Source organism: Bubalus bubalis, chromosome 20, assembly GCF_019923935.1.
Source record: "Bubalus bubalis isolate 160015118507 breed Murrah chromosome 20, NDDB_SH_1, whole genome shotgun sequence".
Lineage (NCBI taxonomy): Eukaryota > Metazoa > Chordata > Mammalia > Artiodactyla > Bovidae > Bubalus > Bubalus bubalis.
In genome coordinates, this window is record NC_059176.1 from 56,124,422 (window position 1) to 56,193,333 (window position 68,912).

Below are 68,912 nucleotides of genomic sequence, written 5' to 3' on the forward strand. Positions count from 1 at the left end.
TGATAATAATAACCCAAGCTGCTCAGACACCTAATTCATTGACGTTTTATCACATTCCACAGTGTGTGTCCCAGGAGATCAGCATTGTAAGGAAAGGGCTGTAGGGAAGACTCTATAGGAATAAAGAGATATAGTCCAAGATAAAACATGCCAGTTTCATAATAGCCAGGAACTACCCTAGACATGTTGTCAGTATTAAGGAGCTGAGCCTGTATGAGTCCCAGTGGAGAAAAATTCACTTAGCATTCATCTATGCCAAGTCCCAGGAATACAGATGTGAACAAAACACCAAAAATCCCTGCCTGCATGGAACTTACATCCTCGTGAAGATAGACAGTTAATTATTAAGTTGACTGCAAGCACGATGAAGATAAAGTAAATTAGGGGAGATGGTGAAAAGACTGTAAAGGGCTTCCCCGATGATCCAGTGGTTAAGACTCTGTGCTCCCAGTGCAGGGGGCCTGGGTTCGATCCCTGGTCAGGAAAATGCTGCCACTAAGAGTCTGCATGCCACAACTAAAGATCCCACGTGCTGCAACTAGGGCCTGGTGCAGCCAAAACAATAAATATTTTTTTAAAAAAGACTGTGAGAGTAGGTAGGGGTGTTGGGATTTACAAGTTTAAATAGGGCGGAATCCTATTCCAGGAAAAGAGAACAAAAATGGAAATGGCCCCAAGGCAAGTGCAAGGAATAGGAAGAGGATCAGTTTAGCAAGAACAGAGTGATTAAAATGGAAAATCATGGGGCACCAAGTCAGAGGGATAAGACAGAGTCAGGGTAGGGGATACAATGAGGGCTTTGCAGCTGACTGCAAGGACTGGAGCTTTATTCTGAGGGAGATGGGCTGCCAGTGTTTGGCTTATAAGGAAAAGAATAGCATCATCAGATTCAATGTTTTAACGGGATGACTTAACTGAGGTGACACAGGCCATAGGAGCAAGGGTACAAGAAAGCATATTTTAAAATACAGGTAAGAAATAATAAGTTATGACCAACCTAGATAGCATATTCAAAAGCAGAGACATTACTTTGCCAAAAAAGGTCCGTCTAGTCAAGTCTATGGTTTTTCCAGTGGTCATGTATGCATGTAAGAGTTGGACTGTGAAGAAAGCTGAGCACTGAAGAATTGATGCTTTTGAACTGTGGTGTTGGAGAAGACTCTTGAGAGTCCCTTGGACTGCAAGGAGATCCAACCAGTCCATTCTGAAGGAGATCAGCCCTGGGATTTCTTTGGAAGGAATGATGCTAAAGCTGAAACTCCAGTACTTTGGCCACCTCATGTGAAGAGTTGACTCATTGGAAAAGACTCTAATGCTGTGAGGGATTGGGGGCAGGAGGAGAAGGGGATGACAGAGGATGAGATGGCTGGATGGCATCACTGACTCCATGGACTTGAGTCTGAGTGAACTCCGGGAGTTGATGATGGATAGGGAGGCCTGGCATGCTGCGATTCATGGGGTCGCAAAGAGTTGAACACGACTGAGTGACTGAACTGAAATGAACTGAGGGCAAGACTACAAAGAGCCCAAGAGGAAACAGCTGGAAGAACTAAAGAGCCGAGCTGAGGTTTCAGGACATGCCCACTACAGGGAAAACAGTTTGTAGATCACGTCCTCCCAAGATAGAAGAGCTTTTCATTGAAACTTTATAAAGACCACATGTAGGAATAAAGACCACCTCCCAGGACAAAGGTATTCACTTGAAAAGCAACGGTAAAACTAAAACAGACCTGCCCTAACAAGTGCAAAATCAACCCTCCAAAAGATTATGGTGATGTAAAGTAATTGCCAGGCTGGATGAAGCACAAACTGGAATCAAGACTGCCAACAGAAATATCAATAACCTCAGATATGCAGATGACACCACCGTTATGGCAGAAAGTGAAGAGGAACTAAAGAGCCTCTTGATGAAGGTGAACCAGGGGAGTGAAAAAGCTGACTTAAAACTCAACATTCAAAAAACTTAAGATGATGGCATCTGGTCCGATCCCTTCATGACAAATAGATGTGGAAACAATGGAAACAGTGACAGACTTTATTTTCTTGGGCTCCAAAATCACTGCAGATGGTGACTGCAGCCATGAAATTAAAAGATGCTTGCTCCTTAGAAGAAAAGTTATGACAAACCTAGACAGCATATTAAAAAGCAGAGACATTACTTTGCCAACAAAGGTCTATCTAGTCAAAGCTATAGTTTTTCCAGTAGTCATATATGGATATGAGAGTTGAACCATAAAGAAGGCTGAGCACCAAAGAATTGATGTTTTTGAATTGTGGTGCTGGAGAAGACTCTTGAGAGTCCCTTGGACTGCAAGGAGATCAAACCAGTCAATCCTAAGGGAAATCAATCCTTAAAATTCATTAGAAGGAGTGATGCTGAAGCTGAAGCTCCAATACCTTGGCCACCTGATGCAAAGAGTCGACTCCCTGGAAAAGACCTTGATGCTGGGAAACATTGAAGGCAGGAGGAGACGTGGATGACAAAGGATGAGATGGTTGGATGGCATCATTGACTCAATGGACATGAGTTTGAGCAAGCTCTGGAAGTTGGTGGAGAAGGCAATGGCACCCCACTCCAGTACTCTTGCCTGGAAAATCCCATGGATGGAGGAGCCTGGTGGGCTGCAGTCCATGGGGTCGCTAAGAGTCAGACATGACTGAGCGACTTTACTTTCACTTTTCACTTTCATGCATTGGAGAAGGAAATGGCAACCCACTCCAGTGTTCTTGCCTGGAGAATCCCAGGGACAGGGGAGCCTGGTGGGCTGCCGTCTATGGGGTCACACAGAGTCGGACACAACTGAAGTGATTTAGCAGCTGGGAGTTGGTGATGGACAGGGAAGCCTGGCTGGCGTGCTGCAGTCCGTGGGGTCACAAAGAGTTGGATACAACTGAGTGACTGAACAACAACAACAAAGTAATTTCACTACCTTCTAAAACAAAACTCAACATTCTTCAAAGGTGGAAGACAGATTTGAGATTCTCTACAGTACGTCCCCCACAAAGTCCAGTATCAATAAGAAAAATTATTAGGTGAAAACAAAAGAAAATGAGACATAAAAATAAGATAAATAATAAAAATAAGGGATCTAATTAAATCTAAATAAGAAACTAATTCCAAGATGACTCAGAAGTTGGCATTAGTAGACAAGACTTTAAATTAGCTACTATAAGGCTTCCCTGGTGGTCCAGTGGTTAGGATTTGGCACTTTCACTGCCATGATGAAGGTTCAATTCCCTTCCCAGGTGGCACTAACAGTAAAGAACCTGCCTGCCAATGTGGGAGACAGAAGAGACACAAGTTTGATCCCTGGATCAGGGAGATTCTCTGGAGGAGAGAATGGCAACCCATTCCAGTATTCTTACCTGGACAATCCCATGGACAGAGGAGCCTGGCAGGCTACAGTCCACAGGGTCGCAAAAAGTTGGACACAACTAAAGCAACTTAGTACACACGCACATAAATATGTTCAAAGACTTAAAGAACAATATGATCATGATGAATGAATAAGTTAAAATATGAACAAAGGAATGGAAAATCTAAAAAGTAACCAAATGAAAATTCTAGAACTGAAAAATGCAAAATCTGAAATTGAAAAAACAGGAAGCACTGAATAGTTTACGTGTAGACTGGCTATAACACAAGGAATCATCGTGATCCTGAAAATCAGTCAACAGAAATCATACAAGCCACAGTTTGACCAAGTTCCCAGAATAATCAATAAAAGGGGACTCATACAGAACCAGTGGAGAATTCAATCGTCATGACCATTCCTAGGTCTAAAGAGGGGAGGGGATGTGGTATCAGAACCCAGAGAGAGTTGCAGAAGGAATAACAGCACTCTCCTGTCCCTGATCTTTTCCCACACCTTCCAGTGGCCCAACCAAGCAGACGCTCAAAGGCATGGGAGTCAGTTGGTTCCATGGGCAAAAATCCCAGGGCCGAAGCAGGCTCGGGGAAACGGAGACTGGATCTAGAGGGAAAACAGGGAATATCTAGATCACACATCTAAATATATCCCAGTAAGTGATTTAAAAGACGAAGGAAGACTTCCCTGGTGGTCTAGTGGCTAAGAATCCACCTGCCAATGCAGGGGACAGCAGTTCAATCCCTGGTCCAGGAAGATCCCACATGCCACAGGCAACTAAGTCTGTGTGCCACAACTATTGATCACTCGCTCTAGAGCCCTCGAGCCACAACTCCTGAAGCCCACGAGCCCTGGAGCGCATGCTCTGCAACAAGAGAAACCACCGCAATGAGAAGCCAAGCACCGCAACTAGACAGCCGCCCCCTGCTTGCCTAGAGAAAAGTCTGCTCACAGCAACAAAGACTCAGCACAGCCAAAAATTAAAAAAAAAAATTTAATTAATTTTAAAACAATAAATAAAAGACAAAGGAGGAAAAAAAAAAAACACTCCAGCATAAATCCTAGGTCATTTACAAAGGAATATAACTCACACTGCCCAGAGTTCCTGCAGCAATAGCAAGAAGTCCCAAAAGACAACACAGTAATATCTCCTCAATTTTGAGCAGCAAGGTTGCAAACATTTATCAACCTAGGTAAAAGGTTTTTCATGTGTAAAGGCAACAGAAAGTTATTCTCAGATGTCTAAGGATTAGAAAACATATCCTGCATGTTGCTTTGTGAACAAATTACTTGGCCAGCTAAGGCCAAGTATGTATGTATGTGTGTGTGTGTGTGTGTGTATATATATATATATATATATACACACACACATACTTGGACAATTGTCTTTATATATATATATAGTATATATATAAATATACAATTGTCTATATATATATAGTATACATCGGAGAAGGCGATGGCACCCCACTCCGTACTCTTGCCTGGAAAATCCCATGGATGGAGGAGCCCGGTAGGCTGTAGTCCACGGGATCGCTAAGAGTCAGACACGACTGAGCAACTTCACTTTCACTTTTCACTTTCATGCACTGGAGAAGGAAATGGCAACCCACTCCAGTGTTCTTGCCTGGAGAATCCCAGGGACAGGGGAGCCTGGTGGGCTGCCGTCTATGGGGTCGCACAGAGTCGGACACGACTGAAGTGACTTAGCAGCAGCATATAGTATATATATAAATACACTAAGGCCAGCTGAAATAAAAGTCAAAATTAAGAACTCAAAAACAGAGAATTTATGGTATAAAATAATTTCTGTAATGATTCAATTACACAAGGAAGGGCTTATGCATTAAAATTATCTTTTTCTTTTTTAATTTACAGTTGAACAACATAAGACAGATGATGTATGCATCAAATCCACAGCCTGCTCCTAGGATGGGAGGGAAGAGTGAGAGGCTTGGAATCTGCACGGAGACAGGAAGTTTGAAGAAATGGTCCAAAAGGTAGGATCTTCCTTGCCTCCGCTGGGCACCAGACTCACCAATCCCATTAGACTATGTCCTATCGGATGGAATCTGGACCTTGGGGCAAGGCTTGGCCCTGCGTGCTTTACTCAAGTGTTTCCATTCTGGATCTGATCTTCGCCCACTGCTATATTCTTCACCCTGCAAAACATACACTATTTGACTTGATTCCTTGAAACATTTAACTGACTGTCGTCTTTCCCCACGACTTTCTAACAATGGCTAAACTTCTCAGAGGATTGAGACACAGTGCAAAGAATCACTGAATAATCTTCACAAAAACCTGGTGCTAATAAGGAATCACATAATGGCTAATTTCATTGTAAAGTAACTTGAGAAACGACTTTTCTCATTGAGTGAAGGAAAAAAATCTGGTAGAATATATGTCAGACCAGTAACAAAGATTATTTCTAGGGGTTGGATTATGGCCAATTTGGACTTCCTACATTAACAACTGCAATTCTATAATTTTTTAAAATTTCTTACAATAATCATGCTATATATTTAAACTAGAAAAGTGTTTAAAGAAATCGTTTTAAAAGAAAATAAATTTCCCTGTGCTGTACAGTATTTTTAGTCATTTGAGTTGTGTCTGACTCTTCGCAACCCCATGGACTGTAGCCCCCAGGCTCCTCGGTTCATGGGATTCTCCAGGCAAGAATATTGGAGTGGGTAGCCATTCCCTGTCTTTTTTTATGATGTCTTTGTCTCATTTTAGAATCATAGAAAGAATCTGAATAATTTTCCCTTATGCCCTTGAGAATGGCTTCCACTTAGTCAAACGGGCTTCCCTGGTGGCTCAGATGGTAAAGAATCTGCCTGCAATGCAGGAGACCTGGGTTCAATCCCTGGGTTGGGAAGATCCCCTGGAGAAGGGAAAGGCTACCCACTCCAGTATTCTGGCCTGGAGAATTCCACAGACAGAGGAGCCTGGTGGGCTACAGCCCACGGGGTCACAAAGAATTGGACATGACTGAGTGACTTAAAAAAAAGGAGTTCACCAGTGAAGCCTTCGAAGCCTTCAATGCCTGGGCCTCTCTTTGTGGGAAGTTCTCTGACTATTAATCTCTTCACTTGTTATAGGTCTAGTCAGATTTTCTACTTCTTGTCAGTTTTAGTGGTTTTTAATCTTTCTAAGAATTTTCCCAATTCATCTGCTGCTGCTGTTGCTAAGTCACTTCAGTCGTGTCTGACTCTTCGCGACCCCATGGACTGCAGCCTACCAGGCTCCTCTGTCCATGGAGACGGAGTACTCCAGGCAAGAGTACTGGAGTGGGTCGCCTTTGCCTTCTCACCCAGTTCATCTAGTTTATCTAACTTATAGGGATACAATTGTTCATAGTACCTCCTTTCAGATTCACTTTTTATTTCTGTAAGATCACTCATAATGTGTCTTCTTTCATTCCTGATTCTAGTAATTTGAGCTCTTTCTCCCTTTTTTTTTTTTTTTTTTATCAATCTTGCTATAGGTTTGTGGATTTTATAACTATATTAATGAGATTAGAAATCAACATTTTCACTCCATGGGAAACAGGCACAAGGGTAAAACCTAAGAAGTCACGTAAAAGCCTCAGAGTGATCCATTTGGATTGCAAGTGTCAGTATTAACACATTATTCATTTTTATTTTGCCACTGCAAAGGGTTAGGAGCAATGAAAGATCCTGAACACTAGCATAGAGTATGGTACCTCTCAGACGGTGGCATCTAATAGCCGTTCCCCACAAAGGTAACTAGAGATCATGCAAACGTTCTTGGTTCTAGGTCTGCGGAAGGACATGTCAGGGACAGCTGTGCAGAAAGCAGGGAGGCTATCTAAGAAAAATGGGGTCATTTCAAAATGACACAAAAGCCAACACAAAGGATCCTCATTGGCTATAGATGGTACAATGTGAGTATCAAAGGCATCAAGGGCTTTACATGAATCAACTCAGTTGATCCTTACGTCAACCCTGTGAGTTATCTCCAGACTAGAGACAGAGAAACTGAGACACAGAAAGAGGTTAAAAGTCACTTGGCCCCGCGACCCACAACTACCGAGCCCAAGTGCTGCAAGTACTGAAGCCACCCCGAGACTCTGGAGCTCTGAAACAAGAGAAGCCAGGGACTCCCCTGGTGGTCTGCTGGTAAAGAATCTGCCTGCCAACGCAGGGGGCATGGATCAGGGACTCCCCTGGTGGTCTGCTGGTAAAGAATCTGCCTGCCAACGCAGGGGGCATGGATCTGATCCCTGGTCCGAGAAGACCCCACGTGCCGCAGAGCAGCTGAGCCCGTGCACCGCGACTACTGCGCCTCCCTGCGCCCCGAGTCCCGGCTCCACAAGAAAAGCCGCTGCAGTGAGAAGCCCGAGCTCTGCATCTAGAAAGCAGACCCCACGAGCTGCAACCAGAGGAAGCCCACATACAGCGACAAAGACCCAGCGCAGCCACAAATATAAATAAATAATAAATCAATAGAAATTTTGAAAAACACAAACAGAAGTCACTGCAATGAGAGGCTGGCACACTCCAACTAGAGAGTAGCCCACTCGCTGCAACTACAGAAAAAGGCCACTTGCAGCAGTGAAGACCCAGCACAGCCAAAATAAATTATATATATATGTTTAAGGAAAAAAGGATTACTGTTTAAAAAAACAAAAGGTCACTTGGCCCCTTTCTGACTGTTAGGAAGTGGTGGACCTGAGCTCAAACCCAGGTCCCCAACCTCAGAATGTGTACCTAACTCCCATTTTTATCTGCCTGTCAATAGTTATTATTTTATCTTCAGAAAAAGAAAGTGCTGTTTTTAAACTCTCTTATCATACACTTACTCTGTAAGTTTTCTAGAGTTGAAATTAAGAAACTGGTGCTGACATTTTAGCTTTTAAACTTGGCTCTTTGGGTGAAATGCCTCAGACTAATAGCAGAGGCGGAGCATTCTTGAAGATCATGGCTCTCACATTCTTTGGCTTGGTAGGCAGAGCTGGGCTCCGGCTCCCAAGTGCTGTCTGGAGTTTGCCCAGTTCTGTGCTGGAGGCTTTTATATAGATAGATACATCAAGTGTCAGATATTCAATCCATGGCAGCTCTTATTAATACGAAAACCCCATTTGCAAAGGGCTTTTTCTACCCCATTGAATTGGCCCAGTAAAGTAATCCTGTTGAAAACAAAGACATGTCTCCAGAAGCCCAGGAAGAGTTGCATGTTATTTGCATAGATTTGCATATCAATGCATAGCTGGTGGAACTCCTCATTAAGGGATGGATTATCCCAGGCTCCTGAAATCCTAGGAAGAAAATATTTTTCAACTAATCAGTTCAGAAGATTAGAAGTAGCCTCTCTCTCCCTGCTACCAACCTCTCACCTCCAAAAAAATAATAATAGTAAGTCTTCATCCAAACCCAGGTTTTCCATGGAAACTCTCTGGGGGTCGGGAGCTGGATGGCCATTGGATGAGGATTCTGAAGGAAGGAAGTGAGAAACACTTCAGGCCAGGAGTCAGTTCAGCTCCAAAGTTAGCTTCCTTCTCTGAGATTCAGAGCCTGCAAAGGAAGCCCAGACCAAGAGCAGGAGCCCAGGCTTCTCTACACCATCTCTTTTCTCTGGTGCTCCCTCTCAATTGCCTCCTCTGATTCTCCTCTGCCTACATCCAAAATTCCTTTAGTACCACCCTTCCTCTCCCTCACATCCTTCCCCTCATCTTCAGCGTCCCCCTCTGGCCTCAAGAATTAAAGAGGGGAGGCTTAGTTCTATACCTTCTTTCCTGCGAAAGAGTTATTGAAAGATAGCATCTGTGGCTAATTTAGGATACAAATTTAGATTCTTTTTGGCTCACATCTTGTTTGACATAGAAGTTTTTGATTCAGTAATCATTTTTGAATAAAAAGAAAAGTTAGGAATATAATAGATATTACTTTCAAGAAGTATGTGAAGAGCCTGATGCAAAGAGCCGACTCATTGGAAAAGAGCCTGATGCTGGGAAAGATTAAAGGCAGGAGGAGAAGGGGCTACAGAGGATGAGATGGTTGGATGCATCACCAACTCGATGCACTTGAGTTTGAGTAAGCTCTGGGAGTTGGTGATGGACAGGGAAGCCTGGCATACTGCAGTTCATGGGGTTGCAAAGAGTCAAACACGACTTAGCAGCAACTAAACAACAACAACTTTCAAGAAAATAGCTAATGCTAATCATGAAGATTAAAATCTAAGTGGCTGGGATCATATTGAATCTGCACAGCAAATCATGGGTATTGGACATCTTAACACTATTGGCTGACACTATACTGCACAGAACAATCAAGAAATGTTATCTGTTTGTCTGGGTTGCCAAGTGTTGCATAAAAAACTACTGTATTGGACTCCCCTGGTGGTCCAGTGGTTAAGAATCCGCCTGCCAGTAGAGGGGACATAGGTTCAATCCCTGGTCCAGGAAGATCCCACATGCCAAGGAGCAACTAAGCCCGTAATATCACAACTACCGAAGTCCACACACATAGAGCCTGTGCTCCACAAAAGAAGCCACTGCAATGAGAAGTCACAACAAAGACCCACTGCAGCCAAATAAATAACTACCCCATGACTTAACTGGCATAAAACAAGCGCTCTGCCTGCTCTAGATTCTGTGAGTTGGGAACTCAGAGAGGGCTCCGGGGTGGCTTTTCTGCTCCACACAGCATCTCCCAGGGTCATCTACTCAGCTGAATTCATCTGGGTCTGAACTGGAGGGGAGTTTTCAAGGCTTCACTCCTCTGTGTTTGTTCACGTGGCCCCTCTCTTTTCACACAGCTAGCTTGGGCTTCCTCACAGCATGGTGGTCTCAAGGTATTCGGACTTTTTACAGTTTGATTCAAAAGGTGGCATTCTGAATGAGGCTTCAAAAGAAAGCATTCCAACAATGAAGGCAGGAGCCAACCTCTGAAGGCCTCACCTCCGAAGTTACACAAGGCCACTTTCATTGCCGTCAGTCGGTCAAAATGAGTCCCAAAGCCAGCACAGATTCAAAGAGCAGGAAAATAGGCTCTGCCTGTTGATGGGAGAGCAGCAGAGAATGCACGTCCATCTTTTTAATGCATCTCACTGTTGTTTGGCAGTGGTGTCCACATCAATGCTTGAACTGTGTGACTATCTTCTAAAGCTTTTTCCATGGCCCTGGGAGTTCTCTCAAACCTGAGATCACAGACCTTTCCAAAACACTGACTTAAACATGTCATCCTCTCTCTCTCTCAAATTCCTCTAGGATCCCACTGACTTTGGGAGAGAAAAACCTTGCATAAATTGCTGTGCTCTACAGACTAACAAGCAGGCTTCCCTGGTGGCTCAGCAGTAAAGAATCTACCTGCCAATGAAGGGGAGGTGGGTTCGATCCCTGGGTGGAGAAGATCCCCTAGAGAAGGAAATGGCAACCTACTCCAGTATTTGTAATTGCTGTTGTTCAATAGCTCGGTCAGGTCCAACTCTACAACCCCACAGACTGTAGCCCACCTCTGTCCATGGGATTCTTCAGGCAAGAATACTGGAGTGGGTTGCCATTTCCTTCTTCAGGGGATCTTCACGACACAGGGATCAAAGCTGAGTCTCCTGCTTGGCAAGTGGATTCCTTATCACTGAGCCACCCGGGGTATTCTTGCCTGGAAAATCCCATGGACAGAGGAGCCTGATGTGCTGCAGTCCATGGGGTTGCAAAGAGTCAGACACAACTTAGTGACTAAATAGTAATAACAATGGCCTAACACACGCACACCTATTTCCTCCCACAGACAACTCTCACACAAACAAGCACACAATATACAAACTCAAATACACACATGCTGGTGACTGCCGACCTCCCAGAAGGACCACCAGAACAGCTTGGGCATCACACAGCCATGATCTTTCCCTGACCACAGTCACAGACAGCCTCCCCAGCCTGACCAACCCCAGAAGTCTCAGAACGGGGAGACCAGGGCAGATACAAACATGGTTTTGGTGTCTGAGCTCAATTGGTTCAAGACTGAGCAGAGGGACTTCCCTGATGGTCCAGTGGCTAAGACTCTGCACTCCCAACGCAGGGGGCCTGGGTTCAACCCTGATCAGGGAGCTAGATCCCAGATGCTGCAAATAAAGATCCCACATGCTGCAACTAAGAAAAAAGAAAAATTCCATATGCTGTAACAAAGATCAAAGGTCCCGGGTCCATCCTGCAACTAAGAGCTGGTGCAGCCAAATAAGTAAATAAATAATTTTTTTTTTAAAAAAGACTGAGCAGAGTTCATGAAGTTATAGTTTAGGACTGGTGGCCATAGGAAGGCAAGGGCCCTAGAGCAAGTGTCTGTTAGTAAACAGCTGTTTGGCTAGTGGTGGTTTTGCTCAGGTGAGCAGCCAGTTGTTCTGAGAATGGGGCTATGTGCCCCAATGCACATGCCCTTATTTGAATAAAGTGGTTTTCAGGAACTTCGAAACAAACAGTGAAACATCGAATGGCTTACAGTGCTTTCTTCCTGGGTAAGACCTTTCTGGAATGCACAGCCATCTTGTTGACACAGCTGACTCCTGTCTTTCATCCTGAGCGCGCCCCCACGCACACCTCAGGCCTGAGCACACAGTCGGACGCTGAGTCGTCCTGCTCTCCCTCTGGCTTTGCATTTGCACATCCTCACCCTCTTTCCTAGCAAAGTTTATTTTCTCTCTTCATAAGTGCCACGTGTGCTCATCACTGGGAAGTTTGAAAAGAAAAAACGGCTAGAAGAAGTCATAATGTACACACGGGGGTTAATGGATGGAGATGCCGTTGTATCAGTGTCCTAGGGCTGCTGGTAACACTGCCACGACCTGGGGGACTTGAATGTACTCTCTCACAGTTCTGGAGGCCCAAAGTCTGAAGTCTAGGTGTTGGCAGAGTTCTAAGAGAATTTGTTCCATGCTTCTCTTGCTGTTTCTGGTGGATCCCAGAAACTCTTGGCAGTCCTTGGGTGGGGCTGTGTTAGCTCCAGTCTCTGCTCCACAAAAGCCTGGCCTTTTCTGTGTGTGTCTCTGTGTATATTTTCTCCTCTTCTTACAACACCAATCCCTGGATTTATGCCCCACCTTAAATCCATGATAATCTAATCTCAAAATCCTTAACTCAATTACATTTGAAAAAACTCTTAGTATATCCAAGTAAAGTGAACACCATTCTAAGGTTCCAGCGGACATGAGTTTTGGGAGACCACTATTTATCCACTACATGGGTATAAGAGACCTAAATTTTCACCTACCCTATCAGGAAGCCAACAGATAATGTCTAAAATCAATAAACCAAGAAATGGCGACTTAAGCATGCTATTGTGAGGAGGGGTGGGAAGAATTAAAGGCTTGAACAGTGTTGCTAAGGAGAGGAGGGAGAAGTTGGAAGGGGGACCACTCTTTTTCACACTTTTGTTTTCCAGTACTTCTATTTTTTTTTGGCTGCGCTGGGTCTTATTGCTGGGAGTGCTCAGTAGTCGTGGTGCACAGGCTCCGTTGCTCGCCAGCCCGTGGGATCTTCCTGGACCGGGATTGAAACCATGGCCCCTGCAATGGCGGGTGGACCTCCCGCTTTAACCACCAGACCTCCAGGGAAGTCCTTCCAGTACTTCTTGACTCTGAATTATCAAATGACTTTTTTTGGAAAACCCAAAACTAAGAAGAAAATGTGCTTTTTCTTCCTTATGCTTTTCCACACTTGTCTAGAAAAAAAATTTTTATTTCCAAATGAATGAAAATTCTTTTTATCCAGTGGTATTATTATAATAATTATAGTTAGCATGTTGGTATATATATACTCTCTCCAAATTTTCTAGGTTGCTCAGACTATGCAATAGTGAACCCAGTTTAGTTCCACCTCACTTCATAATATAAACATATCTCCATATGACCTTTGTATTTTAATGAACATTATTTTTATGGCTATGCAAAATCCATTATTTACTTTAAATCAGTCCCTATTTTTTCACATTATTAATAACAGTGAAATATATATATATATATCTTTGAGCAGTTTTTTGTTGTATTCAGATGACTTCCTTGAAACATATTCCAGTTTCTAGAAGGTTCTATCACAGGGGCATAGCTGTTTTGAAAATTCTGGATATATTTGCTGAAGTATTAATACATTTTAGGGGAGAAAGAGTTAACAGTGTGTCCTATAACAGCTCATATAAAATACTGGTCTTTCTTCTCATCTTCTCTTCTCAGTGAAAGCTTGTATTACAGGATTTTTGTTTATTTATTTTTAATTGAAGGATAATTGCCTTACAGTCCTGTGTTGGTGTCTATCAAACATCACCATGAATCAGCCATAGACTTACCCACGTCCCCCTCACCTGAACACTCTGTGTTATAGGATATCGAGCCGCTTGGTCTGCTGCCCCCCAGTTTTACTTACAGTCCCAAAGTAGAGAACTCTGAGATTACCCTCAGGGCTTGCTAAAAAGTAGACAAACTGTCCTTCGATGCTCACCTCCAGCCAAGAGGGAGAAAACCGAAGTCCTTTTGACGGATCTCCACCCACTTTTTGGTTTTGGTTTCCTTCTGTTCTATTTTTTGGCCACTTTTTTACTTCCTGTCATTACAAGATGCTCCAGGATCATCTTATAATTTCCCTACCACAATCCTAGAATCAATGGTATTTCCAAGGGACCCTCGTCCCTTTTATTGGGGAATGGGATTGAGAAACTAAGATGCAGGCTTTGAGCGTGCTCTTCATTACTGGGGTGTCAGTCTTTCAGGCCCCCTCAGCAGAAAGAGCTAGGAAGTATGTGTATCCATGCCACCTTTTGTCATTAAACCAGTTTATGGGGTTTTTTGCTTTCCACTGACAAACTTTGGGTGCTGAGGAAAACATCGGGGCTAGACCCATCCTGAATTTTCTCTATGCAAGAAAGCAATTTACTAGGGGAAAAAAGGGACTCCAGCAATTTTTTGTTGCATGCACTACTGGGGTAGGTTTGCTAGATAAAACACAAGTCCCCCAGTTAAAGTGGCACTTTTGGATAAATGACAAATACATTTTTAGTGTAAGCATATCCCCTGCCAAGATTCTTTATCTGAAATTCCAATGTGCCTGGAGTCTTGTATTTTTATTGGTCAATTCTGGCAACTACACAGTGGGGGCAGAGCTGAAGTGGGGGTTATAAGAACTTGGCTAGAGGAAGCATCAACACACGAGAGAAGAACAAAGACCGGAGTTCCTGCCCAACCTCTGTACCTGCTCCCAACAGAGCCTGTCATATAAAGGGCGTCATTAGCCAAGAAAAATCTATAAGCGACACCAAGGTCAATAAACTCGGTATGCCTAGGTGTCCTTCAAAAGGCAGCTCAAATGTCACACCCTCTTTGAAGTTTCTTTAACTCTGCCCTATGCCAAACAAACCATGACTTGGCTGTGTCTCTCCAAAGCCCCACGCCCATGGTCCTATAGAGGCCTGCGCAATCTAAAGAAGAGGCGGGCATTGTTCTTGGACCATCCAGGCAGTTGCTCTGCACGTCTCTGAGCTCGCTGTGTACACAGCTCTCACTCTGTCCATCTCTGTAGAAGCAGTGTCTACCATAGCTCCAGAAAGAGTCTGCAGAGGCTCTATCGACATTTGCTCAATGAACAAGTGAACAAATGAACGTTCGCTCCCATTTTAGAGATGGAGGAAACAAGACCCAGAGAAATTCAAGTCAATTTAAGTCCACACATTCTGTGTGTGTGTGTGTGTGTGTGTGTGTGTGTGTTTCTATTTTAATGAGTCCGCTATGAACAAGAATGATAAATGATGTTTCAGAGAGTGGAGGGCCCTGACATATTCTGATGGGCAGAGACATCCTCTGTGAAGGACACTGAGCCCTGCCCTTCCTAGCCTGGGGCCAACATGGCATGGAAGGTGGCAGGCCAACGGCTGCCTTTTGGACTGAAGTCAAAAGCTCCATGTTCCATTCCGACTCTGACCTTGGACAATCACTTTGCCTCGGTTTTCTCCTCTGCAAACTGCCAGGAATGATCTAAACTAAGCAATCTCTGCAGTGTTTTGAGCTGGTTTCTCTGTCTATTCACCAACTAGGATCTGTTGAGCCCCTTCTGTGGTACCCTTCTGAGGGTACAAATTGAAATGCAATCCCTGTCCTCAGGGAACTGGAAAGGCAGAGAAGTGAAACTGACTGGGCTGAAGTACGGTTGGTACCATGGGATTAAAAGCAGTGCCCTCCGCTTATTTGGCGGGCACACTCACCAAGTGCCGGCCACAGCGCCAGTTCCCACTGTTGCCTTATGACTGGGTGTCATTTCAATCCCCGTTTAGGGAGGCAGCATGACTTGCTCAAGATCACTTCGTCAGTGTTAGAGCTGCCACTGAAACTCAGGTTTGTCTGACTCAGAAAACTAGCACTCAAACCAGGCAGCTATGCTGCTTCCCTGATAAAGGTATACAAAAAGAACAACAGAAGGGGAACTTCCCTGGTGCTCCAGTGGTTAAGAATCCTCCTTCCAATGCAGGGGACGTGGGTTCAATCCCTGGTTGGGGAGCCAAGATCACACACAGGCAACTAAGCCCATGCACCGCAACTAGAAAAAGTCCACACTACAGCAAAGACCCAGCATAGCCAAAAAAAAAGAACAACAGAAAGTGCAAAGTAGGGCATAAGAAAAGTTTTTAAGGCCTTTCTAACTATGACACAAAATCCAGGAACCATTAAATAATAATTTAATGTCACTCAGTCATGTCCGACTCTTTGCGACTCCATGGGGCTGCAGCACGCCAGGCTTCCCTGTCCATCACCAACTCCCAGAGCTTGCTCAAACTCATGTCCATTAAGTCAGTGATGCCATCCAACCATCTCATCTCATCTCATCCTCTGTCGTCCCCTTCTCCTCCTATCTTCAATCTTTCCCAGCATCAGGGTCTTTTCCAAGGAGTCAGTTCTTCGCATCAGGTGGCCATTGCACTGGAGCTTCAGCTTCAGCATCAGTCCTTCCAATGAATATTCAAGACTGATTTCCTTTAGGATTGACTGGTTTGATCTCCTTGCAGCCCAAGGGACTCTCAAGAGTCTTCTCCAACACCACAGTTCAAAAGCATCGATTCTTCGGTGTTGAACTTTGTTTATAGTCCAACTCTCACATCCATACATGACTACTGGAAAAACCATAGCTTCAACTAGATGGACCTTTGTTAGCAAAGCAATATCTCTGCCTTTTAATATGCTGTCTAGGTTGGTCATAGCTTTTCTTCCAAGGAGCAAGTGTCTTTTAATTTCATGGCTGCAGTACCATCTGCAGTGATTTTGGAGCCCCAAAAAATAAAGTCTGTCACTGTTTCCACTGTTTCCCCATCTATTTGCCTTGAAGTGATGAATTTAAATAATAATAGGTATCAAACATAGAATTTACTATGTTATACAGAGAGCATTGTTAAGAACACTTTAAATATATTAAGCATTTAATCTTCACAGAAACTGGTTGAATAGTGTTCGGCACATCCATATAATGGAATACTTTGCCCTCTAAAAAGATTGTGGAAGCACTTTACAGATTGAGGCAAGACAATTTCAAGATACGTAAAAAATTAAAAAGCCATATACGGTTAGTACTACGATCCCCATTTCAAAGAGGAGGGAGACGAAGCACAGAGAAGCAAGCGTCCAAAGCCACACAGCCTGTTTATGGGCAGAGCCAGATCCTGAAGCTAGACAGTTAGGCGCAAGAACCTGTGCTCTGATCCATTACGCTACACTGTCAAAAGTCAAATGTAAAAATGACAAACTGAGTGAAAAAAAACTTTGAAACTCATATCACAAAGGGCTAATCTCCTTAATATGTTAAGAGTTCCCTCTAAGAAAAAAGGCCAACAACACCACAGAAAAATAGGCAAAGCCTCTGAACAGATGGTGGTGGTGGTGGTTTAGTCGCTAAGTCGTGTCCAACTCTTGCAATCCCATGGACTGTAGCCCGCCAGGCTCCTCTGTCCATGGGATTCTCCAGGCAAGAATACTGGAGTGGGCTGCCATTTCCTTCTCCAGGGGATCCTCCCGACTCAGGAATTGAACCCGAGTCTCCTGGGTTCAATTGCAGGCAGATGATTTACCCACTGAGCTATGAGGGAAGCCCTTCTGAATACTAAAATTAAATACATACAAGAAAAATGCAGATTGTAACCCTACCGAGATACCATTTCTCACAGACCAATTTGGCACAAACCGAAAAGTTTGACAAGAACTCCATGAGGCTGTGAGAAACGGCTTCACATCCCTTACTGATGGGATGCAAATGAGCTCAAGATCTATGTATGGCACTTTAAAATGACAAACCTATACACCTGGTAAAGCTACATCTAGAAATTATTCTCCAGATAACTCACACATGCAAAATGGCATTAAGCTAAGGCTCATCTTTGCAACCTTCTTTGTGATGGTAAAGTCTTGAAAACAGCCTTAACGCCCACCAACAGAAGCTGCTTGACTGCATTTGGCACATTTGTATAATGGAATACTTTGCACTTTAAAAAGATTGAGGAAGCACTCTACAGATTGACATGAGACAACATCAAGATTCATGATGGAAAAAAGCAAGGTGCAGAACGGTGTGTGTGATACATTATTCTTTTGTGTATATTATATATTCTTTTGTGTAAAAAGAAAAGGGAAAGGAATAGTTCTTGTATTGACTTGTACACACATTAAAAAATATCTCTGGGGCAAGACAGGAAAAAGGCAGATGGAGAGCAATGATGAGAAAGACAGCTTCCTTTATAACTTTTGCATTTTTGAGGCTTAAACCACATATTTGCATTACGTGGTTTTAAATTTTTTATATAATTTAATTTTAATTTTTTTATTGTTGGCTATGCTGGGTCTTCATGGCAGCCTGGGCGTTTTCTCTAGTTGTGGGAGAGTGGGGGCTACTCTCTAATCGTGATGCATGGACTTCCACTTTGGTGGCCTCTTGTTGCGGAGCACAGACAGGCCCTAGGTTCTTGGGATTCAGCACTTGTGGTGTGTGGGCTCAATAGCTTTGGCTCCCAGGCTCTAGAGCACAGGCTCAATAGTTGTGGAGCATGGGCTTAGTTGTTCTGCAGAATGTGGGATCTTCCTGGACCAGGGATCGAACCCATGTCTCCTGCACTGGCAGGTAGATTCTTTACCACTGAACCACCAGGGAAGCCCTTATTTTTTTAAGGAAACAAAGACTATTTAAATGAAAAAAAAAAAAAGGCCTTTCAGAGAAGGAGTCATTTTAGAACTCTCTGGCTCCAAGATGACAACTCAATGATCCTGCAATGAGATAGACTCTTCACGAACCCACTGGGGCTAAAAATAGAATATAAAAGGATATTAAAAGATCCTCATGGGTCCAGCAAGATTCTTTCATTCTAAAGCACTCATACAGCTCATATTGCCTTTCCCCTTTATGCTCCTGAGGCTCATTCAAAGCTAAGACTCAGGCACCACTGACATCTGGTAACATAGGTAACCGTGGGCAACCAGGCTTCCCTTGTGGTTGTCATGGCAATGGTGATGTTCCTACAGTTGGGTTTTCATTGGGAGGTAATTATCAGGCCTTGTGGTGGGCTCCTCCACATTTGCTGCTATTTCCATCAATGACAGTTATGAATGAGCTTAAATGAGATGCAGTTTCAATCGAACTGTTAAGAGACGCTGTGAATTGAGTCAGATTTACATATCCTTCCATCAAGGCGGGCAAACCTTTTGAATTGTTTGATTAGCACAGTTCAGAGATGGGGAGGCACTTGCACAGCAGCCATCAAGCCCAGGGATGGCCAGAGACCCACCACGTTCCGATCCAAGAAGGGCAGTCCTTTCTCTTCCCTCCTTTCCTCCCCATCCACCACAAGTCATAGGAGCAGACCCAGCAGGCTTTTGGTTTCAACAGAACTTTGTTAAACCCCTCCATGCGTGCTCAGTCGCTCAGTCATGTTCAACTCTTTGTGACCCCATGGACTGTAGCCCACCAGCCTCCTCTGTCCATGGGATTTCCCAGGCAAGAATACCAGCATGGATTGCCATTTCTTCCTCCAGGGGATCTTCCTGATCTGGGGATAGAACCCCACGTCTCTTGCATTGGCAGGCAGATTCTTTACCACTGAGCCACCTGGGAAGCGTTGCTCAATCCATAGCCCTATATAATCAGCTCCACTTTACACTGGAAAAAAATCTCAAGTTCCTGCTGTGCAGAGTGTCTCTCCTGGAAAGTGATGGGCCCAGGGTCATCACCACATCTCAGAGCTCCTTCCACTTTAAGTACCTCACTCAGGGGCTGGGGATGACAATTTTTTGTGTGTTTGAAACGTGAAACCGAGTTTCACAAAGTTCATGTGTCTTAGTGGACAGAACAGGTGCTTCTGCATCTATAGGCTAAATATCAGTAGGAAGTGGCTTGGTCCTGATTGCCAAAGATCCCAAGTGTCTCTGACAAGCTCCCAGTGACTCTTAACCCCATACAGACCTGTAACCCCCTGATTTGAGTGGATACATTATACTCATTGTCAACTGAAAACAACTGCACAATCTAAAAGTTGAGAACTATACTTTATTTGGTGGACTTAGTGGGGACTTAATTCTGGGATGCATACATCATCTGAGGGACTATTCTAAAGAGGTAAGGGAGGAGCTAGAATATATGGGTGGAGAAGGCAATGGCACCCCACTCCAGTACTCTTACCTGGGAAATCCCATGGATGGAGGAGCCTGGTGGGCTGCAGTCCATGGGGTCGCTAAGAGTCTGACATGACTGAGCGACTTCCCTTTCACTTTTCACTTTCATGCATTGGAGAAGGAAATGGCAACCCACTCCAGTGTTCTTGCCTGAAGAATCCCAGGGACGGGGGAGCCTCACGGGCTGCCGTCTATGGGGTCGCACAGAGTCGGACACAACTGAAGCGACTTAGCAGCAGCAGCAGAAAATAATGGAGCTTTTGCAAAATAAACGAACAAACAAACGGGGCTTGCCTTCTCAGTGGTAAAGAATCCACCTGCCAATGTAAGACACACGAGTTCGATGCCTGATCTGTAAAGACCCCACATGCCTCGGAGCAACTACGCCCACGTGCCACAACTACTGAGCCCACACGCCCTAGAGCATGTGCTCTGCAGTGAGAGGCCCGTGCACTGCAACTGCCAAGTAGCCCCCACGCACCGCAAATAGAGAAAGCCTTCACAGCAATGCAGACCCGGCCCAGCCAAAAATAAACTAAAAAATGTTGTTAATGAGCAAACAAAAAAACTCAGGTAGTCAAAAATCAAAGATTACTGCTAATTAAAGAAAAATCTCAAGTTAATGAATTTAGCACTTTATGTATGGGAAGATGCAAGAGTTTGGGCTTGGTGAAAGTATTCCTTTGATACGCACCTTAGCTATCTAGGGCTGTATTCTGTTTTTCTCCATCCTGAATCCCCTCAGGGTACACCATCGAGGCAGCTGCAGTGGCTGATGGTTTGATGGCAACAACTTCCTCTGTTTACTAATATGACAGGCGGCCATTCTTTGTCCACATCACTGACATTCAAACACATCACTATCTCTTCCTGTATCATTCGGTTCCTATGCTTCGTACTCCCTTAGAAGTGAATCCATTTTTACAGCCTGTCATTGAAATACAGTTAAAGGAAGTGTTGGGGGAAACCACTGGCTGAAACTGCCCACCCTGGCACCACCGTTACCATCTGCATGAGTTGTTTTACCAGGAGGTGCTGGTAATGAACATGAAACTAACAAGCCACCACCAATGGGAATAATTCAGGAAAGGTCAGAAGGAGACAGGAGACACCAGTCCCTATGCCGTACCAGCCTCCCGGAATCCTTCTCATTGGAATCCATCCTTCTCAATGCATGTACCACCAGGAAGGACCAGGAGTTAGAATGATGGGCCAGAGACAACCCGGAAATGAATCCCACCACCATAAAATCCAAGCCACTGTGAGCCGCGTGGCAGAGCAGTCCTCATGGGTTCCCTCACCCTTCTGCTTGCCCCCTGGGTACCCCTTCCCAATAAAGTTTCTTGCTTTGTCAGCAAGGGTGTCTCCTCAGACAATTCATTTCCGAGTGTTAGACAAGAGCCCACTCTCGGGCCCTGGAAGCAGTCCCCCTTCCTGCAACAGAAAGAAGAAGGAGAGAGGAAGTCTCTGGTGTTTTTCATCTGCTTGTTTTTAGCTGCGCCACGCAGCACGTGGGATCCTAGTTCCCCGGCCAGGAATCGAACCTAAGTCAGAGGAAAGACTGGCAGATGGGCCTGCCTTGTCCAGGCATTGATGAGACAGTGATACAGGTGATGGTGATTAATGCAAACAGGCACGTAAGTCATGAACAAACATTCATCCTGCAGGCAGGCCTATCCTTTACCCCCATTCGGAGACCATGGCCCCTTTGGCCCCAGACTATCAAATTCATCTCAAAGCAGGTCTCCTTGCTGCTTCAGATGGCTTTAAAGGAGCAGTCGCTCAGAAACCTGCATTAAACAGCTACTGAGGGGGGCTTCCCTGGTGGCTCCATGGTTAAAGAGTCTGCCTGCCAGTGCAGGAGACACGGGTCTGATCCCTAATCCAGGAAGACCCCACAAGCCTCGGAGCAACTAGGCCGGTCCACCACAACCACTGAGCCTGTGTGCACCACGGCCTGGGCTCCGCAACAAGAGAAGCCACCACAATGAGAAGCCCGCGCACCACAACTAGAGAACATCTCACACAGCAACGAAGACCTGGCACAGCCATAAATAAATAAAAAAATAAAGTCTTTTTAGAAATGAAAGAAAGAACAGCTACTGAGACACACAGGGTTGAAAGCTGAAGCTTTGTCCTTAAATTCACCTGGATGGAACTTTTTCAGGTCAATCACATAGATCTGATCGCTATACCATTGCTAAGATTCAGTTACGATCAAGTTCCTGAGGTGGTCAAAGAATTAGATCCATGGTTCCTCTTTGCTGAGAATCAAGAGAATTGACTAACCAAGTTTAATTTAATTTGGGACTTTCTTATGGACTTAGTAATTTTTTGTCAGCATAAAGCCCCCTTCATCGTGTGAGATCTACAGGGAACTAAGCACCTCTACCTCCGGACAAAATTATTTGCTTTCTTTTCAACGCTCTTATTTAATAACACATAACACCTGGTACAAAATGCAAATGATACAAAACAGCGCCTAGAGAAAAGGACATCGTCGAGTCCCGCCCCCCAGAGGCGGCCTTGGCAACCGTGGAAGGCACGTGTCTGTGCGCCTGCCCTGCTTCTGTTCTGTCAGGGTCATATACCAAAAGTAGAGCGGTCTGCACAGCGTTCATGACCTTCATAGTCTATCGTGGTGGCTGTGCCCTGTCAGGACGGACGGAGAGGCCCATTCTTTATCACGGCCACACGTATTCCACTGTACAGTTATTTTAAATCACTGATTCCCTACACATGGACAGTTAGATGGCTTCCAACCTTTTGCTATTGCAAACGATGCTGCAAATTAAATCCTTGTACAAAAGTCCATTCTCTGGGGACTTCCCTGGTGGTCCATTGGCTAAGACCACCAAGCTCCCCACGCAGGGGGACTGGGTTCAATCCCTGGTCAGGGAACTAGATCCCAAATGCTGCAACTAAAACCCAGTACACTCAAAGAAATAAATACCATTAATATATTTTTTAGAAAATCCATTCTCTGTATGAAAAGATAAACAAGATAAGGTATATACATACAGTATAATATTGTGTGTTCTTAGTCACTCTTTGCAACCCCATGGACTGTAGCCCGCCAGGCTCCTCTGTCCATGGGATTCTCCAGGCAAGAATACTGGAGCGGGTTGCCATTTCCTTCTCCAGGGGATCTTCCAGACCCAGGTCTCCTGCATTGCAGGTGGATTCTTTACTATCTGAATGTACTTAACCTAACATACGCTAAAAAATAGTTCAGAGGGTAAATTTTATATTTTACCATAATTTTTAAAAGTCCATTTTCTGTGTTCTTATTTATTCATCCACGCATTTGTCCAATCTTTCCATAAACCTCTGTGTGCCAGAATCACGCACAGTTATGTAAGAACTATCCTTGGACTAAAAGAGACAAAAAGGAATTCAACAGGCAAAGATCTGACATGAGGACATTCCAGGCAGAAAGTTCAGGATGCCAGAAATCAAAAACCTGCACTAGTGAAGAGAATGGAGAGACAAGCCAGACATAAAGACGTCAGGCACCATGCTGAAAAGAGGAGGCTTTATTCTGTAAGAATAAGTAAATACTCTGAAAGGTTTATGCAGATTATCAACCTAACCCGTGTATTATGAGGGCTCTGGCTTCTGTGTAGAGACTGGACTTGAGGGAGCCAGGCAGGAGGCCAGACCCAGAGGAGATGGGCGCAAAACCTTGGGGAGAAATGGTGACAAAGGACTTTCCTGGTAGTCCAGTGGTTGAGAATCTGCCTTCAGGGGGACTTGGCTTTGATCCCCTGTAGGGGAACTAAGATCCCACAAGCCTCAGACCAACTAGACCCTCGAGTCGCAATGAAGACCCTGTGCAGCCAAAAATTAGTTAGTTAATTAATTAAATGTTCAACTCTTTAAAAAAGGAAAGAAATGATGACAACCTCCACCAAAGGTCTTAAATGCACACATCAACAGCAGGCAGGCACAGACATTCCCAGAACCTCCACGTGAGCCAACACCATTGGACCAGAGGACCTCCCGAGGCCACCGGTGAGAGATCCTCAACTGGCCACAGCAGAGGTTATCAGTGAAGCCTCCAGAGCATCAGGGGAGCCAGCCCAGGGCCACTGACCGCTGCCAGGTCAGAGCCATGGAGACTGAAGCTGGAAAGGAATCCCCCTGTCCTGCTTCCCTCTAAAGGGGGTAGAGGAGCAATGAAGCTTGGGGAATCCTGACCTGTCCAAAGACAGAACGCAGGAAACAGCAGTAAATTAGGGTATAAGTCACTGCTCCAGTGGGCTTCCCTGGTGGCACAGCAGTAAAGAATCTGTCTGCCAACGCAGGAGACATTGGGTTCAATCTGTGGGTGGGGAAGATCCCCTGGAGAAGGAAATGGCAACCCGCTCCGGTGTTCTTGCCTGGAGAATCCCATGGACAGAGGAGCCTGATGGGTTATAGTCCATGGGGTCACAAAGAGTCGGACACGACTGAACAACTAAACAACGATAACACACTGCTCTAACAATAACACACTGCTCTAACGATAACACACTGCACTAAGGATAACACACTGCTCTAACGATAACACACTGCACTAAGGATAACACACTGCACTAAGGATAACACACTGCTCTAACGATAACACTCTGCTCTAACGATAACACACTGCACTAAGGATAACACACTGCTCCACTGCTCCGATGATAGCACACTGCTCTAGCTGTCACAGTGCGGTCCCTGGAATAGCCACATCAGCATCCCCTGGGAGCTGGTTAGAAATGCAAATTCTCAAGCCCACGGGGATCAGAAATCAGGGCCGGGGCCCCAGCGAGCGAGGCGATGCTGATGCAAGCTCAAGCTTAAAACCCTATCCCTATAACGTAATTCACCACGGGTGTCTTTTAAACAGCACGTTTCTTACTCCTCCACCCAACTTGCTGATTAAAGTTAACACTCTGGCTCCTTTTTTTCCCCATTTCTTTCTTAAATTTTAATATTGGAGTATAGATGCTTTACAATGTTGTGTTAGTTTCAGGTGTGCAGCAAACTGAATCAGTTACACATATATCCATTCTTTTTCACTTTATTTTTTGGCCACGCCCATCAGTACATGGAGGGTATCCCAGTTTCCCGTGCTGCGTGGCGTGTGGGATCTATCTTAGTTCCCAGACCAGGGATCAAACCCACATCAGCTGCACTGGAAGTCTTAACCACTGAACCACCAGCGAAGTCCCCATCCACTCTTTTTTCAGTTCTTTTCCCACGTAGGCCTTTACAGACTACTGAGTAGAATTCCCTGTGCTATACAGGAGATCATTTTTAGTTATGACTTTGGCTCCTTTGGGCTTCCCTTGTGGCTCAGCTGGTAAAGAATCCACCAGCAATGCGGGAGACCTGGGTTCAATCCCTGGGTTGGGAAGATTCCTTAGAGAAGGGAAATGCTACTCACTCCAGTATTCTGGCCTGGAGAATTCCAGGGACACTATGGTCCATGGGGTCGCAAAGAGTCAGACACAACTGAGCAACTTTCACTTTCTTTGGCTCCTTTACTAACTCCTTTGGCTCCTCAGTAAGTGCACAATTTACTCAATAGATAGAAAATGTTATCAAACTTACCCACTCCTCCAAATTTACTTGCATAAACTTGTCAAGAACATAAAGCAAAGAACTACTGTTTTATACACTTTACGTATGTTCTATCTTGTTTCAAAAAACATTGGAGGTAGATCTGTTTACCACAGATCTCAAAGGCAGTTTATGAAGATGTAAAAAAAAAAAAAAAACTTAACTCCTAAAAAACCTGAAACTTTGTAGAGACTTGAAGGCCACAGTTGCCCAGGCCACAAAGTCAAAAAGCCTAGGAAAGCTTTGTCAAGAAAGACCTGTGAACCATCCAGAAATACTGTATATCAAGTTGTTCTGGGGCTTTAAAATGAGAGCCCTCGCTGGCTGCAGCATAACCAGTTATTCACAGCGTTTGTCTGTGAATTCAGACGTGTTATTGAACCACGGGAGCCCCCTAGAAGCCTCTCTGGCTACAAAATATATTTTCTGCCATTGAAGGGAGTTTTGTTCAGTCCCTCTGCAACCACGACAACGATTGCAATTTTCTTATGCGTAGGTTCCATGTAATAAATAACAAACACAGCAGTGGGCACAGCGGAAAAACGCAGCCTCTCCACCCTAGTGTTGAATTCCAGGTCTCCTTCTTAGCCTGAGACCTTGGGAAGGCCACTTACACGCCCTCTGCTGAGGAATCAGGCTGGCAGTGTCCTGAGTGCCTACTATGATACAGGAAACAAGGCAAATTCTCAACTAGGATCCATTATTCATGCTTTGATTCCCTTCGGGAGCACTGTCAAGGGCCGTCAAGACAGAACGGGCCCGACGGCATAGTAACATCAGTCACCACTAGATGGCGACAACAGCGCTGAGTAATTGGTTATTAACGCTGGTCCTCAGAACCCAGCTCTACTTCCGTCACTGGTGCTGACTCATTCATTCTTTCGACAAGAGCGTGTTCAGTGCCTGCTCTGTGCCTGGCACCACAGGTAGGATACAGGGATCGATGAAGGAAGATATCAACCCTGTCTATGGACCTGATGGTCTTAAGTGAGGATACAGGCAGAGCATCACGTCAAAATAAAATAGTGTGCCTATCACTTACACACAGTCAGTGATGTGAGAGCGCCTGGGGAAGAACCAGCCTGGAGTGGGGAAAGCGTCCCTAAGAAAGGGATGAGGAAAAGACGGAGGAGTCAAGATCCCAGGAAGAACAGCAGTTGGTAGGTGAGGGGTGGGCCTGTCAACGACTCCTAATGAGCAGGACGGCTGTTAGGCCACTTGGCTGGAGCCCAAAGAGCAGGGCGGCAGGATGGGAGCTGCCCATCCCGGAGGGACCAGTGGGAGGCAGGCCATGCAGGGCCTTGTTCTTTGGGGGGATGCGGGTCTAGATGCAAAGACCCGCAGGAACCCACTGATGGTTTTAAAGCCCAGGAGAGGACAGAGCTGGGTGACCACGTTGGATCTGTACTTGACAAGGTGACTCAGCAGGTAAAGAATCTGCCTGAAATGCAGGAGACCCAGGTTCAATCCCTGGGTCGGGAAGATCTCCTGGAGAAGGAAATGGCAACCCACTCCAGTATTCTTGGCAAGAAAATCCCATGGACAGAGGAGCCTGGCAGGTTACAGTCCATGGGGTGGCAAAGAGCTGGACATGACTGAGTGACTGAGCACACACACATCCGATTTGCATTTTCACAAGTGAACTGGGCCTCCCCTGGGGATTCAGCCGAAGAGGGAGCCAAGTGGACACCTGCAGAGCAGTTTGAGAACTACCACTGGAATCCAGGGAAGAAAGATTTGTCTTGGATCAGGGTAGGGACATGGAGATGAAAGGAAAGGATTGAGAGGTAGGAAAAGGACCAGAACTCAAAGGCTAGGGTTCGTGCAGGAAAAGAGGGTGCCAGAGATGCCCACCCAGTGTCTGGCTCAGACAGGCCAGCAGGTGGAAGGGAAAACGAAGGGAGAAGGGGTCTCAAATGGTAGCTGAGTAGCAGAGACAGTTCTGAGTTCACTTTTAGACATGCTGACTTTGAGAGGGTTTTGAGAAATCCAAGCAGAAATTCTAGAAGGCAAAGGACACTGTGAGTCTAGAGTTCAAAGACAGAAACAAGTAAGTCGGTTGGGCTGGGATGAGACCAGACCACCAAGGCCTGAAGACAGGAAAAGAAGGCCACCCGGATGAGGCCACTGGGCACAGAAATCCAGCAACTGAGCACGGAAAGATGGATATGCTGAGGGAGGCATTAGGAATCTAACAGAGACTGGAACAGAAATAGGGAAGATGTCAAGAGAATCGAAACATAAAAAGAGGAACTCCATGTTCCCAATGCAAGGGGCCTGGGTTCCATCCCTGGTCAGGGACCTATGATCCCACACGCCCTGCGGTGCGGCAAAAGTAATTAAATAAATAAACATTAAAACAGAGTTGCCCTGTGGAGTAAAGGATATGCAAAGTACCAGCACACAGTTCTGTGCTTTGTTTAGTGGAATCTTAGTCCCTTCCCATTTATATTCCCACTTGCTCTTCCGCCCTAGGGGACAAAGGTTGCCTAACAGTGCAATTTTCTTTTCAGATTTTCCATAAGACGGACTTTGCTGGTTTGTTCCTTTTTTTTTTTTTTTTTTTTTTCATTTCGAAACATCTGAAAATTGCTGATTAGTTGAAAGTTCTGCACAATTCTTGGATTTAAGGACAAGACAGCTGAAAGGACTTCCCTTTCTGCAGACATACCTACCCAAAGCCACAAGAATGCTGGGGGAGTTGGGAGGGGGATAAATGGAGAAAGACAGAGGTCTCCTGCAAGTGTACATTCATCCCACACTGCTCTGGCCAAGCTCTTAAGGTTCCAGGGTTTCTTCCTCCGGGCTACACGGGGCGGGGAGGGCGTGCCTGGCATCTCTGCTGAGAAGTAGCCCACCCTAGTTTGAAGGTGCAGGCTCCCACTTGTCTTTCCTACCTCATCTGTTTCGCCTCTCTTCCATCACTCCACGTTCCAGCCACATTAACCTACTGGTAGTTCCCAGCTGGACTCCACAGTCATGTTTTTGCCCTTGACCATGCAGTAGCTCACACCTGGAATACCCCTCCCAGTGTTGCCCTAGCAATCCTGCTTTTCCACTCACCAGCTGGGTGCAATTAAACAAGCTGCTTCACCTTCTAAGGCTCCCTTTTCTAAGGGGATATTAATACCGTCCTCCTAGAGCTGGAGGATTAGGAGAGATGGCATAAAGAGAGGGCACTTAGCACCAAGAAATGGCTCGACAAATATTATTACTTGACACTTAAGAATGTTTCTGCTTTTCAATATGCTATCTAGGTTGGTCATAACTTTCCTTCCAAGGAGTAAGTGTCTTTTAATTTCATGGCTGCAGTCACCATCAGCAGTGATTTTGGAGCCCCAAAAAATAAAGTCTGACACTGTTTCCACTCTTTCCCCATCTATTTCCCATGAAGTGATGGGACCGGATGCCATGATCTTCGTTTTCTGAATGTTGAGCTTTAAGCCAACTTTTTCACTCTCCACTTTCACTTTCATCGAGAGGCATTTTAGTTCCTCTTCACTTTCTGCCATAAGGGTGGTATCATCTGCATATCTGAGGTTATTGATATTTCTTCCAGCAATCTTGATTCCAGCTTGTGCTTCTTCCAGCCCAGCATTTCTCATGATGTACTCTGTGTGTAAGTTAAATAAGCAGAGTGACAATATACAGCCTTGACATACTCCTTTTCCTATTTGGAACCAGTCTGTTGTTCCATGTCCAGTTCTAACTGTTGCTTCCTGACCTGTATATAGGTTTCTTAAGATAGCATATTGAAAAGCATAGACATTATTTTGCCAACAAAGGTCCGTCTAGTCAAGGCTATGGTTTTTCCAGTGGTCATGTATGGATGTAAGAGTTGGACTGTGAAGAAGGCTGAGCGCCGAAGAATTGATGCTTTTGAACTGTGGTGTTGGAGAAGACGCTTGAGTCCCTTGGACTGCAAGGAGATCCAACCAGTCCATTCTGAAGGAGATCAGCCCTGGGATTTCTTTGGAAGGAATGATGCTAAAGCTGAAACTCCAGTACTTTGGCCACCTCATGCGAAGAGTTGACTCATTGGAAAAGACTCTGATGCTGGGAGGGATTGGGGGCAGGAGAAGGGGACGACAGAGGATGAGATGGCTGGATGGCATCACTGACTCGATGGACGTGAGTCTGAGTGAACTCTGGATGTTGGTGATGGACAGGGAAGCCTGGCGTGCTGCGATTCATGGGGTCGCCAAGAGCGACACAACTGAGCAACTCAACAGGGCTGAACTGAACTGACACTTAAGAGACTGTACCGAAATGATCCTATTCCTGCATCTTTCCCTTGATAGACTGTAGGCTCCCTGAGGACAGGCGATGTAGCTATTCATCTTCTTTGTATCTCTGCTGCTGCTAAGTCACTTCAGTTGTGTCCAATTCTGTGTGACCCCATAGACGGAAGCCCACCAGGCTCCCCCGTCCCTGGGATTCTCCAGGCAAGAACACCGGAGTGGGTTGCCATTTCCTTCTCCAATGCATGAAAAGTGAAAAATGAAAGTGAAGTCACTCAGTCGTATCCAACTCTTAGCGACGCCATGGACTGCAGCCTACCAGGCTTCTCTGTCCATGGGATTTTCCAGGCAAGAGTACTGGAGTGGGGTACCATCGCCTTCTCCGTCTTTGTATCTCTAATGTCTATAATAACGATGGAAGGACATGCAAATGTGCAAGAAATCATAGGAAGGTTTATTTCCTTTTTGTTTCAAAATACAGCTTCCTAAGACCCAGACCTACTGTAGAAGGGGTCCTGATTTGTACGCAGCAGGGACAGTCAAGGGATGAATTTCTGTGATGTTTATCCGTAGCGACCCTTATCTCTAGCATGGATCTTTGCTAAATCGTATGTAAAGTGCTACTTCAAAACCAGTCTTCTACTCTGTATTAGTTTCCTACGGCTGTGGTGACAATTTACCACAAACTGGCGGGCTCAAAAACAACAGAAATTTGTTCTCTCACAGTTCCAGAGGCTAGAACTCCAAAATTCAAGTGTTGGCAGAGCCGGGCTCTTTCTGAAGACTCAAAAGGAAAATCTGACGCAGACATAAAGAACAGACTTGTGAACACAGTGGGGGAAGAGGGTGGGATAAACTGAGAGACCCGTATTGAAATATACATATTACTGTATGTAAAAGATAGCCAGTGGGAATGGGCTCAAATCCTGTGCTCCGTGACAGCCTAGAGGGGTGGGATGGGCTGGGAGGAAGGTTCCGGAGGGAGGGGACATAGGAACTTTCTGAGGTATGGAAGAAATCAACACAATATTGTAAAGTAACTATCCTCCAATTAAAATAATTTAAAAAAAAAAAAAAAGGAAAATCTGTCCCACTCTTTTCTCTCTGCTTCTGGGGAAGACTAAATCTCCCCCCTCATCTCAGGATCCGTAACTTAATCACATCTGCAAAGCCTTTTATTGTTTTAAACTAGACGAAGTAACAGTCACAGATTCCAAGGATCGGGATGTCTTTTGAGGGGACCCGTCATTCAGCCTCGCACACAACCAAACACCATCAATATAGACTGAAGCAAATTTTTAAGTTTAGAATCCCATGTATTCTAACGTAGATGTGAAAACCACTTAGATGGGCACTTATTATTGGTTTGTTGAATGAATGAATGAACAAATGCCTTCCTCTATTGTAGAAAATCCCCTCTTCTTCCATCCGCCTGCTTCCCTGACTTTAGATATAGCCCTCCAGGCAGAGACCCTCCTACCTATAATACTCCACTTCCAAAAAGGTCTAAACACAGTTTTTGGAGTACTCAACTCCAGAAACACAGACACTCCCATTAGGAAGACTATGCCCCGCCACCTCCCCCCACCCCCCACCCTTTTGTTCCGTGCAAGTTCCCTTTTGTTAAGGATGCAAGCTTCTTCAGGAGGGTCAGTCGGTTGCCCAGACTGCTCAGTTTCTCCTTCGTCCCAGGAAATAACTTCGGCAATACTGGACTGACCCAGAAAAACTTGTGATCCACCCTTTGTTTCTAGTTTGGTTTAAGAGACTACAGCTGTTGGAAACACTGGCCCCAAGACCACTAAGGGACTGCTGAGTCCAGGCACACTGTAACCCTGGGCAACCTGAGCGGGGCTAGGTACCCCATCTGGGCTTCTCCCAGCAGCGATAGTGGGGTGGCGGGCTGTGGTGTGCTGATACATGTTTAATAAGCAGTTCTCCAGCAAAAGCCTTGGATTTGTAGTGTCCACCTATTTCTCGGGAATAAATCATTGCATTGTCACCAAATTCAAGCTGCCATCATGATGTCACTGAAAGTGCGCCTTCATCCCCACCGGCCGATCCCAGCATGTCACTGCAGCTCCCAGCCATGGGTTTACTGGAAACTGCAGTCTCCTCTTGGAGAAAAGTTGCAGGCCTAGGAGCTGGACAATGTAGCTTTTAGAGAATCACTGCACACACACCCATGCCCTCCTCCAGGGGCTCTTCCCCACCCAGGGATGGAACCTGCGTCTCTTAGGTCTCCTGCATTGTCAGGCAGGATCTAGCACCACCTGGGAAGCCCTTAGAGAATCACTACAAAGAGCCAATTTCCTAATTTCAGGGACCAAATGCCACTGCTAGGAGCAAGTGTCTACTCACACATCTTTACAAGCCCTTCCAACAATAAAGTTCTAGGCACAGAACAGTTCTAGGCACCTGGCTTTCCAGGTGACACAGTGGTAAAGAATCTGCCTGCCAATGCAGGAGATGCAAGAGACACAGGTTCCATCCCTGGGTCAGGAAGATCCCCTGGAGTAGGAAATAGCAACCCACTCCAGTATTGTTGCCTGGAGAATCCCATGGACAGAGGAGCCTGGCGGGCTACAGTCCATGGAGTCACAAAAAGTAGTACGCAACTGACCATGCGCGGAGACACAGATCAAACACTAATATCTTCCTCCTCTGAACTGTCATCAAGCTGTATTTCTACCTCTCTTTTTTTCCAAGTAGAAACGCAGACAAAGAGGACAGACTTTGCATGCAGCAGGGGACGGGGAGAGTGGGATCAATTGAAACAGCAGCACTGAAAACGATACACTCCCTTGTGTGAAAAAGATAGCTAGTGGGAAGTTGCTGCATAGCACAGGGAGCTCAACCCCATGCTCTGTGACAACCTAGACAGGTGGGGTCGGGTGGGGGTGGGTGGAGGCTGAAGAGGGAGGGACCATACATATAATTATGGCTGATTCATGTTGCTGTATGGCACAGACAAACACAACATTGTAAACCAATTATCCTCCAATTTTAAAAAAACATTAGCAGAATAAATGATCAATCTTTCCAAACCCAGGATGTTCTTCATATAGATACAGATTCATGAAAAAATAAAAAGCATTATTTATACATAATTAATTTTAAGTGGAACATAATAGATATAAAATATACCGATAAAATTCTTCCCAGTGACTAGTCTTGGGAATAAGAGCACTTTGCCATTGCTACTAAAAGAGCTCCAATCTCTTGGCAATTGTCAATTAATGATAACATGAATATTCCTCGGAGTCTAGGTATTACATTTATGGTCCGTTTTACGGTTATTGTACAGCTGTTACTCGTAATCAAAATGAGAACAATTTCACCCACCAATGTGTCATGCACGTTTGGACCAGGGTCACACAGAGTCATTTTTCAAAGGTTAAAAACAGAAAGTAAATTTCTAACTAATACTTCATTATTAAAAACACCACCTCAAATTTATACAGAATTTTATGTTTAAAAGTGCGTCAGGTGTAGTCAATAGATCACTGGGATTCAGTCAGATCTGAATGCAGATACTGGTTTCCATTCTAATACTATTCTGAATACCAATTTTCCATTTAATTTAATTTGGAATAAGATACAGATTCATATTGATGAAATAAAATTCATACCTTAAAGCAAGACAAGAAAATTTAAATGTAAGTTTTTTTTTTCCTCTGCCCGCTTGGGCCTCCTCCATCGAAGTGTATCAGTATATGACTTGCAGTAACCAGACATCCTTAGGAGATAACATTCCTTCTTCATCTTATAAAAGGTCATAATTCCCTATAAGATAACCATCTTTCTTCATCTGGTAAAGGGCCATACTGACCCACGACCCATGACTCACTTTGTACACACAGATTTAGAGTTTGCAAACGGTCAGTAATAACACGTCATTTGACAAATTACCCTTTTGCCTCAAAAACTTACATTAACTGTGCTCTGACCTCTAACAGGTGGAACAGTCCTCCCAGCTTTCTGAATGTCTTCCAGGTCGTAACCCTCAGGTTGGCTCAAATAAAATTTCCAGTTCTTTTCTTATACCAACTACTCATTAATTTTTCATAAGCAATGTGGCAGACATTCAAAATTTACCAAGACTTACAGAAGAAGAAAAAAAAAAACTCGTCCCAACTCAGTCCTTCTGGCAAACCGCTTCCTTTCCTTAGACGTAAGGCACTATCAACAACTTCTTGATCTCCTCCTAGGGATATTTTATGCATACAAAGTACAAGCAAATACAGTAGCACATGTAAGCTTATACCACTTTGCACAAATATTAACATTTTACACACAAGGGAAGTTTGCTGGTCCAGCTTCCTGTAAAACGGCGTTGGGGAGGAATACATCACATAATTAGGAAAATGTATAACCCTAGTGCCTGGCACGGAGTTCGCACTAAAAAACAGATTCTCTTTCCTTACCCTTAAAAAGGCTACGAGGTAAGGTATTTTTAGGGTGCCTCAGAATCACTAAGTGCTTGTTAATTAAGACCGTCACCAGCCCCTCCGGGGTTTCCAATTCAGCAGGTCTGGTAAACGCCTGGACATCTGCCTTTCCAGCTAAGCCCACAGTTGCTGTAGATACTACAGTTCAGAGCCATCTGACCATCTAAAGGCTTAGTGGGATCTAAGACGGCCCAAATTGCAACGCAGGCTCTGCCTCTGGACCAAATTACTCTCCCTGGGCTTCAATTCTCTATTTTTTTAAAAAATACAACAACTCTCATCTCAAAGGCTGCTGAGCAGGTTAAGACACAGCAGATGCAGGAGCCTTTGTCAAGGCAAACGCTCAAGAACCGAAACGTGAAAGCAACCTGGGGCCGAGGGGAAAGTGGAGACAGCCGGGAGCACCAGAATCGGGGCGCCCCAGCCCGCACTTGGCTCCCCATCCCGCGTCCGGGAACCCACGGGGCGGTGCACGCGCTCGGGGCGGACCCCGCTCGGACTCAGTGCGCCGGCGGAGGGCAGAAGCCGCTTCGGAAAAGCGAGGTTCGAGGTTCCCGTTTCAAAGTCCTGAAACACAAGACACCGCGTGCCAAAACCTCGTAGCTGCGGCCGCACGAGCTTACAGTTTAAACTGCGTGTAAAGACGCCCGGAACCCAAGCGGAAGCCCTGGGAGACGGGCCCGCCCCGTGCCGGGTGCATCGGGAGCCCCGCCCCCGGGACGCGCGGCGGCGCACATACGTGCGGCGGGCCAGGAAGGGAATGGCGAGGGCCGGGCGGGGCGGGGCGGGGCGGCGCGCGGCCGGCCGCCAGGGGGCAGCCGCGCGTCTGCGGGCCGCGGCCGGCTGGAACCGGTCTGGCCGGAAGTTGGGGCGGTGCCTCGGCTTCCGCTGGGAGAAAGTGCCACGTGGCCGGCCGGAGGGAGGCAAACAACAAGATGGCGGCGGCAGGGGGCGGGGTCCGCTGGGAGCCCCTGAGGCCATGGGTCCCGCGAAGGGCGGCGTTCGCTGGGTGGGGTGGGCGAAGTGGTGCGAGATCCCTTTATTCGAGCGTCTGAGGTTGCCCGACCAGACGTAGACAGGGGCGTGGGCCCAGCGCACACCCTGTGTCAGCTTGACCACAGTCACCGCCGCGCGTTCTCACGAACCCGCCGGCCAGCTTCTCATTTGCGGCCTGTTTCCATTTGTCCCCGCGTTTGTCGCTCCCTGCCAACAAGGACGGCAGAAACGCCTTTCTCCGGGCATTTTCGTCCTTTGATTAAGTGCGGCACATCGAGCCAGGGAGTCCTAGTTGAATCAAAACGCATTCTTTTTGCTACCATTTTTGGTTACCGTTTCCTGCCTTTGTTCAGAGACAGCACGGCTTCCTTTCTGATGGAGGCAAAAAAAAAACCCTGGATAATCTGGACTTTTAAGTAGATTCCCAATCCTGTCCAATCGTGGTGGGAGTTTGACTTGTACACAGGAGCTGCTGTGGTATCGCCAGCGTCTGGCAGGGTCCGAAGTTCTGTTACTTTATATCTGCCACCTTGTACGTGTTTTCAGAAAAAAAAATTTAAGTGTGGATGGTTGCAGATTACAAGGTGAAGGAAATAAAGCAAAATCAACGAGAGTTGGTGGCCTTTCCATAAAGGCCCGCAGTTTCCCCTTAGCTGTCCAAGGATCTAGAACTGGAATACGGAGTCTTTCTACCTTTGCTTGGCCAACCGTCGGGCTCCGTTTGCTTTCTTCATCCAGTTTCGTTTTACTTGAGTTTGACGCAGCAGACCAAGTGTGGGTAAAAATAGTTAACACAGCCATTCGGCTTGCGGTGGTATATTTAGAATAAAGGAGAGACGTTAGTCCTTGTTTTTGAAATATATTCCTCGTTTTTGAGAGTTAAGATTCAGATTCTTCTCGCTAATTTATGAGACTGTCGACAAGTCTGAAAGGAAGCGACTAAACTTGTTTTAAAATAATGGAACTCGCTTCCCAAAGGTTTGGGAGTTTAAAGAAAATTTTCTGAATGTAAAAAGGGCCCTGCTACACTGACAAAGCAGGACACTAATTTCTCTATGAAGACGCCCTTAACAGCCCTCAGTCTGGTGGGGATTGAAAAACTTGGGCTGTGATCAAAACTGCGTTGCTGTTACGTGATAGACTAGAAACGGTATAATGGGGTCGGGCCGGGAAAAGGGGAAGGGAAAAAAAAAAAAAAACAGCTTAGTGTATTTTAAGGCTTAAATGCGTTTTTGTTTTTTTTTTTTTTAAGCCAGAGATTTGAGAGAATCTCCCTTCACCCACTCCTGTTTTGTAAGCACGCCTTCAGAGGTGTCACTACGGACTTGCCCATCACTTGGCAGAAAGGGGGCTGGAAGAAGTTTTTAAAGGATCTTTTTACCTGGAGGGGTTAGAACCGTCCCTTCCCTGAGCCTGGGAAAATGCAAATCCTTCAGAGCAAATCCTTCCTTTGTTCTACTAAAGGAGGCTGCCTCATTGTGTCCTAACGTTTTGCAGTGATTACCTTCTTCTCTGTTTCCTTTTGTACTTACAGATAAAAACTTGGGCAACTTTTTCTGCAAATCCCCCTGTTACTCAGGAGCACAAGAATTAGCATCCTCGAGCCTTCAGTTGTTTGCCTCCAGAATTTCACTAGCACTGCCTTCCTGTTCAAAGGAGAAAATATATTTAAAATTTTTTAATATTTCATGATAGCACATTTGATTTTTTTTTTAAGGGAATTAAAAGAACTTGTAGCCTAGCAATTCAGAGACAACTTGTAGACACAGAAGGAAGTTTGTTTGGGGGGATTATATTTGTACAACTTGGTACCTTCTTCACTTGACTTTTTCAGATACGTTTTTAGTTTATATTACTTAAATTATGTTCGACACAATATAAATAATACAGACAAATACAAAGAACAAATCACTCAGAATGCCATTATCAAGGAAGAACCACTATTAAACAGCTTGTCTCTAGTTGTCCTAATAGAGCACTAAACCTAGTTTGTAACTGATGTTTTGCATTTTATCACTCAGTCGTGTTGGACTCTTTTCGACCCTGTGGACTGCAGCCCTCCAGGCTCCTCTGTCCCTGGGATTCTCCAGGCAAAAATACTGGAGTGGGTCGCCATTAGCCACTTGTAATGTATGTTTTCTAAGGTCAAGTAAGAATCTTTGTGATTTTTAGAGCCTGCATGATATACTATCAGTTCAATATACCACAATTAACCACCAGCCTTTCTCTTACTACTGAACACCAAATTTGTCATTTTTTGCTCTTATAAAAAACTCTGGCATGAGTACTTTTGTACAAAAAGCTCTTCCTGTATTTCTGTAGAATACAGCTCACAATGAATCTGAGCTTTGTAATGTGGATTGATATATATTTGACTCACCAGATTGTTGAGTCCATGGTGTTTCATCTGGACCCTTCAAATGACTGCATCAGCTTTGTTTACCCACACTTTTCTAAATTTTTTAAATTATAAATCATATATTCTTAGTATATTTTTCCAAGTTTTTAAAGAAGTATACTTGAGTTACATTGCTGTGCTTTGTATATTACTCTTGATATGAAGATGTGTCTAATAACTGTCAGAGATGGATATTTAACCTTAAGTTAAATATTTAAAAGGAACCCTTTCACTGTCAAATATTAACAATACAGAAACCTCTTTTTAACAAGTTTTTTTTTTTTCCTGTGTATAGATATGGTACAAAAGAAACTAGTTGTTGACATTTTCTTTCCTATGTGCAGCAAGTATAAAAACTTTTAGTTCTCTAACAGACTTATGAACACAGCTTTGTGGGGAGGAAGGAGAGGGGGTACATATGGAGAGAGTAATATGAAAACATCACTGCCATATGTAAACTAGATAGCCAATGGGAATTTGCTGTATGACTCAGGGAACGAAAACTTAAGAACCTAGAGGGGTGGGATGGGGAGGGAGGTGGGAGGGTCAGCATTCAAGTTGACCTTTGGAGATTCATGTTGATGTTTGGTAGAAACCAACACAATACTGTAAAGCAATTACCCTTCAGTTAAAATAAATTTTAAAAAAAACTCTGTAGTTCTCCAAAATTGTCTAGTATGAATGAACTTTGGGGGTGGGTTTTTTTTGTTTTTTGTTTTTTTGTAGGGTAAAAGTGTCTCTAAATCATCTGTCATCATTTAATTTGCCATTTTCAATTGTTTTATTGTGAGTATGCTACTAAGACTATCCACAGGACAGGAAAGACAGCTCTCTTCAAGCTGACCAATTAATTCTGTTTCTGCTCTGTGTTAGTGTAATGGTACTTGGAGACTCCTTACCAGGGAACCATTTCATAGCCCATTCCTCCAAAATGAAACTCTGTTTGCCAGAATCTTCTCTCTGCTCTCTGAAAATGATTTTGCAAACACAGAGAAGTAAAGATGAAAAAAGCAACACATGAAGGATGGAGCAACATCAGCAGCCGTTCCGTGGACATCTTAAAATCACCTCAGAAAAATGTGACCCCCCCTTTTCCTGGGGTAATGTTAATTTTGATCACCACCTATAATTTTTTGTTTTGTTTTGGCCACAGCATGTGGGATCTTAGTTCACTGATCAGGGATCAAACCTGGGTCTCCTGCGCTGGAAGCACAAGTCTCTACCACCTACACTTTAAAGCAATCCTATGTGTTAGTCTCTCAGTCGTGTCCAGCTCTGTGCGACCCCATAGACTGTAGCCCACCAGGCTCCTCTGTCTGTGGGATCTCCCAGGCAAGAATACTAGAGAGGGTTGCCATTTTCTACTCCAGGGGATTTTCCCAGACCCAGACCTGCATCTTTTCTGTCTCCTCATTGGATTCTTCACAACTGTGCCATCTTCAAATGAAGTCCTTCTAATTAATATACTTGGAATAAGATACATTCCATTAAAATGGAGAACATCATTTAAGAATATTCAAAAGGGCTTGGGGGTTCAAGAGCTATTGTATATAGTAATCATTATTATTCTGTAATAGACTTGCTTTTAGTGACAATACCCCAGTGCTGAGGCTTGTCTCTGGAAATATAGCATTTGAGCCCAGTTACTAAATAGTCTAACCGTACAGATAGACAGCAGTAAGCATGAAAAGATTTAATAGCTACATCAGCATTGTGCATTAGATTAAAATCTATATATTATCAAAGATTCATTCACTGTCATCCTCTCAAAACAGCTCTAGATTTGTTTATCATTTAGATTTCATAGCTAATACCTAAGTCAGTACATGGATGAGTATGTTTCATTTTAGTTCTTAATTTAAGGGACATTGACTTTGAACAGCTTTTGGAAGCTATAACACTTAGAAACCTGTCTCCTAAGAGCTGAAGTTTAAAAATCTACTGATATAAATGAAGAAGTTGGGGGAGAAAAAAAATTATTTTTTATTTGCAGAGCCTTTGAAAACATCAAGATTCCATTCTCAGCAGGAGAAGAAAAGTTCTTGCAAATTGACCCCTTAACTCAGCACTACCGGAAATCAAAGAGGGAATCTCGGTTGTCTCCTGTCCTAGACTGTCTTGGCTGCTGTGTTGGCAAGTTGTGGGCACGTTCCAACAGGATCAGGGCCCTGGAGGTCTCAGCATCACTACGCTTTAGTCTTACTAGTTGCCCCTTCTTCCCCATAACAAATACCCCTAACGCCCTCCTCTCATCCTTTCAAGGTCCCTTGGAGCAGCAATTAGAAACTGGGGCTTGAGAGTCAGAGGAAATCAGAGTTGTTTCTAGATCCGTCATTTACTAACTCTGTGATCTCTGGCAGGTTAACATCTCTGGGCCTCAGTATCTCCTCCCAGATATCGGGGATATCTCTCTCTTTGTTGTGAGGATGGTATAGTGGACAGTATGTGATGCTTAGCACATCGTGTGTATGTGTACACTAGCAGGCATTCAGTCACTCAATCATGTCTGACTCTTTGAGACGCCCACGGACTGTAGCCTCAGGCAAGAATACTGGAGTAGTTGCCATTTTCTACTCCAGGGGATCTTCCCAATCCAGGGATCAACCTGCATCTCTTGTGTCTCCTACATTGGCAGGTAGATTCTTTACCATTGTGCCATCTGGGAAGCCCTGCTTAGCATATTGCCTGGCACAAATAATCTCTCAATGGATGGGTGGTGGTGTTAACACTTCTAATTCCTTAAGCTGCTTTTTACCTGTGCTCGGTCCCTCATTCTCCTTTGGTTAGTTGCCTCCTCTTAGGTCTCCACCCCTCCAGCCTAGATCCCTGAGCTGCTGGATATTCCTTGCCCCATCTTCCTTTTAAACATGCTCTTTGCTCTCTTATCTGCCTCGTAAATACCTCCTCATTCATCAAAACTCAAACCTTACTATCCGGATGATGAAAGTATAAATTGGTATAACTTCTTTGGAGGGAAATTTTTGCAAAAATTATCAGAATTTAAATGCACCAACTTACAGATCCAGGAATTCTACTTCTAGGAATGTATCTTATGATAATCTCACACATGGACAAAGAAGAAATATATACAAAGATAGCAAGACTGTAAAATCTTACATGTCCAATGGAACGCTAGTATAAAATTTTTTATTTATCCCTACAATGAAATAGGGCTACTAAGAATAAATGAGCAGTTCCATATGTACTGATTTCCAAAACATTGTTAAATGAAAAAATCAAGTTAAAAAAGCCTAGTAGAAAATGCCCCCATTTGGCTGAAGAGGAAGGAGTGATATATTTATATTATGTTTACATTAATGGGATGGTGGTGGTGACCCCTGATGATCAGTCAAGGATCTAGATGAGGAAAGATTTCCTTTTCACTGTATACTTTTTGCTCTTTTTGGGAAAATGTCTTATTTGCATAAAGTATTAAATTTCTTTAAATTAAAAAAATATATACCCTAACTCCAGCATCTCTTCATTTTGGGAAGACTTGGCTGACCCTCTCCCACCCTTCCCAGGAAATTTCTGCCTCCGTCCTACTTTCTGAGTTGCCTTGTGTTTGGAATGTAACTTTAAATCCCATTGTATTGAATGTAACTGTCCACATGACTGGTTTCCCTCAAAACCCAGAGCATCTGTCTAGAAACTAGAATTGATATTGTATTCATTTCTATGTTCTAAGAATACAGCACAAGATGATACACACACACACACAGTTTTTTTTAGAAAGAATGAATTAAAAACGTCTCCTATCACAGTCTCTCCCACCACATCCCCGATCCTATTCTGGTTGTCCACAAGAGAATCTGAGCTCTGTCTAGCGTATAATCTGGCCCATCCTTTATTATTGGGCATTCCCAGCAAACCCTCTTTTAGCTCCTTCTGTTGTTTACTTGCTCAGCTGTGTTCAACTCTTTGGGGACCTCATGGACTGTAACCAGCCAGGAGCCTCTGTCCATGGGATTTCCCAGGCAAGAATACTGGAGTGGGTTGCCATCTCCTCCTCCAGGGGATCTTCCTGACCTAGGGATCCAACCTGCATCTCCTGCATTGCAGGTGGATTCTTTTAGCACTGAGACACCAGGAAATCCTTGTACCTCTTGCTACACCTAACTTTTCATTTTTTAAGTTGTTGTTCATTCATCCTGTCTGGTTGGTATTTTGTTTTTCTTTTTTTAATGGACAATGTCTTCACACTCCTTGCCTTTGCATATGTAGTTCCCTTAACGAATGTCCTTTCCTACTTCTCCAGTTTAGTTGCCTTCATTTAAATCACTTCCTCTTTGAAGCCTTCCTGTTCTTCTTGTGTCTTAGGCGATAAACTTAATGTTCCCATGAGTCTCTGATCAAACTTGTAATCCCTGGTATTTACTGCAGTTATTTTACATGTTAGTCCATCTGCCAAAAATATAGGACTTTTCAAAGACAGATTTTTAGCTTGTTTATCTTACTCTTCCCAGAATTTATGCCTGGCACAAGGCAGGTACTCAATCAACACCGTTAGTTGGATGAATGAACAAGTAAATGCACATGGTATTTTGAAGGGCAGCATGTGGTGGCCATCTACAACTTATTCAGGGTGATATACTTGTATGCTGTTGTGTTACATTCACATCTCAGCCTGGCCCCTTGAGGCATTAGAGTAATGCAGGTGGAGAAATCTAATTACATGTGCCCTCTTTAAGGCCCTTAAAGCACAATTGCTAGATTTAACAACTAATAATAATACAAGTTACTCAATTAAATTGGAATTTCCCAGAAACAACAAACAAGATTTTAGTGTAAATGTATTCCAAATGTACTTTTTTAAAAAAGTATTCATTGTTTATCATAAATTTAAACCTGACTGAATGTTCTCCTGTATTTTATCTGGCAGCCCTACCTCAATGACCAAATTCCCAAACCTCGTCTTCCCGCATTCTAATTCAGTAATTAGAAAATGTTACAAACTATGCAGTCTTATCATCTTTATTAAATGTAAGCAACCAAAATCTACCAACTCTGCTTACTAAAATTTAGTGCATATTTAAACACTTTGTCTTCTTCCAAAACTTTTATTTTTAACCATTAGATTCTAATGTATATGAATTTAGCCTCTTAGCCACTTTAGAATTGGACCTGAGATGGAAAATCCAGATGACTTTACATCTGAAGTCTCTCTCTCGCTCGCTCTTTTTTTGTTGCTGCTCTCCTCTCTACTCCGCAGTAAATTTTAAATAACAGGAGATTACCCCGGACTCCTGCAGGGTGGTTAGGGAAGGCTCTCGGCCATTAGAAACCCTGCAGAGCTCTTTGGTCTGTAAAATACCACTTCCCTGCAGAGCTAAGGGGGTAGCCACACTACCCAGCGCTGGCACCTGCACCAACCAGCCCAGCAACCACTAAGTATTGTTACAAACTAGGCTTTCCACGAAAAGCCTATTTTAAAAATTAGAAGCATCATCTAATCTGAAATGGGGCATTTCCCAATTTCAGTTTCTTGGCATTTGTAAGTATTCTCGCAGTGAAAAAAATTAAAGCACGAAACGCAGCTGCACCTATTTTTGTCTCAAAGGCACAATTCCCTTTACAGCAAATCCTATTCCCCTGCAACTTCAACATGGATGACAACTCTACACGACACAGCTTTTGCTTACAAGTAATTAATTAGTTTTCCCTGTGGTTATGGGAAGATAATGTCACAAATATATCCCTTTTTTAACATCCAAACTTGCAAATTACAGGCTAAACACCGTCCTGCGTGTCTAAACGCACGCAGAACATCTGCTTAGAACTCCAACGTCACAGCTCTGCGTTCTGAAAAATAAGAAAGGTTCATCAAAAATTACTAGGAAGTGGCGACTGGAAAGTGAGGGATTAAAAAAAAGACGTGTTAAAAAGGGGACAGGAGTGAAGACATGGCTTAACAGGGCCGCGAAGCAGAGGGAAATAGCTCTGTTGGGAGTGGAAAATCAATTTGCCAGGGCCGTGATAAGTCTGGGACATCACCTACACCTTCGTGAGAATCCACCCTGACTCCCACGCTACTGTCCGCAGTCAGAGCGTGAGGACAAGAGTAGAAGGTGGGTACTCTCACAACCCGAAGACCACCGAGCTAACCGTCTGAAACGAACTGAAGAGAGTTAATGTGTCAAGAGCTTTACTTCCGGGAAGACCAACATCTCTATTTCGCCCAGTTGTTTCCAGGATGGCTTCTAGAAAATATTGCTTGGTAAGGGGAATCGTTTCCGAGCCACAGATTTTATCTCAGATGTTCACGTTATAAAAATCAAATTGTTATTTATTCTTTCATAAAAATAAGCCAGCGATAAACTATCGCTTAACCTGAAAATCAGAAGAGCTTTTAACATGGAGAAAGTTCTTTGACGACTAACAGCCAGAAAAAAAAAAATCTCCCTGATTATCTTTTATACTGTAAAAGCCGATCTACAAAGAGAGGATAAATTTCCTGATGCCCGCTAAACCTATCCTGTTGCTTCTTACACGTTTATTCTGGTTTTTGGTAGTTTTTAATAGTTATAATTTGTCAATCCGTTTGTAAAAAACAGGTTTTCCTTGCTTCGGAACCTAATCATTTTTAAACTGGTTGACAGTCAATGTGACTATTTACGAAGTTGTTTCTTGCGTCTCGTTCCTGTGTTAGTAGCCCTTTCTGCACCAGAGTTCGATATATAAGATTTTTAGTTTTCTTTTCTTAACTTGATTAAGAAAATGCCTGTTCATTCCGACTTTACTTGCCTAAGTATAAACTAGTACTGGCCTGGAAATTGTGAACTGAATTTTACTACGTCTAGGAAGATAAAATGGAGACCCCCACTTCACATTGTAGCTTACAACGGAGATCAGCGACAGGGTTCCAGGCAATGTCCGGGCGCCTTTAAGTGGAAGCGCGGTAATTTTCCACCGCCCCGCTAGCCCCGCCCACGCGGTAGGCGGCTGGGCGCGGCGAAGTGCGGCTGCGTGGCGCGCGCCTTCTGTTGCTTGGAAACCACCTCCTCCACCCTCGGCGCCCAAAGTCCTTTTGTTTCCAAGATGGCCTCTGAGTCCTGTCTTAAAGAGCCAGGTACAAAGCCAGTTGAACACCCTTGAGCTTAGCAGAAAGCAAGAGTCGTAATGGCTGGCTTTAAGAGTATTCTGTGCCAATAGCCAATATTTATTTGCTTTTATAACGTTAAAAAAATCCTTGTAGTTAGGTCGTCTGGATGGGGAAAAAATCAGGGAGCGTCTCAGGGTGTGTGTTAAGTCATGGACTAAGAGACGTGGTAGCGCTTTTGGCTTCAAAGTCGGTGATACATTGGCTTTTTATAAAAATTCTCGTTTTTCCTGTTAAACTAGCTCAGGAAGAAGTCTTTTTAAACTAGCTTAACCACAGAGACCATATAATTACAAGGAGCTCAATCAGGGTAATAGCCCCTGGCTGTGTCACCTTCCCCTTTAAAGTTTTTTCTATTTTTCTCTTTCTTGAGAAGTTAATTTATATTCAAATTAATGGTACTATAATTATCATGACATTGTAAATTCCTCTGGAGATAAGTAACCGTATTTTCCCCATTGCTTCCCTGGGGCCACAGATGGTATAGAATTTGCCTGCAATGAAGGAGACCTGGGTTGGATCCCTGGGAAGATCCCCTGGAGAAGGGAATGCCAACCCACTCCAGCATTCTTGCCTGGAGAATCCCATGGACAGAGGAGCCTGACAGGCTACAGTTGAAGAGTCGCACCGAGTGGGACACGACTGAACGACTAACACTTCACTTTGTATCCCAGAAGTGTTTCTGCCTATAACCTTGAAATAATTCTAATTAAACTATGGAGGCTTTATACTCTGGAAAACACTGTTCTATGAAGCCGGTTTCCCCATTTTGTCTCTCATTTTCAGGTGAGAAACTAAGCCACCAGGAGGTTAAGTGCCTGAAGCAAAGGTGGAAGGGAGAGTCAAACCCCGACTTTATAAGGAGAGCCTGTGCTAGCCTGCCATTGTGCTGTACTGCTGTCTGTAAATACTGCAGAGAGTACACAGTATCTTCTAATTGTGGATCTCTCAGAGAGGAGTGTGAAAATCTGTTTCTCTGAAGTCTGTTCTGCTTTGTCATGAACAGACTTTTCACATTTATATCAGGGCATTTAGATGCTTACCCATACCCTGAGCTGGAAAGACCCAAACTCAACCAACCTTGGTGGCAGGTGTTGAGGACATATAATTAAAAACAAAATCTCCTGCCAACCCCCCAAACCTCTCCACAGAAGCAGAAGAGAAAGAAAGCTGTTTTACTACTGAATAAGCATTAAACCAAAATATGATGGGCATCACAGGCAATCCACTGAGAGGCTGCAAAGATGGAAAGGAATTTCACAGCAAAGCAGATATACCCTATCATTAATACTATCTGTTCTCTAGATATACAGTAACTAGTCGGAGGGCTTGACAGTACCATTTGTCACGTATAGTTCATCCTAAATTCACCTTGGTAATTGATAGCTGCTATCTGTATCAGTCAATTAGTTTATCCAAAGAAAAGACTTCTTACATATTTACGACAGGAGGTAAATCAGAAACTTGGAAACAGGGACCTTCTGAAGTTAGATTCCTACTCTCCCAGGGAGAGTCATCTTTCCAAAGAGAGGAAATAGGGGTGTTATCTTCCTTGATGATTCCATTTCAAAGAGATAGCTCCCAGGTCTTTGAGAAAGGCATTCCTGTGTAGTAAAGCTGGCAAGAGGCTTATTTAGCTTTTAAAAAGGTTTGTGTAATTCTTAAAGGGCCAGAGAAGGAATTTACAACCATAAAATTTCTAATGCAAATGGGGAAAGAAACAGTGTTGGGGGAGAGAGGTCTCTTTCCCTTTCGGGACTAGGGAGATTTCTTATTTAATTTAGATTTGTGTTGACCTTGACACTAGATACAGGGACAACTCAGGCCAGTTCTTCCAACCAACGATTCAGTTTGCATTCAGATTTTGACTACAGGTCCATCCTTCCCACAGACATAATAGCCAAATAGCAGGAAATCAGGAGAAGAGGATTACCAAACGTTGAGGATTGAGTTTTCTATTCTAATTCAAAATCTTACATTCTGGTTTCTTTGAAATGACAGCTAATTCCTAGCAGACGCTGAGTGAATTTACATGCTGAAGCAGTCAGGAGGACTCGTCCAAGAACTGCCAACCGGACAGCTGGATTTGATGTTCTTTTGAGTTCATCTTTGGTCCTCTTGCCATTGCCTGACAGGGAAGACCTCTTTTTACCACTCGGTCTCCTGAATCTCACACTTGTATTTTAGCTTCTTTAACAAAGGCTCTGACTGCTTGTGGCCCCCACACCTTAGCATGTGCTAACACCTCAACCTGGACCACCACCTTCCTCTACCATTTCTACTAACTTGGCTCAGCTAGCAATATAACTCACCTAGACTCATCCTCTGGAATTCTTCCCTGGCCCTCTTCCCTACCCACTCACCTTCCTCTGATTTGATTTCCTCTGGGCTCCCAGAACTCTTGGTAATTTCCCCTGTTAGAGCACACATACACGTGTGTGTGTGAACTCATATATGATGTATTTATCCATAAGCTTCATGAGAGCAGAGTTTTTTGCTTTTCTGTTTTTTAGATCTTTGTGTTCCCAGCACCTCACAGCAGAATACCTAGACGAATACGACTGAGATCTCAAACTGGTGACCTACAGGCCTTACCCAGCCCACCAAATTAATTTTGTTTGGCTCTTTTCTCAAATTTATTTTTTAAAATGTCAGGTCACATTTTAAAATCTGCATTTGCATACCGATCAGGGTCTTTGACTTCTCCTGAAGAATGATCTATGCCCCCAGGCCCCGCCCCCAAACCTGTTTCCACGTGGCAGCAGGCACCTAGTGCAGAGATGGGCCCCTTTGACCAGATGCCAGCACTTCACGTTATTGTAGCCTCTGCCACTCCCTGTTGCTTCCTCTCTGAGGCTCCGTGTAAGGTGTCATTTATATTCAGTGTGCACTAATGTTTTTCTTGCAGTTAACTCTCTCCTAGTACCAAAAGAGAGAACAGGCTAAAGCATCTTTCAAGAATAGTGGGAGAGAGCTCATTCATTTCTTGGAAATGAAGAGTTGCCTCTGTGTTTATAGGGCACATAAAATGTGTCTGTCTCCATTTTTCTCAAATTTATCTGCCTTTTTTTATTTACATTATCTTCTTGGTTCCTATAGATACTTGAGGTTTTGACCCTGAGAATAGATACGCAAAAGCTGTTTGAGGAAAGAAAAGCCATTAACTGCAAATGGTTAAAATTTCAACACTTTTTAAGTCCAGCTACTTAAACCAACTTCCCAAACTACCACCTTTAGCCAGTCTTTCAATATCACCCTGAACATCTTTTTTAACGTGTTGCATTTTGGTTGGGTGTGCACATGACACTCAGATTCCTATAGCAGCTACCTTATCAAAAACCAGTGAGGAAAGTTCAGCTCTGTGCCCTTTGTCCTTAATGACTCAACAGGCATAGAATGCACACAACCAAAACAAGTTTAGTCTATGCAGGTAATTTTCCACAGCACCTTATATATGATAGACAGTGTTTGATGCATAGAACTGAAAACTGTTTTTTAAAAAATAAAATGAAGAAATGGTTAGTCCTGTCGCTGTCAGTGATTATATCAAAATGAGCATCTGAATAAATACTACCTTCAAAAAGATGCATGCACCCCAATATTCACAGCAGCACTATTTACAATAACAAAAATATGGGAGCAACATCAGTGTCCATCAACCGATGACTGGATAAAGAAGATGTGGTATATTTATACAATGCAATATTGCTTAACTATAAAAAAATGAAATTTTGCCATTTGCAAGGACATAGATAGATTTGGAGGGCACTATGCTAAGTGAAATAAGTCAGAGAAAAACAAATACTGTATGATATCACTTATATGTGGAATCTAAAAAGAAGTAGTGACTATAACAAGAAACAGATTTAGAAAACAAACTAGTGAGGAGAGGGGTGCGGGGGAAGGGCATGATCAGGGTAAGGGATTAAGAGGTAAAAACTACCATGTATAAAATGAATAAACTACAAGGATATATTTTTGAGCACAGGGAAAATAACCAATATCTTATAATAACTATAAATGGAATATAACCTTTAAGAATTGTGAATCACTGTTCATCTGAAGCTATAATATGGTAAATAAAAAAAAATAAATACTACGTTTTCTCTCAACACTAGTGAGACAAGAAGTACTGATGCATGTACAAAGTAGAAGGATATTATTTATTCTGTCTTGCATGAAACATACCAAGAAAAGATTCAAGAAACATACCAAGAAAATTCATATTCAAGAAGTTATAAATGTTTTGAATCCCAGAGTTTTGTTTAATGGAGTTTCTGTTTTCAAGGAAAGGTTTGAAATTATTATTTCCTTCTAAATTCTCATAGCTTAGGGACTTCCCTGGTGGTCCAAGGGCTAAGACTCTGCACTCCTAATGCAAGGGGCCTGGATTCCGTCCCTGGTCAGGGAACTAGATCCCATATGCCCCAATTAAGACCTGGTGACTAAGTCAAATAAGTAACTAAATAAATATTTAAAAAATAAATTCTCATAGCTTAGAGTCACCTTATTTGAATAAGAATCCTGTCTGCTTTAGTGGACTGGAAAATTTTTCTGAACACCTGCAATGTCCTATAATACTGAGTGTGGAGTGATAATGTGGAGTCAAGACAAAGTGTTCCCTCTGCTCCGGACCTGCTCTGACATCATGAAATATATAGTCCAGTCATCTGTCCCCTTCTTCTTGCCTGGGGTTTTAGAGTCATTAAATTACTGTTTTGCCTGGCCTTATTAGTCCTTTCCAAATATGTAGAGTTATTAAGGCAGGGGATTCCCTGGTGGCCCAGCGGTCAGGAATCTGTGCTTTCACTGCCACAGGCGCTGGTTCAATCCTTGGCCTGGGAATTAAGATCCCACATGCTGCAAGGTGCAGTCAAATAAATAAGAATTAATAGGGCCATCAGTTGGGGGTAGGATCAGTTAGGAAAAGCTCACAGTTAATTGTGCCATTGTTGTTCAATCACTGTCATGTCCGACTTTGCAACCACGAAGACTGTAGCATGCCAATAGTATGCTCCTCCGTCCTCCACTATCTCCTGGAATTTGCTCACATTCATGTCCATTGAGTTGGTGATACTGTCTAACCATCTCATTTTCAGCCATCGCTTTCTTTTTCTTTCAATCTTTTCGAGTATCAGGGTCTTTTCCAGTGAGTCAGCTCTTCACATCAGGTAGCCAAAGTATTGCAGCTTCAGCTTCAGTCCTTCCAATGAATATTCAAGGCTGATTTCCTTTAGGATTGCCTGGTTTGATCTCTTTGCAGTCCAAGGGACTCTTGAGGGACTTCTCCAGCACCACAATTTGAAAGCGTCAATTCTCCAGTGCTCAGTCTTTATGGTCCAGCTCTCACATCCATACATGATTACTGGAAAGATCATAGCTTTGACTATACAGACCTTTGTCAGCAAAGTGCTGTCTCCGCTTTTAATATGCTGTCTAGGTTGGTCATAGCTTTCCTTCCAAGGAGCAAGTGTTTTTAATTTCATGGCTGCAGTCACCGTCCGCAGTTAATTTTGGAGCCCAAGGAAAGGACATCTGTCACTGCTTTCACTTTCCCCCCTTCTGTTAGCCATGAAGCGATGGGACCAAATGCCATGATCTTAATTTTTTTAATGTCAGATTTCAAGCCAGCTTTTTCACTCTCCTCTTTCACACTCATCAAGAGGCTCTTTAGTTTCTGCCATTAGAGTGGTATCATCTGCATATCTGAGGTTGTTGATACTTGGCCGAGCAATTTTGATTTCAGCTTGTGATTCACCCAGCCTGGCATTTTGCATGATGTACTCTGCAAGTAAAGTCAAATAAGCAAGGTGACAACATACAGTCTTGTCATACTTCCCTTCTCAGTTTTGAACCAGTCAGTCGTTCTGTGTCCGTTTCTGTTTCTTCTTGATCGACATACAGGTTTCTCAGGAGACAGGTGAGGTAGGTGGTCTGGTATTCCCATCTCTTGAAGAATTTTCGACAGTTTGTTGTGATCCACACAGTCAAAGGCTTTCGCGTAGTCAATGAAGCAGAAGTAAATGTTGTTTTCTGGAATTCCCTTGCTTTCTCTATGATCCAATGAATGTTGGCAATTTGATCTCTGGTTCCTCTGCCTCTTCGAAACCCAGCTTGTATATTTGGAAGTTCTTGGTTCACGTACTGTTGAAGCATAGCTTGAAGAATTTTGAGCATAAGCTTGGTAGCACGTAAAATGAGCCCGATTGTAAAGTACTTTGAACATTCTTTGGCATTGCCTTTCTTTGGAATGAAAACTGACCTTTACCAGTCCTATAGCAATAGGACCAATAGTCCTGGCCACTGCCAAGTTTTCCAAATTTGCTGATATATTGAGTACAGCACTTTAATAGCATCATCTTTTAGGATTTTAAATAGCTCAGCTAGAATTCTATCATCTCTACTAGCTTTGCTTGTAGTAATGCTTCCTAAGGCCTACTTGACCTTACACTTGTGGATTTCTGGCTCTAGGTGAGTGACCACACTGTCGTGGTTATCTGGGTCATTAAGACCTTTTATGCATCGTTCTTCTGTGTGCTCTCGCCACCTCTTCCTAATCTCTTTTGTTTCAGTTAGGTCCTTACTATTTCTGTCCTTTATTGAGCCCATCCTTGCATGAAATGTTCCCTTAATATCTCCAATTTTCTTGAAGAGATCTGTAGTCTTTCCCATTCTATTGTTTTCATCTCTTTCTTTGCATTGTTCATTAAGAAGGCCTTTTTATTTCACTTGCTACCCTCTGGAACTCTGCACTCCGTTGGGTATATCTTTCCCTTTCTCCCTTATTTTGTGGTTCTCTTCTTTCCTCAGCTAATTGTAAAGCCTCCTCTGACATACTCTGCCTTTAAACGTCTCCCCTCTGACCCCCCGCCGTCAGTTTTCCTTTTAGGCACACTTATAAACAAGTCACAGAAAGACAGTGGAGTTCTCAAGGGAAAGGTACATCAGGTAGTTTTAGATCTATTAAACTCATGCTAAAGAGTTCTACGCAGGAGGAGAAAAAACAACTATGCAAATTGCTTTTCTTTTGGACTTGAGAAAAGAGGATGAGCCCACCACCCACTACAAAGGACTTAAAATCAAGTTAGAGTCCTGAGGCCCGTGTTTTCATGAAGAAACTCAGTAGGGTTGGGACGATGGCTGTACCAATGAGAAAATGGAGATGTCTCCTCTCTCAGAGCTTAGAAGCTGTCCCTAAGTTTAAATTCCAGTCTCTGTTGAAATGAGACTGGTGACTCTTCCTTGGTGGCTCAGAAGGTAAAGAATCTGCCTGCCATGCAGGAGACCCAGGTTCTGTCTCTAGGTCAAGAAGATCCCCTGGAGAAGGGAATGGCTATCCATTCCAGTATTCTTGCCTGGGAAATCCCATCCATGGACAGAGGAGCCTGGTGGGCTACAGTGCATGGGACTGCAAAGAGTCAGACATGACTGAGTGACTGACAGATACACATGGTGTTGGTACAAGAACCACAAGGGCTTCCCAGGTGGTACTAGTGTGAAGAACCAGTCTGCCAATGCAGAAGACATAAGAGATATGGGTTTGATCCCTGAGTCAGGAAGATCCCCTCGAGGAGGAAATGACAACCACTCCAGAGGATCGTGGTGGGCTACAGTCCATAGGGTCAGAAAGAGTTGGACACAACTGAAGCGACTTAGCATACACTCACGTGCAAGGACCACACAACCTCTAGTAGGGAAGGAAGCTTATTGGTAAATAGATTAATTGTATGTGATATAAAACAGACTCATTCGGAGAACTACATTTACTTGCGAGAAACTGAAGCCTTGATTACTGCCATTTCTCTAAGCAAGCTGCAATGGTTGTGTCTTATCTACAAAAACAGAATACTTAAATACTTAATCTTTGCAGGTTTTCATTTGCTTCAAAAAAAGGTATTGCAAATACTTTGGTCCATGACTTTAAATCTATTCAGGACTGTTACTTTATTTGATGAGGAAAACACTCTGCTGCATGCTCACCTCCCAGTTTGAGTCAGAACTCAGTCGTGCATCTGCACAGGACTTTTCTCCTGTCCTTTCTGCATTTGTTTCTTTTTTTTTCTCACATGTTTTTGAATAGTTTCCTTTAAACACCCAAGAATGTAGGTAAGTAGAAGAAAGAGGCCAAAGAGTTCAAAATCTGTTACCTATGACACACTTGCAGGGCCGCATGATGCGTATGTGCTCTGTCGTGTCTGACTCTGTGACCCCATGGACTGCAGCCCACCAGGCTCCTCTGTCGATTTCCCAGGCAAGAATACTTAAATGTGTTGCCATTTCTTCCTTCAGGGCATCTTCCCAACTCAGGGATCGAACCTATGTTTCTTTTCGCCTTAAATGCGTGGTCTGTCTCTCAAGCTTTTGGACTCAGATGTCTCATGAAGGCAGAAGATCCCGCAGCCCAGGAAAATCTATTGACCCAGTTTCCCAAGAAGAGTAAAACTCACAGATATCAAGGAGCGGTTCCGTACATGAAAAAGTGAGGTGAGGCGTGATGAATTCTACTCTTTTCTAGAACCAGGAATGGAAGACTACAAGTCTTAAATTTAGCCACAGGAAAGGATCGGTGAGAATTTCCATATATACAAATCACGGGTAATGTAAGATCTACCACACAGGCCACAGGCTTAGGCAAGCTAGAGGTTTAAACTAAGTTTGCTTCATTTTGTAAGACTGTCTGTCACACAAGCTCTAAATCAGAGGACCTCTGGCTCTGGGCCCCTTTCTGTTTGTGGACAGTAAATTTACATCCTTTGTCCCCGGAAGACAAACTCAAAGCAGTAACCTTGGCTACCGTTGCTGCACATTTCCAGTTCTACACTCAGTTTTAGAAAACGGGTTAGGGGGAAAGGGGGGGAAAACCATTTCGCTCTGCCTCAGTTATTGACACCAAGAAGGAAGCACTCCTCAGACTGTTCAGAGGGGAAACAATGAGTCATTCATGCTGTCAGCCCAGGTGGTGCATGAATTCCAGACAAGCCACTGAGTTAACCCCTGCAGGCCTCCTCTCCACCCTGGGCTCCTTCCCGCCACCAACCCCCCCACCCCCACCCCACACACACCAACCCACCCACCCCCACCCCTCACACACCAACCCCCCCACCCCACCCCACACACACCAACCCTGAGGCCTCCAGGGAAGAGGGGGCGGCAAGGGGGCCGTGCTGGGAGGAAGTCCTAGCGGTAACCAAGGCACTGCCTCTGCTGTGTCAGTCCCGGGAGCCTCGAGTCGTTTCTCACCATGTGACTGGCTCCAGGAGAGGGTGGGGAAATGAAAACACTCTGCCGGGATATATTTAGTTGAAGTGCAGCTGGGGAAGCGCTTAAACAAGGGAGCTTTTGTCCTCATGCTGAAGTGTTTTTCTTAACTCCCCAAGGCTGAAAAAACTTAAGCCACTGGACTGATTTTTCTCCCCACTCGATTGTCTCTTCTTTGGGGGATGTTCTTATGCTGAAAGTTTAGAATTACCTGGGGTTTGCTGAGCAAATTTGATGCGGAACTGACACAAAAATCTCCACAGTTAAGAGCTTAATTAAAATGCAGATAATTTCTGAGCACATTATATGCGGTTTGTGTGTGTGTGTTCATGGTTCAGTCGCATCCAACTCTACATGCAACATGGGCTGTGGCCTGCCGGGTTCCTCTGTCCATGGCATTCTCCAGGCAAGAATGCTGGAGTGGGTTGCCATTTCCTTCTCCAGGAGATCTTCCTGACTCAGGGATCGAACCTGAATCTCCTGCATTGCAGGCAGATTCTTTACTGTCTGAGCCACCAGGGAAGCTGGTACCTTCTTGCAATTAATTTACTGTTGATTCACCCTGGAAGTTAGGTATTTTCAGATGCCTTTACTGGACAATGTATGGAGTTAAAAACGTAATTAAGTTTTATAAACTGACAGAACCCTGTTTCCCTTGAGTTGATTCACATTTTCCAGTAATGAAAGATTTACTTCTGCGCTGATGAGCACAGCATCTTTGCAACAGATTAATGATGAGCCACGTTCATTGGTTCTCGTTCATGACCTCCTCCAAAAACCACTGTGAACTGCCACCTCGCTACAAGGTTTTCCAGCCACTATGTCAGTGTTGTATATCAAAGGCACACTGTCTACTATTAAGAAGTAGCACAGGAAATATTTTACATGAAAATCCCATTTGCAGTTATGAATCCAGGGCAGAAACTGCTGGTCAAGAAGCTCGTGTTTTGGGTTGATACAAGAGAGCCAGGTTGTATTAGTCAGGATTCTCTAGAGAAACAGAACCAATGGGGTGGGTGGGTGGGGGTGTGTGTGTGTGTGTGTGACTGAATGAAGAGAGAGATAGACTGGTATTTTTGTTTGTTTCATGTCTTTTCTTTATTGACAAGACGAGGGAAAAAAGGGTCACAGCATTTCAGACTTTATTCAAAGACACAAATGGCAACAAAGGGCACCCACAAGTGACAGGCATGGTCCCTAAGGCCCTGGCTCAAAGGCCACCCTGGAGGGTGTGGGTGACTTCTCAGCCCTTCCTCTCAGCCTCTCTCTCTCTTCCTCCTCCATGCCTCACGGACACCCCTGAGTTCAGTGAAAAGTGTGCAGAAACGAAGTCACTCTAGAGGAGGTTGGGCCCTGCCTGGCCAGTGTCGCCCACACGGCAGCCCTGGGCAGCTGGAGAGTGGCGGTCATTGGTCACGTGACACCCCCACAGCCAATGGCCAGGCTTCTCTCTGAAGTGGTCAGCCGGACTCTCCCAGAGGGAGACGGCTTTCAAGAAAAAAACACCAACTTGGTTCACGAAGGGCTTGGGTAAAATGCTTTCCCAGAAACCTTAAGAAACAAATCACTCTCAGATTCCTGGAGCACTGAGCAACTGAAACGGTCACTGGCTTGCCCGGAGGAGAGATCTTGGTGAAAGGCAGCCTGCTGGTTCCTCAGAGGGCTCAGCGAGGGGCTCGGCGGTCTTTGCACAGACTCCACGGTGGACCCATGAGAAGCACGATGAGGGAAATGGCACATCCAGAGGGGCTAGGCCCCTGCTGCCCTCCAGCCTCCTCGCTCCTGCTTGCTGGCTTGGGACCAGAGGCTGGTTTTCAGACAAGCCCCAGGAAAGCAGGTCTGCTTGGGCTTGAGGCCCCAGATGCCAAGGCTTCCCTCCTTTCAGTCTGAATGTGCTTATTCCCTTTGGCCAGAGTTCCTCTCCCATTGTCCTCTGTCCTGCCCAGTCGACAGCAGCTTTTCCTTGACGTGTTCAAATCTTTTTTTTTCCCCTCCCCCTAAAGATGTCAGGATGGAAACCCTCCACCATTCTGCAGGGGTAACTGTTTATTGTAGGTAGCAGTTCCTCTAACACTTTATACCTGTAAAAATCCTGGGCACAGGCCAGACGTCCGTGGTACCAACGTTCATATTCACGTTGAGGTGTAGACACAGTGAGTCAGCAGGAGCCCCGGACACACACTTCTCCTCTACTCTACACACAGACATGTGAGGGCCATGTGAGGTTCCTGTCTGGGTTGGGGCAGGTCACAGGCTCAAAGGGCACTTGGCAGAGTCGATAGTCACTTTCAACAACCCTGACCCCAGACCCATGAGGTGAGCGGCTGAGCTAGTGAAGGGCAAAGGGAGCCTCTGCGTAGGAGCAGCCATGGGCTTGCAGGGTCTTTTATGGACAAAACACTCCCCACGGGCACCTCCCCTTCTCTGGACCACCTGCCACACTAGGAAAGTTAGCTGGAGAAAAGCCTGCGTTTTCTGGCCCCTTTGTGTTCCACGACTGCTCACCAAGACTCAAAAGCTCAGAGAGCAAGTCCAGTTACAAGCTCTGAGGCTTGGCTCCTCTGAGTGGAATAGTGTAGGATCCTCGACGCCTCGGCACCCACAGAAGGACGTAGTGGTGAGGGTCAGGGTCAGGGGAGGGACTCCTCAGCCTGCCCGGAAAGTGCACACACACCACGGTGAATGGTGCGTGCTCACCACCACTGCTGAGGTCAGAAACCAAGAAGAAACACAAATATCGCACTTTGGGTTAAAGCATTTTCAAGAAACAACCACAAAAACAATGGCCACTTTTGATACTACAACCTACCACATTTGGCAACTTTCAGAGAAAACAGCTGTCTTCACCCCAAGCCATCAGAGGGTCCAAGATCCCTTTATCCTGGGCCCCAGTTTAAAAAGTCAAGGAAGGAAGACGGACCATCGGAGGGCAAGAAAAGGCTGAAGAAGCAGTTATACCAACACCTACAGCGCCCACCAGTCTGGGTGTCTGCCTCCCTGCAAGAACTGTCTGCCTTGAACCTCTTCTTGGGGAGAAGGTGAGCTATCAGGGGGGCCCAGCTGCTGGAGACAAAGGAGGCAAGCTGAACATGGGAGCTGCCGTAGCCTCCAGAGCTGCGACCCCCAGTCTCCAACCACAATCAGGGACACCCCATCCTCCCCTCCTCAGAGGTTTTGTTCATAGAAATATGGGGTACTCTGGTGACTCTATCCTTCACGAAAACCTCAATTTAACAAGCCTAAACCAGATTCCTCTGCGTCTGTTGCATTAGTCTGGCGTGTATGGGAGAGAAATGTAGTATGACTAAGCAGCTGCCCACGTCCAACAGAGCACACTCAGGTGAAAACGTAGCAAAGCTCAGGACAACCCTCTTGCCTGTGCTCAGCCTTCCCAGAAGTACAGCCTCTGCAAGCACCTAGGCCTTCCTCTTCCCCGCCCCCATCCCTAGATAAGCTCCATCTGGGAACCCAGCCCAGCTGCTCTTGTAAAGATACGTTACAACACTAGCTAAGAAAACAAAAGCAGGTTTCTTTAAAAGGTATTGTGCAGCCGGAAGCGGCATCTATCTTCGGGTTCCTGTGGCTGGGGGTGGGGTTCCTTTGGTTTTGACCAGAACACTTCTCCGCTGGGGGGGCCAGGCTCGGCGTGGCTTTGCAGAAGCTCGGTTACGGGAGTGAGACTGAACGTCACAGAGGTGCTCGGGTGGGTCGCGCTCACGTCACCGAGGACTCCGGAGTTTACATCCGAGATCCTCTGTCCTGAAGAACCTTCGCCTTCTCGCTAGGTTGGATGACAATGCCGTTGGTCGAATTATTTAGTTCTCTGGAGACAACACAGAGGAATTCTGCCTGATCCTCGTTCCCATAAGGCAATGGCACCCCACTCCAGTACTCTTGCCTGGAAAATCCCATGGGCGGAGGAGCCTGGTAGGCTGCAGTCCATGGGGTCGCGAAGAGTCGGACACGACTGAGCGACTTCACTTTAACTTTTCACTTTCATGCATTGGAGAAGGAAATGGCAACCCACTCCAGTGTTCTTGCCTGGAGAATCCCAGGGACGGGGGAGCCTGGTGGGCTGCCGTCTATGAGGTCACACAGAGTCCGGACACGACTGAAGCGACTTAGCAGCAGCAGCAGCAGCATGCTGATTAGCTGTTGGAATCTCCAACCGTCAGACATAGTGGACACCATCTGCCTGAGCGCCTCCTCTTGGTGTTGCAGGACTCTGTGCACGTGCTTCGCCGGGCCCTGGGAAGCTCAGTTTTTCTTGTTGATATCGCCTCCTTGAAACCAATCGCACAAGAGATGCAATGTAAAACTCCACTTCCTCCAGCCGCCTTTTCTGCCAACGCCTTCCTAAAGATGAGCTTCCCTTGACGGGGGTAGTTTAGGAGTGGACCCAAGTAGATAGGGTCCCTGTCAGTCAGATAGGCCCGCGTCTCGTGCTTGTCTGTGTCCAGCCCCGGATCCTCCTGGCAGCAGAGGCGGCAGAGAAAAGACCTGGGCTTCAGGCCTAGGGTCTGCCTGGTGGTCATGGAGTAAGGTGCTGCCCACGTTCAGGCGGACCCTGCGGGCCGACCACCGCCCCATGACCCGGCGGCCCGGGACCCGGCTCCAGCGGCTGCGCGGCGGCCCGCGGTCGCAGGGTCCAACCGCAGCTCCTTCATCTTGGGCCGCCGCAGCTGCCCGCGCGCCCGAGACTGATTGATTGATTGGGAATTGGCTCATGGACTTTTTGCGACCCTATGGACTGTAGCCTACCAGGCTCCTCCGTCCATGGGATTTTCCGGGCAAGAGGACTGGAGTGGGCTGCCATTTTCTTCTCCAGGATTATGGAGGTCAAGTCCAAAATCTGCAGGGTGAAATGACAGGCCGGACACCCAGAAAGAGCTAGTGTTGCAGTTCAAGTCCAAAGGAGGTCAGCTGGCAGAATTCCCTCTTGTTCAGGGCAGGTCCACCTTTGTTCTGTTCAGGCCTTCAACTGATTGGGTGAGGCCCATTCACAGTATAGAGGACAATCTTCTCTACTCAAAGTTCACCGATTTAAATGTTAATCTCACCCAAAACTATCTTCACAGAACCATCCAGAATAATGTCTGACCCCGTATCCGGACACTGTAGTCTAGCCAAGTGGGTACATAAAATTAACCATCCCGTAGGCTAACGCATGCATTTTGAAAAATTCACTTGTTATAGTACAAGATTGCTTATCAGATTGAAGCTGTTGTAAGGGTATAAAATGCATAAGGTAGAAAAAATAAAAATAAATGCATAAGGTAGGATCCCCTGTTTTCAGCATCCTCCCTTTCACACTCTCTTCTGCCCTCTCTCTCTGGAGGCTTTCCTTGGGAACCCAGGCACAGTGTTGTGCAGAAGCAGAAGCCACAGAGAAGCCCCCAGCCAACACCAACGTCATCTCCCAGTCCCCAGGGGCTCCTGCCCCAGCCTTCAGTCTTCCAGCTGTGCCCAGACATGTGGTGCCAGTTTCACCCTGTCTCAATCTCTGACCCACAGAAACCATGAGAATTTTCTTTAAATTTAATGCTATTTCAAGCCACTAAATTTCGGGGTAACTTGCTACACAGTAATAGGTAACCAACATGTAAGATTATGGTTAACTTTGTAAAAAACTACCAAAGTGTTTTCCAATATAATTTTAGCATTCTGTACTCCTACCAGCAGTGTATGATGGTTCCAGGTGGCCCAGAGGTAAAGAATCTGCTTGCCAATGCAAGAGATGCAAGATATGTGAGTCTGATCCCTGGGTAGGGAAGACCCCCCCGCCCCCACAGTAGGATATGGCAACCCACTCCAGTACTCTTGCCTGGGAAATCCCTTGGACAGAGGAGCCTGGCGGGGTATAGTGCATGGGGTCACACACACTTATCATCAAAGTCTTCCTAGTGGGTGTGAGGTTGTTGCTAGCTGTGATGTTAATTTTCCTGATGATGCCACACCTACTTTTGATCAGAAATATTATTACCCAACTTAGAAGCCAACCTCATTTACTATGCTGTTTCATAGTCACATGTCATAGAGCTTGTGCTGACATTTCCAATTTAACAATGATTGCTACCACATTGAATCTCTAAGGTTAAGAGTCATCTTAAGCTAACTTAAGAGGTTAAGCATTTATCTTGTTTGCATACCCCCAGAAGAATGAGGAATAAAAGCCATCTGGTCACAGGTGTGGGGCTCCTGGCCTAACAACACCATCATCTATTGTTAATTGGTATTAATATGTTTTTTTGAGAAATGCTATGTGCCAGGCATTTCACATGTAGACGCTCACTTACCACAACACCTCTATAACGTTCATGTTATTATTTTGAGCCTGTTCCAAAGGAAGAGGAGGTTCAGAGAGCTCAAGAAACTTGGCTGTTGTCACACACTGAATTTGAACCCAATATCCTTTTACCTGATCTAAAACAGATTTCTCAGGCTTCCCTCGTGGCTCAGCGGTAAGGAATCTGCCTGAAAATGCAGGAGACGGGTTCGATCCCCAGGTCCAGGAAGATCCCACGTGCCATGGAGCAACTAAGCCTGTGCACAACTATTGAGCCTGTGTTCTAGGGCCAGAGAGCTGAGCCCACATGCTGCAACCACTGAGCCCAGACACTCTACAGCCTGCAGTTCGCAACAAGAGAGTAGCCCCTGCTTGCCACAACTAGAGAAATGCCCACACAGCAACAAAGACTCTGCACAGCCAAAAATAGGTAAATACAATTATTAAAAAAAAAAAGATTTCTCATCACTTCTTTCTAATTTTATACCAGAATGTAAGAAGAATTTTTGGCCTAAAGTTAACAGTATAAAATATTCTAGTCTGGGAGCTGGGAGATTGAGTTTTACTCCTGGCTTTGTCACTAATCAAGGGTCCCCTCTAGGGCCAGTTCCTCTTTGGCCCACAGTTCCTCATTATTAAAAATAAAAGGTTGGGTTAAGACACTTTCCAGCTCAAAAATCACTTTATAGTAGGCACTATACTAAGCATTTTGCAAGTGTTAGCTTATTTATATATATATATCTCAGAAAAGCCTTACGCTATATGCTGCCTGCCGCTGCCAAGTCGCTTCAGTCGTGTCCAACTCTGCGCGACCCCATGGACTGCAGCCTACCAGGCTTCTCTGTCCATGGGATTCTCCAGGCAAGAACACTGGAGTGGATTGCCATTTCCTTCTCCAATGCATGAAAGTGGAAAGTGAAAGTGAAGTCACTCAGTTGTGTCTGACTCTTAGCGACCCCATGGACTGCAGCCCACCAGGCTCCTCCATGCACGGGATTTTCCGGGCAACAGTACTGGAGTGGGGTGCCATTGCCTTCTCCTTTATGCTATATATATAGGTGCTATTATTCTTCCCATTTTACAGATGAGTAAACTGAGGTAAAGAGATGAAATAATTTTCCCAAAGTCACAAAACTGGAAAATGGCACAGCTATGATTTATATATTTAGGGTACACTACAAAGCATGCAAGATCTTAGTTCCCTGATTAGGGCTCAAACCTGTGTCCCCTGCAAGGGAAACACAGAATCTTAACCCCTGGACTATCAGGGAAGTCCCAAGTTGGTTTATCTATCTATCTACCTACCTACCTGTCTGTCTGTCTATCTATCTATTTGTTGGCCAGTATAGCTGTGATTTAAACCCCAGCTGTCTGGCTCCAGAGGATATGGTGTTACTCAGCTAGGTAGCATTTATAGAAAGCTTTTTTTTTTTTAGGAAAGTTTAATTTTAACAATGACTTTATGATATCATGAGTTGCATTTTTCTCTCCACATCCTCACCCTCCCTCCACTTTAAAAAAAACAAACCCAAACTTTATTTATTTATTTATTTGGCTGCATTGGGTCTTGGTTGCAGCATGTGGGATCTAGTTCCTTGACCAGGGAATGAACCTGGGTCTCCTGAATTAGGAGCGCACAGTCTCAGTCACTGGACCACCAGGGAAGTCCCCCTCCTACTTTTTGAATGAAAACACTGAGCCTCAAAAAATGTATCATGTCCCAAGTCCCACAGCCAGCTAGTGGCAGAGCCAGGATGGGATGCCCAGGCAGCTTGTCATCCAAGTCTGGGGTGACGTATCCCCGGGACTCAGAGCCCCCAGGAATGAGAGACCACGGCGTTGCTTACCCCTGGGAATCTCGCCAAAGGCGAGAAACACCTTCGCTGATCTGACAGGACCACACCTTCCACTCCAAATTCCAGCCTGGCTGGTTTGCCCTTCTTTCTCTGCCTCTACTCTCACCAAGCCAGTTGCATGGGAATCAGAAGAGCTACAAATGCCCAAGGGAACCTGCCCTGGGGCACAGATGGGTTGGGGGTGGGGTCCCAGAATTGTTCAGCTGCATGCTCCTGGGGTCTCCCCTGTAGGTCTTCACTGTGATGGGACCTGGTCTCTCCCCCTCCAGACCCAATGTTGAATTCATTGCCTGGGAGTCACAGAAGAAAAGGGAGCTTGAGCAGACTGAATACTATAGTTCTACTGCCTTGAGAGTCTAGTTTTGTTTCTACTTTTTCTAGGTAAGTTTTTTTTTTTTTAATAGAAAATTACACATAATAAGAAGTCAACACAGAAAGCATATTGTAAGTAGTGAATATGGTTTTTCATTTTAACCCTGCCCCTGTCCTCAAACGCTATGCCAAACTTTCTTGTCCTTCCAGCCAAAGATATTCTGGCATATATAACTATAACTATAGCTATAACTATATATATATATATATAAACTTTTTATTTTGTATTGGGGTATAGCCAATTAACAATGTTGTGATAGTTTTAGTTGAACAGCAATGGGACTCAGCCATCATATACATGAATCCATTCTCCCTTAAACTCCCCTCCCATCCAGGCTGCCATGTGCTATACAGCGGTCCTTGTTGGTTATCTGTTTTAAATATAGCAGTGTATACAGACAGCCACAAGTTCATTCATGGAGGTATATGTTTTTAATCGCATATACTATACCTACTGTTCTGTACCCTTTTATTTTTATTTCTAATGCTCAGTGTAGCTTGGAAAGTATTCCTTGTCAATACCTAAAGCATGCCTTTGCTTCTTTAAAAGAACTGCATGAAAAAAAAAAAAAATGCATGGATTCCTATTGTAGGACTGAGTCATAATTTATCCAACCAGTCCCCTATGAGAGCGTTTGTTTTTGTTGTTCAGGCGCTAAGTTGTGTCCAACTCTTTGCAACCCCATGGACTGCAACACGCCAGGCTCCTCTGTCCTCTACTGTCTCCCGGAGTTTGCTCAAATTCATGTGTATTGAATTGGTGATGCTATCTAACCATGAAAGCCTTTAGGTTGCTTCTAATCAAGCTCCAACTAGCCAGCACGGTGAATCTGCTTGTGCTTTTGTTGCCAGGCCATGTGGGCCTCTCTGAGATCTTTAGGGAGGGAGGGAGGGCAGGAGGGGAGCTGATGGCACTCTCTCCCCCAGGCAACAAGGCACAAGGAACTGCTGGAGTTTCCTCCCTCGGGCTGTAGTCAGAAGAGAATTCATACGGCTACAAGGAGGCATTGCACAGAAAAAAGCATCCAGATGGCAGCTCAACTGATCTCTGAAATCTGGCAGCAGCAGCAATGAAAACATGCCACAACTTTTCCCAGCTATGTCTGGCCAGCATGCCACTGCCATCTTTTCCAGCAGGACCTGCAGTCCCGAGGACTGGGCTGATTCTGTGACCCACGCAGCTGGAGGCGCTGCTTATGACTCAGGGTCCAGAGGACAGAACAACAGGATGGGGTCTTCCCTCACTATGGTGGTGTCTCCGGATTCAGTTCAGTGTCCATATTCTCTCTGCTGCAATCAGAGCTTTGAGTAAGGCTGGTGGTTCCTCCTAGAAAAGCTGACAGCTGATGTCTGCTTCTGCTTGGTTTTGTTTAAAGATACCTTGCTTGACTGCCAGCCGTGGGTGAGCCCCTCATATGCCATCCCTGAGAAATGCCACCCCCACCCCAAAATGCATTTGGCCAGGACAGAGGAGGAATAGCGAGTCTGGTCGGTATTTTTAATATCGAGCCTACTGCCCTAACTCTTGTCACAACCAAAGTTAGTTACAAGTGACCAACAGAAAGCCATTGATTGCCCCCCACCACCATTTCATTGTGAAAGTTTCCAAACATAAAGAGACATTGAAAGAATTACACAGTGAACACACATCTATCTGCCACTTAGATTTTGTGGTTCACATTTTGCTGGATTTGCTTTCCTTATAATACACACTTGCATCTCTCCAAGCCACTGATTTCTGCAGCTTTTTAAAATTAAATATTCAATTCATTTCCTTTTAAAACTTCAGAACTAGAAACACGCAATGCCTTGTCTGGAGCTTCCCAGGTGGCTCATGGGGTTGGAAAGAGTTGGACCTGACTTAGAGACTGAACAACAACAATGAAAGTGGCACTGTGGTAGAGAATCCCTCTGCCAATGCAGGAGACACAGGAGACACAGGTACAGTCCCTGGGTTGGGAATATCCCCTGGAGAAGGAAATGGCAACCCACTCCAGTATTCTTGCCTGGTAAATCCCCCAGACAGAGGAAACTGGTGGGCTACAGTCCATGGAGTCACAAAGAGACGAGCACAACTTAGCAACTAAACAGCAAAGAATATATACCTCATGGGGCATATATGTAGGTTGTGTAGGTAAGCAGAGATGAATGCATATATGTAATAATGGTGAATTTGTGCAGTTGTCTGCCAGGCATTGGGCAAAATGCCTTATGCACTTTATCTCATCCCATTCTTGGATCAGCCCTAGAAGGTGGACTTTATCATTGGCTTCATTTTAGAAATACGGAAGCTTGAGACTCAAATTGGTGAAGTCACTTCTGCAGGTGGCCCAGCTGGTGATGGGGGAGTCAGTTTGCCTGCAGAGACCCCATGCTCTGCTGCCCCCAGCATCTTGCCTGGTACAAACCTCATAACATGTAACTAAACAGGCTGCTGCAGAGGGTTCTTGCAAAGTCAAAGACAGACAGCCATGTGAAAGTGCAGAAAACCACCACGCCCTTTAATGTTTGCTGAATGACTGGATGAGCTCATCACATACTCATCATACACTTCAGCTGCTTTCTCTAAGCATTAACTCTGTGGATGCTTCCCTCTGAAGGGGATAAAAGATGAAAAATCTCCCTAATCCTGCACCCCACAAATGTCAGGTTTCAGTTCAGTTCAATTCAGTCGCTCAGTCATGTCTGACTCTTTGCGACCCCATGAATTGCAGCACGCCAGGCCTCCCTGTCCATTACCAACTCCCGGAGTTCACTCAAACTCACGTCCATCGAGTCGGTGATGCCATTCAGCCATCTCATCCTCTGTCGTCCTCTTCTCCTCCTGCCCTCAATCCCTCCCAGCATCAGAGTCTTTTCCAATGAGTCAACTCTTCGCATGAGGTGGCCAAAGTACTGGAGTTTCAGCTTTAGCATCATTCATTCCAAAGAATACCCAGGACTGATCTCCCTTAGAATGGACGGGTTGGATTTCCTTGCAGTCCAAGGGACTCTCAAGAGTCTTTTCCAACACCACAGTTCAAAAGCATCAATTCTTCTGTGCTCAGCTTTCTTCACAGTCCAACTCTCACATCCATACATGACCACTGGAAAAACCATAGCCTTGACTAGATGGACCTTTGTTGGCAAAGTAATGTCTCTGCTTTTCAATACGCTATCTAGGTTGGTTGTAACTTTCCTTCCAAGGAGTAAGCGTCTTTTAATTTCATGGCTGCAGTCACCATCTGCAGTGATTTTGGAGCCCAAAAAAATAAAGTCTGACACTCATCTTACATGCTAGTAAAGCTCAAAATTCTCCAAGCCAGGCTTCAGCAATATGTGAACCATGAACTTCCATATGTTCAAGCTGGTTTTAGAAAAGGCAGAGGAACCAGAGATCAAATTGCCAACATCCGCTGGATCATGGAAAAAGCAAGAGAATTCCAGAAAAACATCCACTTCTGCTTTATTGACTGCCAAAGCCTTTGACTGTGTGGATCACAATAAACTGTGGAAAATTCTTCAAGAGATGGGAATACCAGACCACCTGACCTGCCCCTTGAGAAACATATATGCAGGTCAGGAAGCAACAGTTAGAACTGGACATGGAACAACAGACTGGTTCTAAATAGGAAAAGGAGCACATCAAGGCTGTATATTGTCACCCTGCTTATTTCACTTATATGCAGACTACATCATGAGAAACGCTGGGCTGGAAGAAGCACAAGCTGGAATCAAGATTGCCGGGAGAAATATCAATAACCTCAGATATGCAGATGACACCACCCTTATGGCAGAAAGTGAAGAGGAACTCAAAAGCCTCTTGATCAAAGTGGAAGAGGAGAGTGAAAAAGTTGGCTTAAAGCTCAACATTCAGTAAACGAAGATCATGGCATCTGGTCCCATCACTTCATGGGAAATAGATTGGGGAAACAGTGGAAACAATGTCAGGTTTAACACTGCTCTTTTTTGTGTTCTGATCTCATTGATATTACAGCAATGGAAGTGGAAGCGTTAGTTGTTCAATCGTGCCCAACTCTGCAACACCATGGACTGTAGCCCGCCAGGCTTCTCTGTCCATGGGATTTTCCAGGCAAGAATACTGGACTGGGTTGCCATTTCCTTCTCCAGCTGATCTTCCCAACCCAAGGATCAAACCTGCATCTCCTATGTCTCCTGCATTATAGGTGGATTCTTTACCCCTGAGCCACCACGGTTATATTTTTGTCTGTGATCAAGTGGCAGGGCAGCAGATTACAAATGCCAGGGTCTAAGGTAAGCCCTTTTTTCTCCTGCCTGCTCCAACCTGCAACTGGAATTCTCCAGTGTGCCAAGGGCACCCCAACACCCAGGATGGCCCCAGAGAGGAGAACTGGGAGCCTCTTTACCCTGTGTGACTTTGATAAGGCCTCTCCATGGACTGCTTGCAGTGGGATGTTTTGTGTAGCTATTTTCTACCTTTGTGATTGACTTCCCTTTCAAAACTTGTAAAACAATATCCTGTGAATGTATCCATAACTACAGTGATGATAGGTAGAATAAAGCAAGATCATCTATGGAAAAATACTTGGAAACTTTCTTTAAAATTTTGATTCAAATGCAAGACTTAAAAAATCAACTCAATAGCCAAAAAAAAAAAAAAAAAAGAGGAATCATCTCAATTATCCATCAGTGGCTGAATGGATAAACACAATGTGGTCTATACATACTGCTGCTGCTACTGCTAAGTCACTTCAGTCGTCTCCGACTCTGTGTGACCCCATAGATGGCAGCCCACCGGGCTTCCCCGGCCCTGGGATTCTCCAGGCAAGAACACTGGAGTGGGTTGCCATTTCCTTCTCCAATGCATGAAAGTGAAAAGTGAAAGTGAAGTCGCTCGGAATGGAGTATTATTCAGCCTTAAAAAGGAATGGTTTGACACATGCTACAACATAGATGGACCTTGAGGACATTATGCGTGGTGGAATAGTCACAGAGGGGCAAATGCTGTGTAATTCCACTTTAAATGAGGTATCTGGATTAGTCAAATTCATAAAGTTAGAAAGTAGGGTGGTGGTTGCTAGGGGCTGGGGGGAAAGGGGCGTTATTGTTTAATAGGTTCAGAGTTTCATTTTGGCAAGATGTTCTGAAGGTGGGTGGTGTGATAGCTGCTCTGAATTGCACGTTATGGTGGTTAAGATGGTTGACTTGGGATGTCCCTGGGGGTCCAGTGGTGCTTCCCGTGAAGAAGCTGTGGGTTCATCCTTGGTCCAGAAACTTAAGATCCCACATGCCCCATGGTACAGTCAAACAGAAAGGGAAAGAAAAAGCTTAACCCGCAGACCTCTGCTTTCAGGCAGGACCACATGAAGCCAGTGCATCCATTTTAAGGGATATGTGATGTTTTGAGAGAATCAGCGCACAAAATTCCAAGTTACGTGTTTTCAGTCCGCCTCTGTAGTTGTAAACACGGTGTGTTACCATTCTTCCTTGTTGGGGGATAAGGGGTGGGGGAATGGGGAGGCGATTATTTACAACACCAGCAAGTCTCTACAGTCTAATTTTTGTATCACAGCACGCTGTGTCACTTTCCAGCTTTTCATTTCCAAGACGAACTAATCTAGTTTTTGTGCATGTGTGTGTGTGTTTTAAAAAGGCCAACTCTTTTAGCATGTCCCTGTAACTGGTTGTAATTTCCCTTTCTGTGTGTTCAGAATTGATGTAAAGGAGTAAAAGCCTTTCCATTCCCTTCATTACTTCTTTCCCTACGGTGAAATTTAACTTCACGTTACAACATTTCCACAAGGAATGTCCCACCTGCGGATTTCCTGTACACGCTGACACCAAGTAACCGAACCATAGCCAACAGATGTCCTGTTTGCTGACTGTTGAACGTTTCCATATGCAGCAGGGAAAAGGGGGGTTATTGCAGTCAGGTTCTAGTCTGGCTCTAACCCTTCACAACTGCACAGCCTCGTGCCTCCATCATTATAAAATGGGGCTGAATTAATACTTCTTTGGGATTGTAGAGAAGAAGAAATGAAATGATAGCAATACATATATATATATTTTAATTGAAATATAGTTAATTTACAATGTTATGTTAGTTTCAGGTATAACAGCAAAGTGATTCAGATATAAATATATATATATTGTGTAGAGAGAGAGGATAGATAGGTATAAACCTTTTCAGATTCTTTTCTCTTATAGGTTATTAGAAAATATTGAGTAGAATACCTAGGGCTGATTCATGTTGAAGTTTGACAGAAAACAACAAAATTCTGTAAAGCAATTATCCTTTAATTAAAAAATAAATAAAAATATTGAGTATGGTTCCCTGTGCTACACAGTAGGTCCTTGTTGTTTATCTATTTTGTATATAGTAGTGTGAATGTA

The 68,912-nt window shown here is 44.6% G+C and overlaps 1 protein-coding gene, 2 long non-coding RNA genes and 1 pseudogene across 4 annotated transcripts; 2 read left to right on the forward strand and 2 right to left on the reverse strand.

Moving 5' to 3' along the window:
* Nucleotides 1–30,370: 30,370 nt before the first annotated feature.
* On the reverse strand, nucleotides 30,371–35,274 carry LOC123330696. Its single transcript, XM_044932762.2, has 2 exons — nucleotides 34,662–35,274; nucleotides 30,371–34,049 (listed from the first exon to the last, which is right to left on the reverse strand). The coding sequence occupies exons 1-2, from the start codon at nucleotides 35,272–35,274 to the stop codon at nucleotides 33,937–33,939; spliced, it is 726 nt and encodes a 241-aa protein (XP_044788697.2). The 3' UTR covers nucleotides 30,371–33,936.
* A 652-nt stretch (nucleotides 35,275–35,926) lies between these two features.
* LOC123330698 lies at nucleotides 35,927–37,236 on the forward strand. Of its 2 annotated transcripts, none has more exons than XR_006546753.2 (2): nucleotides 35,927–36,063; nucleotides 36,546–37,236. It is a non-coding gene; the product is annotated as an uncharacterized LOC123330698 (long non-coding RNA). The 2 variants fall into 2 exon arrangements; XR_006546752.2 differs by having other exon boundaries at nucleotides 35,928–36,063; nucleotides 36,542–37,236.
* Nucleotides 37,237–45,323: 8,087 nt separating this feature from the next.
* Nucleotides 45,324–47,690, forward strand: LOC123330697. The gene is made up of 2 exons (XR_006546751.2): nucleotides 45,324–45,572; nucleotides 46,788–47,690. It is a non-coding gene; the product is annotated as an uncharacterized LOC123330697 (long non-coding RNA).
* A 7,690-nt stretch (nucleotides 47,691–55,380) lies between these two features.
* Nucleotides 55,381–60,363, reverse strand: LOC102402690 (annotated as a pseudogene).
* Nucleotides 60,364–68,912: the final 8,549 nt, after the last annotated feature.

Excerpts from the sequence above, each read along its gene's own strand:
- LOC123330696 (XM_044932762.2), bottom strand. The coding sequence starts at position 35,274 with ATGGCCTCAGGGGCTCCCAGCGGACCCCGCCCCCTGCCGCCGCCATCT. Across the intron at positions 34,050-34,661 it reads CACTTTCCCCTCGGCCCCAG|GAGGAGATCAAGAAGTTGTT; the intron begins GTTGCTTTCACG and ends AAATATCCCTAG.